Source organism: Oryx dammah, unplaced genomic scaffold (genome assembly GCF_014754425.2).
Source record: "Oryx dammah isolate SB20612 unplaced genomic scaffold, SCBI_Odam_1.1 HiC_scaffold_27, whole genome shotgun sequence".
Lineage (NCBI taxonomy): Eukaryota > Metazoa > Chordata > Mammalia > Artiodactyla > Bovidae > Oryx > Oryx dammah.
The window spans coordinates 103,874,950-103,947,038 of NW_024070211.1; the positions used below are offsets into that span (position 1 = coordinate 103,874,950).

The window sequence follows — 72,089 nt, forward strand, 5'->3', positions numbered from 1 at the left end:
ACTGGAAAAACCATATCTTTGATTAGACAGACTTTTGTTGGCAAAGTAATGTCTCTGTTTTTTAATATGCTGTCTAGGTTGGTCATAACTTTCCTTCCAAGGTATAAGCATCTTTTAATTTTATGGCTGCAGTCACCATCTGTAGTGATTTTGGAGCCCCCCAAAATAAAATCAGCCACTGTTTCCACTGTTTGCCATCTATTTGTCATGAAGTGATGGGACCAGATGCCATGGTCTTAGTTTTGTGAACACTGAGCTTTAAGCCAATTTCTTCACTCTTCTCTTTCACTTTCATCAAGAGGCTCTTTAGTTCTTCTTCACTTTCTGCCATACTTCAAATTTAAAAATTGTGTATTTTACTTGCCCACGTGAAAATACATTATAAATTTAAAAAGTAAAACATCAATGATCTGGTTAGTTTAGTTGAATGTTTTCATTCACAGATGGTCCACAAATACGGCATTCCAGATTATTTAATGGACACAGCCAGATGTATTTATCCTTGAATGCTTAGTTCACCAGGATGTTTTGATAAATAAATGAGATAATGCATGTGCAACTCCTAAGCACAGTAGCACATAAATGTTAGTTACATAATGATGCTGATGATGGAAATGATGACATTAATCTAGAGCAATGTTAAGTTTAATTGGGGGAAAAAATCAATTGAACATCAATTGAATTGAAGATTCCTGAGATCAGATTATAACAAAAAGCCAAAATCATACCGTCTCCTAACATCCAAGTCCTGTCATGCAAAAGCTGAGAAACACATATGAAAAAATTAAACGTAGAGCTATATATATATAAACATTCTACATCAGCACAAATGGGAAGATAAAATATAACTATGGACTTCATTCAATCAGCAAAATCTATAACATCATAAGAATGCCAGGAAAAATGGAATTAAGGAGGAAGAACACCCAAGTAGTTAGGCCTGGGGGAAAAGCCCTCTGTTATTTCCCTTTGATCATTTAACTAAAAAGTCTCCATCTTAATTCAGAAAGTACTAATTGTTTGCAACAGGTCAAGTCCAGTTCAGTTCAGTTGCTCAGTCATATCTGACTCTTTGCCACACCGTGGACTGCAGTATGTCAGGCTTCCCTGTCCATCAACAACTCCCAGAGCTTGATCAAACTCATGTCCCTCTAGTCAGTGATGCCATCCAGCCATCTCATCTTCTGTCGTACCCTTTTCCTCCTACCTTCAATCTTTCCCAGCATCAGGGTTTTTTCTGAGTCAGTCCTTCACATCAGGTGGCCAAAGTATTGGAACTTCATCTTCAGCATCAGTCCTTCCAATGAATATTCAGGACTGATCTCCTTTAGGAAGGACTGGTTAGATTGCCTTGCAGACCAAGGGACTCATTCTCAAGAATCTTCTCCAACAGCACAGTTCAAAAGCAACAGTTCTTCGGTGCTCAGCTTTCTTTATAGTCCAACTCTCACATTCATACATGACTACTGGAAAAACCATAGCTTTGACTAGACAGACCTTTGTCAGCTAAGTAATTGTCTCTGCTTTTTAATATGCTGTCAGGGTTTGTCATAGCTTTTCTTAGAAATTGATAAATATTTAAGATCAACTTTAATACATAATGAGACAAATGCTTTACAGAAATTGATGTTTTACTACTTTAAAGCTTCTTAAGATCTAATAGTGCTTTTCTGCAAAAGGATTTATCTAAGCAGTTTTAAGAGAAGGCACTGGCACCCCACTCCAGTCCTCTTGCTTGGAGAATCCCATGGACGGAGGAGCCTGGTGGGCTGCAGTCCATGGGGTCGCTAAGAGTCAGACATGACTGAGTGACTTCACTTTCACTTTCATGCATTGGAGGAGGAAATGGCAACCCACTTCGGTGTTCTTGCCTGGAGAATCCGAGGGACGGGGGAGCCTGGTGGGCTGCTGTCTATGGGGTCGCACAGAGTCAGACAGGACTGAAGCGACTTAGCAGCAGCAGCAGCAAGCAGTTTTAAATATGTATTTGTATGTATGTGTGTGCTCTCACACAACAGTATTACAAAGTTCTCATGTTCTATTTAATTAAAAATGTATGAGTACAGTTAAAATAGGCCACAGAGTTAACAACCGAAGACACTGATGCTGGGAAAGATTGATAGCAGGAGGAGCAGCGGGGTGACAGATGTTGAGCAAACTCCAAGAAATAGTGAAGGAGAGGGAAGCCTGGCATGCTGCAGTTCATGGGATCGCAAAGAGTCAGACACAACTTAGTGACTGAACAACAACAAGAGTTAACAAGATTTTCAATTTGGTCTGGATATTTCCATTCCTTCTTGACCAAGAAGATTGTGATCAATCCTGAGCAATGAATTATGATAGAACTCATGAACCCTTTAAAAATATTTAAAAGTCAAATACTTGATATCTTTTTATTAGTCACATAAAAAAGTTAACCAGTCTTAGGTGGATTTCAGATAACTGTGGAAGTTGCTAAAATAACAAATAAATTTCCTTATGCCATTTTATATGGTGCTCTTTCACCATTTTGGCAGTCATTCTCTGTGTAAGTAATGACAACACCTAACAAAATGTGCTAGAAATCTTCTAGCTCAGAAATTTAATTTTTAAAAATTTAAGAAAGGAGAAAAGAAAAGTAGGAAAAGAGAAAATAAAAGAAGGGAGAGAAGGTGATAGGGAGGGAAGGAGGGAAGGAAAGTGGAAACACTCTTAGCAGAGCTAGACCTGTGCCCTCAATGATCTGTGCCCTCAATGATCTGCTTACCAACTACCGCATATGTTAGCCACTTTACCTAAGATACTTGGGGCACAGAATTCACTAGAGATAAAGTTGACAGGATAATTACAGGAAACTGAAATCAACTGAATACTGAGTTTGAAGTCCCATTAATCCTTTAAAATGTCCAGCTGCTATTGGATAAATTCATGGAGTGGTTACTACCTTATATCCGAAATGGTTTCCCTTTCATTCATAAGTGGCTCAACTTACAAAAAAACAAAATTCTCTCCAAGTATATGAAAAATACATTAACTCCAAATATTCTTTAAATATCAGAAGACTGAAGTTCTTGGCTAAATTTGAAATTAAATATAACTTTTTAAAAAAATTAACATTTACTTTTGTAGAAGCAAACAAAAATGAAGTCGCTTATGTTAAAGACGAAATGGAGATGGCACATGCCAGCATATAAAGGAAACACTTAACTTTACAAGAATTTACAGATCTTCTCAGAAATCAGCAGAGGGCACCAGTCAATCCCTAAACGTCAAGTCTGTTCACATAATCTCTGGACTTCTTTTTCCCTTGACTCAACTACCTGGATCCAATAACGAAGACTACTATGCAACCAATCAGCTGAAAAAAAGCCAAATGGTTTCCACATTTATTCCATAAATACCACTTACTCTATGAGGAACTCTGAACCCATTACTCCCATAGCCTCGAGTTTCCCACTAGCAGGTTGAAAGTCTTGCAATGAAGTCATCGTTCTGCTTTGTTTTATTCAGTGTGTAGAGTTTGGTTTTTGACACTGATATGTGACAACTTCCCTTGATTGGTTAGTTTTTGCCTTACCTATGTGGTAGTAATTATAGCTTAGGGAGAGAAGTGGAACATTTCTTGACATTAATGCTCATGTCTACTGTGGATAGTGTTGCAACAGGAATCAGTTCCTTCTTTGTTTCCATAAGAAAGGGACAATAACACTTATCTTCCTCACAGAGGTGCTGTAATATTAACTACTGATGCTGGAGATTTCCACAGACTGAGTTTTATTAGATACCTAGCCAGATGATCGGTCACACTAAGAAGTAAATCACAGATTTTTCATCTTGCAAATTTTGAAACTAAACTCTCTTCTTAAAATTCTGATTGTCAATATTCTTTTACAATTTTATAGCTTTCTTCTGGCTTCAAAAAATTCAGTATATGTCAAAAGTCAATAGCTTCTCTTACAATAAAAAGGGGGTAAAAATAGTATTCTCTGGTTGAAAGGAGCCTTATGCATGCTTGTGTTGGGTTCTTCAATCTTCAGAGGAGGTCATTCATATAAATTCAGTAAAGACAGTAATGTGTGAAACTGAAACTACCCTGACCCCTATCCACCTTAGAAGGCAACTCTAACATCTCAAACAGTAAAATTCAGTCCAAAAGCTACCTCTTCTGCTGCCAAATAGATAGATAGCCTATACCTGAACTCAATTTACAAAACAGGGACATCACTATATGTTAGCTGCTTTAATAGATTCAAGTTTATTTTCAGAATATACATCTACCTTCAGTAGAGAATAAAGCAATTCAAGACCAAGGGGAAAAAGTGTTGACATGTTGACAGGCCAATAAGACAAAGAAAAGAAAGTGTCAATTAACCTACAGTGATAGACCTCCCCCCAACCACCCCCCAAAAAAGAACGGCAAATCAATTTATTCATCTTCAAATACAGTTTCTTCGGTACTATTTCTCTTTTTCCAAAAGTTTCCAGATGTGGTAGACATATTCATGCACAGCATGCTGTAGAAAGCTGTCAGTAGTTCTGATACAGTCACCCCAAGGTCTAATCCTATTATATTAGATGAAAAAAGTACAAGGCTGCTCATCAGACCAGCGCTTCTTAAGAGACATCAAGAAATACATAAAGTACTTTAGGTGCTTGGCCCCTAAGTGTTGCTAGAACAGTAACAGGCTGCAAACAATCTATGAGTCTAGAGATGGCAGTAAACAGGATTGCTTTCCATTTATGAGCTGTTAAGCCTGTTTTGTAAAGTAGTTCATGGTGACTGACAGTTAAAACACTGGGTCATTCACTAGTTCCTGTGTTATGTGCCAAGTGGCACAAGGCCATGAAAAAATGATGGTACTAGGAGAAAAATCTTACAACAAATGCTCTTCTTCTGCAGTTACCGATGGGGGAGATGAACACAGAATAGGAATGGTTCAAAGCTATAAACATCTCCAAAAGCAAAGTCTCAGACTGCCGTGACCAAAGTAAAAAACCACATACAATTTCTGGTGACAACCCAACATTGTCAATCTTATAGTATCATTTTGGGCAGTGTGGGAGGAGGGATTGGTGGAGAGTTTGGAACCAATTTTATCTTGAATGACACACACTCAACATTTTAACAGTCTAAATCAATGATCTCGGTTAGTGCTTATAAAGGTCCATTTTGTGTATTGGTAAGTTCTGTGTTTCACCCCAGATCAGTTCAATTCAATTCAGTCTTTCAGTCGTGTCCTACTCTTTGAGACCCCATGAACCATAGCACACCAGGCCTCCCTGTCCACCACCAAATCCCAGAGCTTACCCAAACTCATGTCCATTGAGTTGGTGATGCCATCCAACCATCTCATCCTCTGTCATCCCCTTCTCCTCCTGCTCTCAATCTTTCCCAGCATCAGGGTCTTTTCCAGTGAGCTAGCTCTTTGCATCAGGTGGCCAAATTATTGGAGTTTCAGCTTCAACATCAGTCCTTCTAATGAACACCCAGGACTGATCTCCTTTAGGATGGACTGGTTGGATCTCCTTGCAGTCCAAGAGACTCTCAAGAGTCTTCTCCAACACCACAGTTCAAAAGCATCAATTCTTCAGTGCTCAGCTTTCTTTGTAGTCCAACTCTCATATCCATACATGACTACTGGAAAAACCATAGCTTTGACTAGACAGACCTTTGTTGGCAAAGTAATGTCTCTATTTTTTAATATGCTGTCTAGGTTGGTCAAACTTTCCTTCCAAGGAGTAAGCATCTTTTAATTTCATGGCTATAATCACCATCTGCAGTGATTTTGGAGCCCCCCCAAATAAAGTCAGCCACTGTTTAAACTGTTTCCCATCTATTTGTCATGAAGTGATGTGACCAGATGCCATGATCTTAGTTTTCTGAATACTGAGCTTTAAGCCAACTGTTTCACTTTCCTCTTTCACTTTCATCAAGAGTCTCTTTATTTCTTCCTCAATTTCTGCCACAAGGATGGTGTCAAAAGAATGCATTTGAATCAGTTCTAATGTGGTAGATGAAACTAGAGCCTATTATACAGAGTGAAGTAAGTCAGAAAGAAAAACATCAATACAGTATATTAATACATATGTATGGAATTTAGAAAGATGGTAATGATGGCCCTATATGCAAGACAGTAAAAGAGACACAGATGTAAAGAATAGACTGTTGGACTCTGTGGGAGAAGGTGAGAGTGGGATGATTTGAGAGAATAGCATTGAAACATGTATATTATCATATGTGAAATAGATCATCAGTCCAGGTTCGATGCATGAGGCAGTGTGCTCAGGGCTGGTGCACTGGGATGACCCGGAGGGATGGGATAGGGAGGGAGGTGGGAAGGAGGGAACACATGGACACCCATGGCTGACTCACGTGAATGTATGGCAAAAACCACCACAATATTGTAAAGTAATTAGCCCACAATTAAAATAAAAATATATATAATAAAAAGCAAGTTAGACATTGGTGAAAAAAAATATATTGCCCCAAATATGTTTCATGAAAATAAGGAGATTTTTATGTGCTCTATGCTATAATCACATATACTCTGAATTCCTGGGATCAGATTGTTGATTAAGCATGGAGCACACACTCTAATTCTTCCTCCCACTCAAAACTAATTAAGACATTTGATAACATATACATAAATTAAGAGGGCTTCCCACGTGACACTAGTGGTAAAGAACCCACCTACCAATACAGGAGACATAAGAGACACGGGTTCGATCCCTGGGTCGGGAAGATCCCCTGGAGGAGGGCATGGCCACCCACTCCAGTATTCTTTCCTGGAGAACTCCATGGACAGAGGAGCCTGGCAGGCTACAGTCTATAGGGTTGCAAAGATCCAGACACAACTGAAGCAACTTAGCATGCATGCATGCACATAAATTAAGAGAAATACATGTGGAGAATCTGAAAAAGATTTCACAGAAGTAACAAGTAATCTGAGTGGCTGTGGAGTGTTAGGACTTGGTAGAAACCATAGTGTTTCCAGTTCCATGGTGATTCCAGAGAAGCTAAAGCCACAGGCCACTTGCATATCAGGGAGGCAGGACTGTGGAACACACACATGCAAGCAAACTGGGGCAGGAAATCACTGCTGGGACCAGCCACTAAGCTTACTATGGAGAGAAAAATCCTACAAACCAGAACCTGAAGTCTGCATTTTGAGGGTGCTGAGGCTAAATTTATGATATACATAGAGCTTCCCTGGTGGCTCAGATGGCAAAGAATCTGCCTGCAATGAGGGAAAACTGGGTTTGATTTCTGGGTTGGGAAGATTGCCTGGAGGAGGGCATGGTAATCCACTCCAGTGTTCTTGTCTAGGGAATCCCCATAGAGAGAGGAGCCTAGCAGTCAATAGTCGATGGGGTTACAAAGAGTTAGACACAATGAGTGAACAAGCACAGCACAGCACCCAAGATGACAGAGCCCAAGAAAAGACAACAAGCAAAACACTACATTACCCAGAAAGGCTTCTATATCTCAGAATGAAAAACATCCCCTGTAGAGCAATTTTGAAAGAAAATAAATTCACAGAAAACAATTACAGAACATATGAGGAATATCAATTCCAAAAATGAGAATTTATACCTGAAGAGATGACTTCATAGATGCACCTGAACTTTAAAGTAATTATAGTAATCTTCAAATAGATAAAATAAGGAATAGCACACATGTACCAGGAATAGGAAGTTATGCAAAAAAAAAAAAAAAAGAGAGAGAGAGAGAAAGCATAGATATAGGAAAAAATAATAAGAGTTTTATTAAAAGTCATAGCTATTCACATAAAAAAATTGATGGTTATGGGCAATTAGTAGATAAGACACAACTGAATGAAGAATTAGCAAATTCAGAGAAAGAATTGAGGAAATATTTCAGAATACAGCTCACACAGATAAAGAGATATCAAAATATGAGACAGAAACAAGACACATGGAAATGGCACAGAAGCTTCAGACTCCATGTAATGGCATGGTAGAGAGTCAACATTTAAATAAATATTGGCAGAGAAATAACAAGCCATGAAGAGCCATGAGCACTCTAATTGAAAAGCAGTAACATAAAATAAGAAGAAAATCATAGGCAGACACATTATAACAAAACTGCAGAACTCGAATATAAAAAGAAAATTCTAAAAGCCACTGAAGGAAAAATATATACAGCATGTAAAAAGTGATGGTAATTAAATGATAAACTCTTTATCAGGAGTCCCCAAGCATCTTACCTTCTCCCAGGTTCATGACTCACTAGAAATACTCATAGGACTTACTATTAATACATAGTTATGTTCAGACCCATAGCTGTGATTTATTACATTAAAAGATGAAAACCAAGTGAGCAATGAGAAATGCTCTTGAGGCAAAGTCAGAGGAAACCAAGAGCAGACGTCTAAGAGTCCTGTCCCACTGGAATCACACAGTTCAGTTCAGTTCAGTTCAGTTCAGTCGCTCAGTCGTATCTGACTCTTTGCGACCCCATGAATCGCAGCACGCCAGGCCTCCCTGTCCACCACCAACTCCCGGAGTTCACTCAGACTCGCATCCATCAAGTTAGTGATGTCATCCAGCCATCTCATCTTCTGTCGTCCCCTTCTCCTCCTGCCCCCAATCCTTCTCAGCATCAGAGTCTTTTCCAATGAGTCAACTCTTTGCATGAGGTGGCCAAAGTACTGGAGTTTCAGCTTTAGCATCATTCCTTTCAAAGAACACCCAGGACTGGTCTCCTTTAGGGTGCACTGGTTGGAATTCCTTGCAGTCCAAGGGACCTTCAAGAGTCTTCTCTAATACCACAGTTCAAAAGCATCAATTTTTTGGTGTTCAGCTTTCTTCACAGTCCAACTCGCACATCCATACATGACTACTGGAAAAACCATAGCCTTGACTAGACGGACCTTTGTTGGCAAAGTAACGTCTCTGCTTTTGAATATGCTATCTAGGTTGGTCATAACTTTCCTTTTGAGGAGTAAGCGTCTTTTAATTTCATGGCTGCAGTCACCATCTGCAGTGATTTTGGAGCCCCCAAAATTAAAGTCTGACACTGTTTCCACTGTTTCCCCATCTATTTGCCATGAAGTGATGGGACCAGATGCCATGATCTTTGTTTTCTGAATGTTGAGCTTTAAGCCAACTTTTTCACTCTCCTCTCTCACTTTCATCAAGAGTGAGTTCCTCTTCACTTTCTGCCATAAGGGTGGTGTCATCTGCATATGTGAGGTTATTGAGATTTCTCCCAGCAATCTTGATTCCAGCTTGTGTTTCTTCCAGCCCAGCGTTTCTCACAGGATACACCTAATTTCTCTTTAGCATACATTGTGACAACATACATGAACTATCAACTGCCAAGGACACTCTTTACAGAATCAGTGCCCAAGGCCTTTGTTGAGTTTTGGTCAGGTAGGCATCCTTTACTTAGCATCTACCAAAATTCCAGATTCCCAGAGGAAAGCAGGTATTCAGCATAAGCTACATTGTTTGTGCACTTTATGTACAGTGAGCCATTTTTATCGGGAAATGGTAGAAACTCCCAAATCCAAGTTCCCAGAGACCAGCTGGGATAATCTTGCAAGCAGACCTTTCTAAGGATAGCAATCCCAGGCCTGCTATGCTCTTTCTGCACAACTTCTAATTACCAGGGGCAGATACTAAAAGATGATAGAAACTAATTCTGTCTCACCGACGCTCTTCAAACTTTAGTTATGTAAATAACTGCTTATAGATTTTGTAAAAGGATGAAATGAGAGCAGATTATTGCTACTATCATCAGAAATCTTTCTTTCTTTCTTTTTTATCTTTTTACACTCTGGATTGAGCTTATTCACACCCATGATTTTAGTTAGCAACTACATGCTGAAAAATCTTCAAATTGTTATCTCTAAATCATGTCTTTAATGAATTCTAGCCTACATGAATGTCCCAAAGGGCACCTCATACCCTATAAGCCTATAAATTTTTATTCCTTTGATTTAAAAGCAAAACATTTTTTCTTTACTCCATATCTACCAATGTCATTAATCACATAATCTAGAAGCCTCTATAGAAAATCCAAGAAAAACTGTCCAAAAAATGTTCTTAAAACTAATGAGTACATTGAACAATGCAGTGTTTGGTCTTAGCAAGAGTGAAGTATCAAGAATACAAAAAGTATTCTTATTTCTGGAGCTGGGTGTAATACTAACAAAGGAAAATTTCCATGGAATGATTAGGGGAAAAAATAGTTGAAGAGAGACCTACTAAAACCATTGTTATCCCAGTGAGAATGTGTACATGCCTAAGAAACAATATTAGAGGCTTCATAATATGAGAAAAATAGCACTAAGACAGTCTTCCCCAATGCAAAAGAATGACTTTGGATTCCCTACTTTACATTAGATACAAAAATAAAGTGGACTACATATAGATGTAAATGTAAAGCTACAAAATATTTAATAGCAAGCATAGGCCTAAATTATCATGACTGTTCAGTAGGCAATAGTTTCTGAAATATGACACCAAAAGGACAAGCAAACAAAGTAAAATTAATAAACTGGAATTCATCAAATTGTAAAACTTCTTGTTTTGAAGGACACCATCAAGAAAGTGAAAAGACTATTCACAGAATAGGAGAAAATATTTGCAAATCATATATTTGATAAGATATATATATATATAAAATAAATCAAGAACTTTTACAACTCAATAATAAGAAACAAATAGCCCAATGTTAAAAATATGCAAAGGATCTGAATAGACATTTGTCTAAAGAAGATATGTAAATGGCCAATGAGGACTTGAAAAGATGTTCATCATTTGCCCTCTGGAAAATGTACATCAACATAATGGAATATTATTTGGCAATAGAAATAATGAATTAACTGATCTGAACTACAAAATAAACCTTGAAAGCATTATGCTGAGTGAAAGAATCCAGTCACAAAAGACTATGCATCATGATTTTATTCATATTAAATGTCCAGATTAGGCAAATGTATAGAGACAAAAAGTAGGTTAGAGACTGTCTAGTTCTGGGAAGTTCAGGAGAAATGGGGTAAATGGTGACTGCTAAAGGGTAGGGGTTTTCTTTTTGGTATTATGAAAGTGTTCTAAAATTTGTAGATAGTTTCATAATTCTGGGAATATAACAAAAAGCATTAAATTGTACATCTTAAATAAGTGAATTTCTTCTTTCTGAATTACAATTTAATAAAGTTAGTACCTCACCAAAAAAATGATTTGAACAAATATTTGCCAAAGATACATAACTAGGAAATAAACAGAAGAAAAAAATGTTCAGTATCATTTAGTGTTTGAAAAATGCAAACTAAAACCACAGTGAAATACCTATTAGAAAGGCAAACAAACAATATCAAATCTTGGCAAGGATGCAGAAAAATAGGAAATTTAATTTATGTGTAAAACCACATGGTATAGCCACTTTAGAAGATAGCTTGCAATCTTTTATAGAATTAGACATACACTAACATATGGCCCAGCTCCACACTGCCCACACTCCTGGACACTTACCCAAGTGAATGAAAAACTTAGGTTCACACATAAGTCCAGATATAGATGTTTCTAGAAACTTTATTAATAATCATCAAAAATTTTATGCTATGGTATGAATGTTTATGTTCAGTCTCACCAAAATCCATATTTTAAAATCCTGATGCCCACTGCAATGGTATTAGGAGGTGGGACCTTTGGAGGTAAATTAGGTTATGAGAGTAAAATTCTCACAATTAGGGTTAGTACACTTACAGACTTCCCTGGACTTTCCTGGTGGCTCAGATGGTTAAGCGTCTGTCTACAATGTGGGAGATCTGGGTTCAATCCCTGGGTTGGGAAGATTCCCTGGAGCAGGAAATGGCAACCCACTCCAGTACTCTTGCCTAGAAAATCCCATGGACAGAGGAGCCTGGTGTCCATAGGGTCACAAAGAGTTGGACACAACTGAGCGACTTCACTTTCTACTTTTCTTTCTTTCTACACTTATAGATAGAAGAGGCCCTAGAGAGAACACTCACCCTTTCTACCATGTGAGTGACAAGAAGTCTGACTTAGAAGACTGCCCTCACCCAACCATGCTGACTCTCTCATCACAGATTTCCAAGTTCCAGAACTGTACAAAATGATTCTTTATTGTTATTTGCCACCCGGTCTGTGGTATTTTGTTAGAGCAGCCTGAACACACTAAGTCACTGAACATAACAACAACAGCAAATACTTCAATAGGTGACTAGCTAAATGACCTATATTATATGTATAGTACTACTGAGTAATTTTTACAAATGGAACAAGCTACTGCTTCTTTCAATAACATAGATGAATCTTCAATACATTATTCTAAATAAGGCCAAGGTCCAAAGTTTACATATTATATAATTCCATTTACATGGTATTATTAAAAAAAAAAGAAAAAGAAAAATACAATGTTAGAGCTGGAAAAAGGTCAGTGCTTGCAGGGGTGAGGATGGGGAAAGTATTGAGTACAATGGGACCTCACACTGTAGTTTTATTTATGATAGGTTTTCTCTGTAAGGTGCTGTAAGGTGCTGTGCTGTGCTTAGTTGCTCAGTCATGTCCAACTCTTTGGGACCCCATGGACTGTAGCCTGCCAGGCGTATCTATCCATGGGGATTTACAGGCAAGAATACTGGATCCAGTTGTCATGCCCTCCTCCAGGGGAATCTTCCCAACCCGGGGATCAAACCCAGGTCTCCTGCATTGCAGGCAGATTCTTTACCATCTGAGTCACCAGGGAAGCCCAAGAATACTGGAGTGGGTAGCCTATCCATTCTCCAGGGGAACTTCTGATCCAGGAATCAAACTGGGGTCTCCTGCATTTCTGTATGGTACTGCATAGGAAAACATATAACTATGCCTTTGTTAAAACCCATAGAACTGTAATCTATACTGTATTAAAATATATATAAAATCAACTAGAACTCTGCATGGATCTCAGGATAGAATGCAAACAGTACCAAATGAAAATAACTGTATCACAATTTACGAATTAACTTTAGTGAAGAAAATGGGGAAAACGCGGACATTATGCAAGTAACTTTTAGAAAATGCCATTTGACTTAAAACTGTAAGTACAAAGACAAAAAGAAGTTTACACAAATACTGCACTCTAATTAATAAATTCGATCCTCACATGGGTTAGCATGGGTTAGTACAGGTTAGCAATTTTGAAACTAATTTATATATGTGCTCAGGTTCAGCAAAAAGGTAAATAAATTACAGATGATATGATCAAAGTTTCTTACTGTCAGAGAAAGACAATATAAATAAGTCAAAAAGTACTGTTAGTTTGAAATCTGTAGTTCTAGATTAGTCAGTGATATCAGTATCAACTCATGTACATTTTAAAACACATAGTGATAGCTAGACACATAAGTGCATATAGATACATGTACACATATAATTTAGTATATTTTTCCTAGCTCTAGGTACGGAGAGGACCTAGAAGAAGTAACACCCCAGGAGGAATGAGAAATCAGATCTTTGTTTCTAAATACTATTCTCCAATAAAAGTTAATCAGGGTTCCTTGGAGAAATTTGATTATAAGATTGTGGTAATGAAAATACAAGATTAGATTGGAGATTCTTTAGCAAGTGTCAAAAAGAAAGGAGATGCCTTAAAAAAAAAAAAAGCTATATTTAGCATTATCACACTTAAATATTGTGTTTCTAATCCAAACTTCCCTACATAGCCATCTCACTCTTGTGTTTCAGGCCTCCAAGGAAAAGAAACTGCATTACCCCTTCTCAGAAGACCCATCATTAGAAATGTATCCTCTTCTTTTCTTCCTTTTAAAGATGCCAGCTTTCAATCAGCCTCAGCTTTCAAAACTAAACAAAATCTCATATCCCAAAGCAATATTACCATCCAAAAACACAAATGAATCTTAACCTAAATCTATATAACATTCTTAGACATTACTTTTCCTGGAAATTAAGCGATACGTGATGTATACCAGTTGCTCTTTAGTTAATGTACATGAATTTGATGCTTCACCTTGACAGCTAAACAGCAGTTTTGTTTGATTTTCCTGATGGTTTTATCTGAGACATAGTCAATTAAGTATGTATCTTCTCTGTCTAGCTCATTGAATCTGTCTCAGTTCATAAAATCATAACAGTGCTGCAAGTTCTGGTTTTAGGGTCAGCTAAGAGTCAGACGTGACTGAGCGACTTTCCTTTCAATTTTCACTTTCCACTTTCATGCATTGGAGAAGGAAATGGCAACCCTCTCCAGTGTTCTTGCCTGGAGAATCCCAAGGATGTGGGACCCTGGTGGGCTGCCTGTCTATGGGGTCACATAGAGTCGGACAAGACTGAAGTGAATTAGCAGCAGCAGCAGCAAGCTAACTGGGCAGCTTTACAGAAGCCATTAACTCTTCTGGGATTCAGAGGTCTCCTCTGCAAAATTAGAGAATCAGAATAGATTTCTACCATCCCTAAGATCTAGAAGGTTGTGTATTTTTATCATTTTTATCATGTAAGTTAGGACTGAAATTTTATCAGGTCCTTGAATAAGAGTAAATCTGCCTTCTATTTTGGACTGTAGATATTACACTGGTTATGCCTTGTCGATTTTCAACCCAGGGCTTTTACTTCAAATTTCTCTAAAGGGAATTTACTGTTTAGTTGCTAAGATATATGCAATTCCTTAGCTCAAAGTTTGCCAAAAGGTATCTGAAGCAGCTTCATTAGTATATCCACTAAACCTCTATCATGACTGCAAGAACTGATCTCTCTTAATTGCTTATCCAAAGCATTGTGATTTATGTGTTTCCTTCTATGGTTGTAAATTCCATTTATAACTTATTTGAAAGAGTGCTGAAAGCATTAAATGAGAGGGAAGTTGTGAAATGTACAGTATATCTGAATATAGTAATTGTCAGCTAATTAGAAAGAACTCTTTAATGAATTTTCTAAATTCTGTGAAACTGCTTTGATTCATGGTCTTCCATATATCTCATTAATATAGAAACCTGGTGAAATCAATTAAATGTCAGAGGTATTATGTCTGATACTTCTTTATAGTCACACCCTATGACTATTGGTCTTCCCTGGTCTTCCCTGAAGATATTTTGGCTTTCTATATTATAAGGCACCTTATTTAAAAATCAAAATCTGTCTCTTATTGGACAAAATATGTGAACTAGCTATTTTTAAACACTGGAAAAGAGGTAATTTAGGACTGTGATAATTGCAAAATAAACAATTGAGGGTATTGCTACAATTATCCCAACATGCTGCCTAGCACATGGTGCTGGGATGGGAAACCCAAGCAGAATATAGCAATCTTAATAAATTGAAAGGACAGATTGGTGTTTGTGGAATCAGATGAAGCTGCATTTTTCAAGGCAAGAATACTAAAGAGAAGGATGCTATTCAGAGGAAGAACTCCAGAAATATGTAAGAGTTGCTTCATAAGTCTTTGGCTAAAGTTGCACATGCATAAGGTGAGAATTCAAGATGTTACACAAAGGAGATCTGGAAATACTTCGACCTACAAGCTGAATAATTGCCAGAGCTCACACAAAACTGGAAGACTTGCAAATTTCAACCAACCAAAGTGGAAAAACCTTTTTAAACACTCAGGACATTCACTGGAAACCTTGAGAGAGCTTAAACCATAGTAGCAGGACTAAAATTTCCCTAGAATAAAGGTTATTACAGACTTCTAAGCAAAGAAATGAGACTCAAAAGAATTGAGCTAATGTGAAATAATATAACTATCTACCAAAACAAAACTAAATATACATTAAATTATCTCAGCAAGGTATCCCACAATGCCCAACAGCCAATTAAAAATTACTAGATATGCAAAGAAGCTGCATTCACTCAAAATTGGGGGGTTGGGGGTCATAGTTAAAGAAACAGACTTATAATGATGTTCAAAATGTTTAAAGGAAATCATAAACATCATGAGAAAATATAGAAAATGTTTAAAAAGCAAAGGAATTTCTAGAACTTAAAAATAAAATATACAAATAGAAGATTCATTGTGTGGAATGAATAGCAGATTAGATACTATAAGAGAATAGACCCAGGAACTGGATATCATAGCAATAGAAATCAAATAGGCTGAAGCACAGAAAGAAAATGCTAAGACCAACAAATGTGAATAAAGTAAAGTAAGTTGTAAGAAAAAATCAAATGTACTAACATAGGTATAGAGTCCAAGAAAGAAAATGGTAGAAAAATATTTGAAGTCATGATGAAAAATTCCAAATTTGAGGAGAACAATAAACTTAAAAAATCCAAGAGGCTTAATCAGTTTAAAAAAGTAACCCCCCTCCCACCCCCCCCCCCAAAAAAAACACATCCTAATAAATAGTTGACAGCCAGGTATGCTGCTAAGTCACTTCAGTCATGTCTGACTCTGTGCGACCCCATAGATAGCAGTCCACCAGGCTCCCCCGTCCCTGCAATACTCCAGGCAAGAACACTGGAGTAGGTTGCCATTTCCTTCTCCAATGCCTGAGAGTAAAAAGTGAAAGTGAAGCCGCTCAGTCGTGTCTGACTCTTTGAGACCTCATGGACTGCAGCCTACCAGACTCCTCCATCCATGGGATTTTCCAGGCAAGAGTACTGGAGTGGGTTGCCACTGCCTTCTCCAGACAGCCAGGTATAAAGTGAAAATATCAAAAGCATCCAGAGAAAAAAATTATGTTATACAAAGGGCAACAAACAAAATAATTATAATTGAGTTATTTCCTGAATCAATGGAAGCCATATGATACTAAAATGACCTTTTAATCTGGAAAGAAAAAAAGGCCAATAATGTACATTTTCCCATTTTTACGAGATGCTCAAAGAAATCTAATGTATATTAATAGAAAACAGATAGATGGTAAATTGAAACCTGGCAGAGATGATTCAGACTGGAAAGAAAGAGAGGGAGCTTTCTGGGGTGATGGAAATATTGTAATACAAAACAAATGACAATTGAAATAGTGTATTTTATTAGATAGATAGATAACAATAAATTGATTTAAAAACAGAAAAATATAAAAATTGCTTGGAGAAATCCCTCACTGGATGTAAAAAAATGTACCCATAAAAAGTTATATATAAATCAAATTAAAATAAATAACAGTCTAAATGTACAAAAAGGTTACTGATTAAATAATTTGCAAAGTGTTATGTATAAAATTGTATAAAATTAATGCACCAGAGAGGGACTACTTTGCTGGTCCAATGGTTAAGAGCCTGGCTTCCAATCCAGGGGTCACAGTATGATCCCTGGTCAGGGAACTAAGATCCCACATGCCACCTGGCAATTAAGCCTGAGTGCCGCAACTGCTGAGCCCAAGCACCAAAATCAGAGAAGCCTGCACACCACAATGAGGAGCCTATGTGCTGCAACAAAGACCCAGCACAGCCAAAATAAATGAAAATAGAATTTAGTGCACAAGAAAATTATAGAAAGGCAGAATACTCAGCACTTTCTTTCCCCAGCAAAACAATAATTCAACTGATGAAAAAAAGAACAACCATTTAAAGCCTAAAAATTCATTCTGAGAGCATATAGTAATGGAGAAATATTCATTTAGGAAAATTTATTAAATTTTGGTAAGAACATCTAGAATCTGTGGCATTTGAGCTATGATTCATTTCCTAACCTGCCCCCCAAAACTATGTGTATGAAAGCTCTTCCCTGGGAACTCTACTCTAGGTAACTTTGGCCAAGAAGATAGGCTTGCTCTCCCCCAGATTCCCTGTATAGAATTACAGTTTTCCCCAGGAGGGGCTGACTGTCTGTGTTTCTCATAGATTTCAGTCCTGTGTTATAGAAACTATTTCAGGCAGATACAGCTATGAGGAGCAGGGTTCCCTTTCTTCATCTAGCTCTCTTGTAGGGGAGAAGTTCTATTTCTGGTGCAATAATCTGAAAACACTGTGCTCTATATCACCTCTACTCAGTAATAATTTAAAGAGATAAAAATGATATGATATTTAAAATGTAACTTATTTTTGTCAAAAACTATGAAGTATTAATATTACTATTCATGTATGTTTTAAAAAATTATTATTTTCTTCTTAAATATACAAAATATTTAAAGTAGAAGCAAAAGCCCAAAAGATAATTTATTTCATAATTTCATTTCTAAATTATATATAAAGTTGAAATTTTAAATAATATTTTGAAAGCTTACTAAAAATTAAGTATGTTTTAAATAAATCTGAAATTCTAACATTCAATGTCCATTTTGTGGTCAATGTGAAGTCATTTAGGGTTATAGGTACTTCCTGTGAGTACTGAATTCATATTCCAAATGACAGAGCTGATCAAATGTTCCTTAATAAAGTTTTTGTGTATGTCCATGATATTTTGATCCCTCTAAAGATTTATCCCTCTTGCCTGTGTCTAAGGACAATAGTAAATGATTAAGTGAGTAGGTCAGTGTATCAGTCTTCAATTGCCACTGTAATCAATTATCACAAACTTGATAGCATAAAATGGCACAAATTTATTATCTTACAGTTCTGTAGGCTAGACGTCTGACACTGGTATTACTGAACTATAGTCAAGGTGTTTCCAGAGCTGCATTCCTTGTGGAGTCTCTAGGGGAAAATTGTTTCCTTGCTTTTCCCAATTTATAGAGGCTGTGCACATTTCTTGGTTCTTGGTCCTCTTCCTTCATCTTCACAGCCAGCAGCATAGAATCTCTTTGACCCTGTTTCTGTCACTACATCTCTTTTCTGATCTTTATTGCTTTCCCCTTGCATTTTAAAGTACCACTGTAATTACACTGTTGTAGTGTTAGTCTAGAGTTCTCTTCAAGAAAATTGGAAATATCAAAGGAACATTTATCCAAAGATGGGCACAATAAAGGACAGAAATGGTAAAGATATAATAAAAGCAGAAGAGAGTAGAAGAGATGAAAAGAATACACAGAAGAACTGTACAAAAAAGATCTTAATAACCCAGATAACTGGTGAGTGTGTTCACTCACCCAGAGTCAGACATTCTGGAGTGTAATGTCAAATAGGCCTTAGGAAGCCCTGCTGTCAATAAAGCTAGTGGAGGGGATGGAATTCCAGCAGAGCTATTTAAAATCCTAAAAGGTGGAAGGGAAATACATGATGACGGAGGAATAGGAGAGGGAGACCACTTTCTCCCCCATAAATTCATCAAAAGAACATTTAAACGCTGAGTAAATTCCACAAAACAACTTCTGAATGCTGGCAGAGGACATCAGGCACCCAGAAAAGCAGCCCATTGTCTTCAAAAGGAGGTATAAAAAATATAAAAGACAAAAAGAGAGACAAAAGAGGTAGGGATGGAGCTCCGTCCCAGGAAAGAAGTCTTAAAAAGAGAGGTTTCCAAACACCAGGAAACACTCTCACTACCAAGTCTGTGGCAAGCCTTGAAAACTCAGAAGGGAACATAACTGGGAGGAAAAATAAATAAATAATCAAGACCCACAGATTACGTGCCCAACGGTAACTCCCCCAGTGGAGAAGCAGCACAGACACCTGCATCCACCACTAGCAAGTAGGGGCTGGGCAGGGAGGTGCGGGCCGCATTTCTTAGAGTAAGGACCAGGCCTGAATTCCCTGAAGGCAATCTGAGGGAACTAACTTGGGCTAGCAAGCCAGACTGTGGGATAGCTAACACAAAAAAAGCCTTAACCTAAGACACCATCAGATCCACTCACACAACAGAGGATTGAACAGAGATAGCCGGCTACAGACCATCCCCTTCTGGTGACAGGCAGCCAGAGCCAAAAGGGGGCAATCGCAGCCCCAGAGAGGCATTATCTACCAAACTGCAAGCAGGCTTCTTTGTTAACTAAGAGTTTTGGGGGTTCTGGACGGTCAACATCCACTTGAGAAGGCATGCCGGTAGTACACCCAGAAAACCAAGCAGCAGGGACAGGGGAGGCGATACGTCACAGTGACTGCGCTCACCAAACACCTCATCAGCTGAGCTGCTCAGACCTGGGAAGGGCACATAATGCAGGCCCAACCAAGTCTGCACCTCTGAGGACTATCTGAGTGCCGGAACCTGAATGGCTTAGACCTGGGAGGTGCAGGCAGCCCAGGGCTGGCCTCAGACAGTTCTGGGCGGAGCAACCTAGAGCCTGAGCAGTGTGGGCAGAAAAGGCACACGCGCTGTGAGCCAGGGCAGGCCCAGTGTGGCATGCCAGTGTTATTTGTTTGCAGCGTCCCTCCCTCCCCACAGCGCGACTGAACAAGTGAGCCTAAAATAAGTGTTCAGCACAGCCTCCCTTGTGTCAGGGCGGAAATCAGACTCCGAAGAGACCAGCAAACAGAAGAAGCTAAAACAGAGGGAACCGTCTTGGAAGTGACAAGTGCGATACATTAAAACCCTGTAGTTAGTAACAACTACATAACAGGGGCCTATAGATCTTGAGAAATATAAGCCGGACGAAGGAACTAGCCGGAAATGAACTGACCCAACACTGCCCACAACAAACCAGAGAAAGTCCTAGATATATTTTTACTATTATTTTTTTAATTTTTTTTAAATTTTAAGTCCTCTATTATTCCTTTAGTTTTAATTTTTATAACCTACTATTACTTTGCAAAAAAAAAAAAAACGAGAGAGACTCTATTTTTTAAAGCAAACTTCATATATATATATATTATAATTTTTGTATTTTGGTTTCTCTTTTCTTTCTTTCTTTTTTTCTGTTCTTTAATATTGTATTTTTGAAAATCCAACCTCTTCTCTAGATTTTTAGTCTTTGCTTTATGGTATTTGTTATCAATTTTGTACCTTTAAGAACCCAATCTTCAGTATCCATTTTTACTTGGGAGTGAGATTACTGGCTTGACTGCTCTCTACACCTTTGGACTCTCCTTTTTCTCCACCAAGTCACCTCTATCTCCTCCCTCCCCCTTCTCTTCTCTACCCAACTATGTGAATCTTTTTGTGTGTTCCAGACGGTGGGGAACACTTAGGGAACTGATTACAGGTTGGTTCTGTCTCTATTCTTTTGATTCCCACCCCCTACCTTTATTCTCCTGGCCACCTCTGTCTCCTTCCTCTCTCTTCTCTTCTTTGTATAACTCCATGAACATCTCTGAGTGGTCCAGACTGTGGAGTGCACATAGGGAAGTGATTACTGGCTAGCTTGCTCTCTCCTTTTTGATTCTACCTCATCTCACTCAGGTCACCTCTAACACCCTCCTCCCTCTTCTCTTCTGCATGTACCTCTGTGAACCTCTCTGGGTGTTGCACACTGTGGGGAAACTTTTCATCTTTAACCTAGATGTTTTATCAATGGTGCTGTATAGATGGAGAAGTCTTGAGACTACTGTAAAAATAAGACTGAAAAGAAGCAGGAGGCTTAAGTACAAATCCTGAGAACACCAGAGAACTCATGACTCCAAGGAACATTAATCGACAGGAGCTCAACAAATGCCTCCATACCTACACTGAAACCAAGCACCACCCAAGGGCCAACAAGTTCCAGAGCAAGACATACCATGCAAATTCTCCAGCAACACAGGAACATAGCCCTGAGCTTCAAATTACAGGCTGCCCAAAGTCACTCCAAACCCATTGACATCTCATAACACATTACTGGACACTTCATGCACTCCAGAGAGAAGAAATACAGCTCCACCCACCAGAACACCGACACAAGCTTCCCAAACCAGGAAACCTTGACAAGCCACCCATACAACCCCACCCACAGTGAGTAAACTCCACAATAAAGAGAACTCCACAAACTGCCAGAATATAGAAAGGCCACCCCAAACACAGCAATATAAACAGGATGAAGCAACAAAGGACTACCCCACAGGTAAAGGAACAGGATAAATGCCCACCAAACCTAACAAAAGAGGAAGAGATAGGGAATCTACCTGATAAATAATTCTGAATAATGATAGTGAAAATGATCCAAAATCTTGAAATCAAAATGGAATCACAGATAAATAGCTTGGAGACAAGTATTGAGAAGATGCAAGAAAGGTTTAACAAGGACCTAGAAGAAATAAAAAAGAGTCAATATATAATGAATAAGGCAATAAAGGAGATCAAAAACACTCTGGAGGGAACAAATAGTAGTATAACGGAGGCAGAAGATAGGATTAGTGAAACAGAAGATAGAATGGTAGAAATAAATGAATCAGAGAGGAAAAAAGAAAAACGAATTAAAAGAAATGAGGACAATCTCAGAGACCTCCATGTTAAATACCCCAATATTTGAATCCTAGGAGTCCCAGAAGAAGAAAACAAAAAGAAAGACTATGAGAAAATACTTGAGGAAATAATAGCTGAAAACTTCCCTAAAATGGGGAAGGAAATAATCACCCAAGTTCAAGAAACCCAGAGAGTCCCAAACAGGATAGACCGAAGGCAAAACACCCCAAGACACGTATTAATCAAATTAACAAAGATCAAACACAAAGAACAAATATTAAAAGCAGCAAGGGAAAAACAACAAATAGCACACAAGGGTATTCCCATAAAGATAACAGCTGATCTTTCAATAGAAACTCTTCAGGCCAGGATGGAATGGCAGGACATATTCAAAGTGATGAAAGAAAATAACCTACAGCCCAGATTACTGTACCCAGCAAGGATGTCATTCAAATAAGAAGGAGAAATCAAAAGCTTTACAGACAAGCAAAAGCTGAGAGAATCAAGCACTACCAAACCAGCTCTCCAACAAATGCTAAAGGATCTTCTCTAGACAGGAAATACAACAAGGGTGTATAAACTCAAACCCAAAACAATAAAGTAAATGGGAACGGGATCATACTTATCAATAATTACCTCAAATGTAAATGGGTTGAATGCCTCAACCAAAAGACAAAGACTGGCTGAATGGATAAAAAAACAAGACCCCTATATATGCTGTCTACAAGAACCCCACCTCAAGACAGGGGACACATACATACTGAAAAAGAAGGGCTGGAAAAAGATATTCCATGCAAATAGAGACCAAAAGAAAGCAGGAGTAACAATACTCATATCAGATAAAATAGACTTTAAAACAAAGGCTGTGAAAAGAGACAAAGAAGACAAAGAGACACTACATAATGATCAAAGGATCAATCCAAGAAGAAGATATAACAATTATAAATATATATGCACCCAACATAGGAGCACCGTAATATGTAAGACAAATGCTAACAAGTATGAAAGGGGAAATTAACAATAACATAATAATAGTGGGAGACTTTAATACCCCACTCACACCTATGGATAGATCAACTAAACAGAAAATTAACAAAGAAACACAAACTTTAAATGATACAATAGACCAGTTAGACCTAATTGATATCTATAGGACATTTCACCCCAAAACAATAAATTTCTCCTTTTTCTCAAGTACACATGGAACCTTCTCCAGGATAGATCACATCCTGGGCCATAAATCTAACCTTGGTAAATTCAAAAAATTTGAAATCATTCCAAGCATCTTTTCTGACCACAATGCAGAAAGATTAGATCTCAATTACAGAAGAAAAACTGTTAAAAATTCCAACATATGGAGGCTGAACAACACGCTGCTGAATAACCAACAAATCACAGAAGAAATCAAAAAAGAAATCAAGATATGCATAGAAATGAATGAAAATGAAAACACAACAATCCAAAACCTGTGGGACACTGTAAAAGCAGTACTAAGGGGAAGGTTCATAGCAATACAGGCATACCTCAAAAAAAAAAAAAAAAAAAAAACAAGAAAAAAGTCAAATAAATAACCTAACTCTACAGCTAAAGCAACTTGAAAAGGAAAAAATGAAGAACGCCAGGGTTAGTAGAAGGAAAGAAATCTTAAAAATTAGGGCAGAAATAAATGCAAAAGAAACAAAAGAGACCATAGCAAAAATCAACAAAGGCAAAAGCTGGTTCTTTGAAAGGGTAAATAAAATTGACAAACCATGAGCCAGACTCACCAAGAAACAAAGGGAGAAAAATCAAATCAATAAAATTAGAAATGAAAATGGAGAGATCACAACAGACAACACAGAAATACAAAGGATCATAAGAGACTACTATCAGTAATTATATGCCAATAAAATGGACAACGTGGAAGAAATGGACAAATTCTTAGAAAAGTACAACTTTCCAAAACTGAACCAGAAAGAAATAGAAAATCTTAACAGACCCATCACAAGCATGGAAATTGAAACTGTAATCAGAAATCTTCCAGCAAACAAAAGCCCAGGTCCACCCATGGTGGTTTTATGTCAATGTATGGCAAACCAATACAGAATTGCAAAGTAAAAAATAAATAAATAAATAAATAAAAGCCCAGGTCCAGATGGCTTCACAGCTGAATTCTACCAAAAATTTAGAGAAGAGCTAACACCTATCCTACTCAAACTCTTTCAGAAACTGCAGAGGAAGGTAAACTTCCGAACTCATTCTATGAGGCCACCATCACCCTAATATTAAAACCTGACAAAGATGCCACAGAAAAAGAAAACTACAGGCCAATATCACTGATGAACATAGATATAAAAATCCTTAACAAAATTCTAGCAATCAGAATCCAACAACACATTAAAAAGATCATACACCATGACCAAGTGGGCTTTATCCCAGGGATGCAAGGATTCTTCAATATCCTCATATTAATCAATGTAATACACCACATTAACAAATTGAAACACAAAAACCATATGATTATCTCAATAGATGCAGAGAAAGCCTTTGACAAAATTCAACATCCATTTATAATAAAAACTCTCCAGAAAGCAGGACTAGAAGGAACATACCTCAACATAATAAAAGCTAGAAATGGCAAACCCACAGCAAACATTATCCTCAACGGTGAAAAATTGAAAGCATTTCCCCTAAAGTCAGGAACAAGACAAGGGTGCCCACTCTCACCACTACTATTCAACATAGTTCTGGAAATTTTGGCCACAGCAATCAGAGCAGAAAAAGAAATAAAAGGAATCCAAATTGGAAAAGAAGAAGTAGAACTCTCACTGTTTGCAGATGACATGATCCTCTACATAGAAAACCCTAAAGTCTCCACCAGAAAATTACTAGAACTAATCAATGAATATAGTAAAGTTGCAGGATATAAAATCAGCACACAGAAATCCCTTGCATTCCTATACAGTAATAACAAGAAAATATAAAGAAATATTAAGGAAATAATTCCATTCACCATTGCAATGAAAAGAATAAAATACTTAGGAATATATTTACCTAAAGAAACTAAAGACCTATATATAGAAAATTATAAAACACTGGTGAAAGTAATCAAAGAGGACACTAATAGATGGAGAAATATACCATGTTCATGGATCGGAAGAATCAATATAGTGAAAATGAGTATGCTACCCAAGCAATCTACAGATTCAACGCTCTCCTTATCAAGCTTCCAATGGTATTTTTCACAGAGTTAGAACAAATAATTTCACAATTTGTATGGAAATACAAAAAATCTGGAATAGCCAAAGCAATCTTGAAAAAGAAGAAGGGAACTGGAGGAATCAACCTGCCTGACTTCAGGCTCTACACAAAGCCACAGTCGTCAAGACAGTATGGTACTGGCACAAAGACAGAAAGATAGACCAATAGAAAAAAATAGAAAGCCCGGAGGTAAATCCACACACCTATGGACACCTTATTTTTGACAAAGGGGGCAAGAATATACAATGGGGAAAAGACAATCTCTTTAACAAGTGGTGCTGGGAAAACTGGTCAACCACTTGTAAAAGAATGAAACTAGAACACTTTCTAACACCATACACAAAAATAAACTCAAAATGGATTAAAGATCTAAACGTAAGACCAGAAACTATAAAACTCCTAGAGGAGAACATAGGCAAAACACTCTCCGACATAAATCACAGCAGGATCCTCTATGACCCACCTCCCAGAATATTGCACATTAAAGCAAAAATAAAGAAATGGGACCTAATTAAAATTAAAAGCTTCTGCACAACAAAGGAAACTATAAGCAAGGTGAAAAGACAGCCTTCAGAATGGGAGAAAATAATAGCAAATGAAGCGACTGACAAAGGACTAATCTCAAAAATATACAAGAAACTCCTGCAGCTCAATTCCAGAAACATAAAGGACCCAAGCAAACGATGGGCCAAAGAACTAAACAGACATTTCTCCAAAGAAGACGTACAGATGGCTAACAAACACATGAAAAGATGCTCAACATCACTCATTATCAGAGAAATGCAAATCAAAACCACAATGAGGAACCATTTCAGGCCAGTCAGAATGGCTGCTATCCAAAAGTCTACAAACAATAAACGCTGGAGAGGGTATGGAGAGAAGGGAACCCTCAAGCACTGTTGATGGAGAAGCTCTATACAGTCAACAAAAACAAGACCAGGAGCTGACTGTGGCTCAGATCATGAACTCCTTATTACCAAATTCAGATTCAAATTGAAGAAAGTAGGGAAAACCACTATACCATTCAGGTATGACCTAAATCAAATCCCTTATGATTATACCATGGAAGTGAGAAATAGATTTAAGGGACTACATCTGATAGATGGAGTGCCTGATGATCTATGGACTGAGGTTCATGACATTGTACAGGAGACAGGGATCAAGACCATGCCCATGGAAAAGAAATGCAAAAAAGCAAAGTGGCTGTCTGGGGAGGCCTTACAAAGAGCTGTGAAAAGAAGAGAGGAGAAAAACAAAGGAGAAAAGGAAAGATATAAGCATCTGAATTCAGAGTTCCAGAGAATAGCAAGAAGAGATAAGAAAGCCGTCTTCAGCAATCAATGCAAAGAAATAGAGGAAAACAACAGAATGGGAAAGACTAGAGATCTCTTCAAGAAAATTAGAGATACCAAGGGAACATTTCATGAAAAGATGGGCTCGATAAAGGACAGAAATGGTATGGACCTAACAGAAGCAGAAGATATTAAGAAGAGGTGGCAAGAATACACAGAAGAACTGTACAAAAAAGATCTTCACGACCAAGATAATCAAGATGGTGTTATCACTCATCTAGAGCCAGACATCTTAGAATGTTAAGTCAAGTGGGCCTTAGAAAGCATCACTATGAACAAAGCTAGTGGAGGTGATAGAATTCCAGTTGAGCTATTTCAAATCCTGAATGATGATGCTGTGAAAGTGCTACACTCAATATGCCAGCAAATTTGGAAAACTCAGCAGTGGCCACAGGACTGGAAAATGTCAGCTTTCATTCCAATCCCAAAGAAAGGCAATGCCAAAGAATGCTCAAACTACCACACAGTTGCACTCATCTCACATGCTAGTAAAGTAATGCTCAAAATTCTCCAAGCCAGGCTTCAGCAATACATGAACCGTGAACTTCCAGATGTTCAAGCTGGTTTTAGAAAAGGCAGAGGAACCAGAGATCAAATTGCCAACATCTGCTGGATCATGGAAAAAGCAAGAGAGTTCCAGAAAAACACCTGTTTCTGCTTTATTGACTATGCCAAAGCCTTTGAGTGTGTGGATCACAAGAAACTGTGGAAAATTCTGAAAGAAATGGGAATACCAGACCACCTGACCTGCCTCTTGAGAAATCTGTATGCAGGTCAGGAAGCAACAGTTAGAACTGGATATGGAACAACAGACTGGTTTCAAATAGGAAAAGGAGTACGTCAAGGCTGTATATTGTCACCCTGCTTATTTAACTTCTATGCAGAGTACATCATGAGAAACACTGGACTGGAAGAAACACAAGCTGGAATCAAGATTGCAGGGAGAAATCTCAATAACCTCAGATATGCAGATGACACCACCCTTATGGCAGAAAGTGAAGAGGAACTCAAAAGCCTCTTGATGAAAGTGAAAGAGGAGAGTGAAAAAGTGGGCTCAAAGCTCAACATTCAGAAAATGGAGATCATGGCATCTGGTCCGATCACTTCATGGGAAATAGATGGGGAAACAGTGGAAACAGTGTCAGACTTTTATTTTTTGAGGCTCCAAAATCACTGGAGATGGTGACTGCAGCCATGAAATTAAAAGACCCTTACTCCTTGGAAGAAAAGTTATGACCAACCTAGATAGTATATTCAAAAGCAGAGATATTACTTTGATGACTAAAGTCCATCTAGTCAAGGCTATGGTTTTTCCTGAGTTCACGTATGGATGTGAGAGTTGGACTGTGAAGAAGGCTGAGTGCCAAAGAACTGATGCTTTTGAGCTGTGGTGTTGGAGAAGACTCTTGAGAGTCCCTTGGACTGCAAGGAGATCCAACCTGTCCATTCTGAAGGAGATCAGCCCTGGGATTTCTTTAGAAGGAATGATGCTAAAGCTGAAGCTCCAGTACTTTGGTCACCTCATGCGAAGAGTTGACTCATTGGAAAAGACTCTGATGCTGGGAGGGATTGGGGGCAGGAGGAGAAGGGGACGACAGAGGATGAGATGGCTGGATGGCATCACTGACTCAACGGACATGAGTCTGAGTGAACTTCAGGAGTTGGTGATGGACAGGGAGGCCTGGCACGCTGCGATTCATGGGGCGGCAAAGAGTCGGACGTGACTGAGCAACTGAGCTGTACGAACTTACACTGTTAGTGGGAATGAAAACTAGTACAGCCACTATGGAGAACAATGTGGATATTACTTTAAAAATTGGAAATAGAACTGCCTTATGACCCAGCAGTCCCACTACTGGGCATACACAGCGAGGAAACCAGAATTGAAAGAGACATGTGTACCCCAATGTTCATCGCAGCACTGTTTATAATAGGCAGGTCATGGGAGCAACCTAGATGTCCATTACCAGATGAATGGATAAGAAAGCTGTGGTACATATACACAATGGAGTATTACTCAGCCATTAAAAAGAATACATTTGAATCAGTTCTAATGAGGTGGATGAAATTGGAGCCTATTTTATAGAGTGAAGTAAGCCAGCAAGAAAAACACCAATACAGTATACTAACACATATATATGGAATTTAGAAAGATGGTAACAATAACCCTGTATTCAAGTCAGCAAAAGAGACACAACTGTATAGAACAGTCTTTTGGACTCTGTGGGAGAGGGAGAAGGTGGGATGTTTTCAGAGAATGGCATTGAGGCATGTATGGTGTCATGTGTGAGGTGAGTTGCTAGTCTGGGTTCCATGCATGATGCAGGATGCAAATTTGGAAAAGTCAGCAGTGGCCACAGGATTGGAAAAAGTTAATCCTCATCCCATTTCCCAAGAAGGGCTGTGATTTGAACTAAAGAATGTTCAAAGCTCCGGACAACTGCATGCATCTCCCATGCTAGTAAGATTATGCTCAAAATCCTGCATCCTTGGCTTTTGCATCACATGAACTGAGAACTTCCAGATGTTCAAGCTGGATTTAGAAAAAGCAGAGGAACCAGAGATCAAATTGCCAACATTTGCCAGATCATAGAGAAAGTAAGGGAATTCCAGAAAAACATTTACCTTTGTTTCATTGACTACACTAAATACCATGACTGTGTGGATCATAACAATCTGTGAAAAATTCTTAAAGAGATGGGAATAACAGACTGTCTTACCTGTCTCTTGGGAAACCTGTATGCTGGTCAAGAAGCAACAGTAAGAAACTTGTATGGAACAACTGATTAGTTCAGGATTGACAAAGGAGTACAGCAAGGATGTTTATTGTCACTCTGCTTATTTAATTTATAAATGAGTAATGGCAGGCTGGATGAGCTACAAGCTGGAATCAAGACTGTCAGGAGAAATGTCAACAACCTCAGCTATGTGGATAATATAACTCTAAAGGCAAAAAGCAAAAAGGAATGAAAAAACTTCTTGATGAAGGTGAAAGAGGAGAGTGAAAAAGTCAGCTTAAAACTAAAATTTTAAAAACACTAAGACCACAGCATCCGGTCCCATCACTTCACGGCAAATAGAAGAGGGAAAGGTGAAAGCAGTGACAGATTTCCTCTTCTTGAGCTCTAAAGTCACTGCAGATGGTGACTGAAGCCATGAAATTAGAAGACAACTGCTTCTTGGCATGAAAACTATGACAAACCTAGAAAGTGTGTTAAAAAGCAAAGACATCACTTTGCCAACAAAGATCTCTATAGTCAAGGCTATAGTCTTTCCAGTAGTCACATACAGCTGTGACACGTGGACCCCAAAGGCAGAGTGCTGAAGAACTGATGCTTTTGAACTGTGGTACTGGAGAAGACTCTTGAAAGTCCCTTAACAGCAAGGAGATAAAACCAGTTAATCTTAAAGGAAATCAACCCTGAATACTCATTGGAAGGACTGATGCTGAAGGTGAAGCTCCAATACTTTCGCCAGCTGATGTGAACAGTCAACTCATTGGAAAAGACCCTGATGCTGGGAAAGATTGAAAGCAGAAGGAGAAGAAAATGACAGAGGATGAGATGATTGGATGGCATCCCTGATCCAATGTAAATGAACTTGGACAAACTTCTGGAAATGGTGAGGGACAGGGAGGCTTAGCATGCTGTAGGCCATGGGATCACAAAGAATCAGACTTGACTTGGCAACTGAACAATGAGCAACAGCATTAGTCACTTAGTCGTGTCCAACTCTTTGTGACCCATGGACTGTAATCCTTCAGGCTCCTCTGTCCATGGCATTCTCCAGGCAAGAATACTGGGGTGGTTTGCCATTTCCTTCTCCAGGGCATCTTCCTTATCTGCAGGCAGATTCTTTACCTTCTGAGTCACCAGGAAAGTGGTATAATTATATTATATGCTCATAAGCCAGGATAATACTATTTCATTGTCAGTTGATCAGTAGCATAATTCCATCTGCAACACAACACCCTCCCCCCCGCACCCATTCCCACAGTATTTAACCTAATATATTCAAAGAATGCAGTGTTTAGGGTGCGGGCATTTTGGCAGAGCCATTGTTCTGCCTGCTGCAAACAGGATAAGCTAAATTATACTGTGATAACAAAGAAACAAATACACAGAAACTCCAAAATTTTTAGTGACTTACAATAACCAAGGACATATTTCCCAATTGTGCAGCATGTCCCTTTTAAATCAGCATGTAATCTCTACTCATTGCATTTAATGAGAGATACAGGCTGACAGAGCAGTTGCCATCTTGAACACAGCTAATTGATGTGCTCAGCAGAATAAAAAACTCCAGGGCATCAGCCACTAGTAACTAAATGCTCAGCCCCAAAAGCAACATGGGTCACATTTGCTCAAAATCACTGTTGAGAACATGTCCCTTGACTTCATCCAACCTCACAGCATTTATCCAAGATAATCCTGATTTGTGCTTTGAAAGGGAAAATCTGTATTTGGTAAGCAACCCAAATAACCATCATCCAGTTGTCACAGCACATATAAATGTTGGATAAATAGAATAAAATATAACTGACTGATAGCAGAGCTTACAAAAATGAAAGTGAAATTTTCAGATGCCAGAAGTAAAAATCCAGAATCATAAGAATATAAGCTATTAATGCTGCTGTTTTGAAGATGGAAGACGGAAACAGAGAATAGTTGATTAGACTCAGTAAATACTAAGGGACTGAAGTTTAATATCCTCATAGTCGGACACGACTGAAGTGACTTAGCAGCAGCAGCAGTGAGGTAACACAGGGCTACAGCCAGGAGGGCAATAGCATTGGGGATTTCTGCATAAACTTAGAATTGCTAAAAGGATATGCCACTTGTAAAAGAAGAACTAGAGGGAAAATCCTATTTAACTAAATAAGAAAAATTGTGTTTTCTACCCATACTGTAAAGGAGAGGTAGAAGTGCTCCTGAAGAAATCCAGCCCAGCAGTATGTTAAATTCTCATACTGTATGGATTAGTTTTTTCTCCTTTTATCTCTATGTATTTTTAAAATATATTTTGAGGCTCAATCGTTAGGTAGACTTATATACAAATTATATCACCAGTGGTCTATGGATCCTTTCATTTTTATGAATTTTTTAAATCTCTAGTAATAGTTCCTCTTTTTTTATAAAGATCACTTTATTTATTCACTCTTTTGGCCACACCACACAGCATGTGGGACTCTAGCTCCCTAACCAGGGACTTAATCCATGCCTTCTGCTTTGGAAGCATGGAGTTTTAATGACTAGACCACCAGGGAAGTCCTATTTTCTGCCTTAAAGACAGGTTTTTTTTGATAGTTACACCCTCAACTTAGGTTAGTGTTTGTTTAGTACCTCTTTTTCCACACTTTGCTTTCTTTAACCTTACATTTCAGTTTTGTGTCTTTTAAGCAACATGTAATTGGTTGTATTTTTAATGAACTTTTTCAATCAGAATATCTAGCAAACATGTGCATGAAAAAAAAAATACCATTGCCACACTAAAAACCAAGCCATAGAAAAAGATATTACTGCAACATGGTGATTGCAGCCATGAAATTAAAAGATGCTTACTCCTTGGAAGGAAAGTTATGACCAACCTAGAGAGCATATTAAAAAGCAAAGACATTACTTTGTCAACAAAGGTCCATCTAGTCAAGGCTATGGTTTTTCTAGTGGCCATGTATGGATGTGAGAGTTGGACTATAAAGAAAGCTGAGCACTGAAAAATTGATGCTTTTGAACTGCAGTGTTGGAGAAGACTCTTGAGAGTCCCTTGGACTGCAAGGAGATCCGACAAGTCCATCCTAAAGGAGATCAGTCCTGAATATTCATTGGAAGGACTGATGCTGAAGCTGAAACTACAATACTTTGGCCACCTGATGCAAAGAGCTGACTCATTGGAAAAGACCCTGATACTGGGAAACATTGAGGGCAGGAGGAGAAGGGGATGACAGAGCATGAGACGGTTGGATGGCATCACCGACTCAATGGACATAGGTTTGGGGCGACTCCAGGAGTTAGTGATGGACAGGGAGACATGGCGTGCTGTGGTTCATGAGGTCGCAAAGAGCTGGACATGACTAAGTGACTGTACTGATATAATACACTATATATAGGTCCTACAGATAAAAAAGAAACAGATGAATATCCGAGTGGAAAAATGAGCAAAGTACATAAACAGGTAATATTCTGAAGATGTACTCAAATGGTCAAAGAGCAAAAATTGTGTGGTTTCAGTAGTAATCAGAGAAGTGTGGATTAAACTCACATTGAAATACCATTTCTAAACCATCAGATTGGCATTTAATTTTTTTTCATACCAATGGAGTAAATAAGGAATTAGGTTCAGATATCAAACCAAAGCAATATTAAATGAGGTGCACATCTGGGAACTTTCAAAAGTTTCCACTTCACACATTCAGGTATGCATCCAAGAAAAATAAAGTTGTTTCTATGCCTAGAAGCTCACACAAAATCCACTTCTGGAATGTTATTGTTATTTAGCCGATAAGTCATGTCTGACTCTTGTGTTACCCCATGGACTGTAGCCCGCTAGGCTCTTATATTCATGAGATTTCCCCAACAAGAATACCAGAGTGGGTCACTATTTTCCTCTTCCTTCTTCAGCACATCTTCTGCATTGGTAGGTGGATTCTTAGCCACCTGGGAAGCCCCTGTACTTGTGGAATAGTCAGATTTTTAATGAAGTAAGGTTTGTATTTAATTGGGTTACCTGGAATTGAGCCTCAACTATTTTCTATTTCAACTGGAAAGACAGAATTGTATTTAATATCTATACATGTTTTCAGCTGGGTATTTCCAGAAGTTGCTGAGATAGCAAAAAACACAGAAGTTTCTGCAGAGTAATCAGGCAGAGGCCAGAAGAGTGTGTTCTTTGGGAGTCATCAGGAGACATGGCTTGAACAGCCAGTGCACATTTTCATATACTCAGGAGCATGAACTGTTGTAAAACTTTGTCAGGCAAGTGATCTCGAGTCTCATAGCACTTGGCAAATGTAGCAGGATTCTGAATCAGCAACAATGTAAGAAAAGTAAACTTCTTTTCTGATTTAGGTGCCAGTGTCAAAGTCTGGACAGTCCTCTAGGATAAGGCCAGCAATTTCAGTGGCATATGTCTAAGCTAATTCTGATCTTTCAAATACCTGTTCAAGTTATGGGGCACTATCTGTTGAAATCTAACCTCTCAAGGACGCATGCATAGGAAAGCAGATGGCTTGCAACAGACTGTTTAATCCCAAATCAAATAACAGAATCAGCACTTCAGGATGACTGCTTATATAGACACTTTTGTCAGATAATGTGACTGAGAGCTACACTTCCCACACAATAAGCTCCATAAAGAGTTTGTGATACCCTGATTGATCAGTGGCAAATTCATTAAGCTTATACAGCAAACAGAGAGCTGCAGAGCGCATAATAAACACAGTCCCCGACTGACAAGAATTTACATTAAAAGATAACAAGACATTAAGCTTTTGGTATCTAAAGCCTTTTTGGCATTTATTGTTTTCATTTCTTCTTATAGACTGCAGGGAGAGGTACGGAAGTCTGATGATGAGGCTGAAGACAAGAAATATATTTCCTTGATTTAACATAATTGAGGAAGATTTCCATGAAGACATCTTTGAAAATACTTCCAAATTAGCAACTTCTGGTATAAATCATCTGCATAAATCCTCCTGCCATGTGAAACAAACCACTAATGGTGCTGTTCTTCCTAGGCAGCTTTATTTTGGTTTCTGGCCTTGGTGGTTGCAGTTTGCTGGAATCTCTACCTTTTTAAAATTAGGGCAACCCCAGACTTTGCTTTCCTTTTTAAAAGAAAGCTCTGAAATGTAAATAGGTAGAAGGGATAGCATTAAATGGCTTTTCCCAAAATGTGCTCTTCATACTACACTTTTAAAAATTTACTGTAGGAGTGACTCTATGGTCAAGTAAATTTAAGAACCACTTTAGCATTTTTTTAAAATGCTAAAAAGAAAAAAAGATGCATGTTTCCACAGGACTTCTCATAAATAACTTCAAGTTAAACTGGTGTGAATTTGACTCTACAAAAGAATATATTGTATGAAACATTTCCCAAGATTATTTGAGGACAAAAGTACGTGTGTGTGTGTGTGTAATATCTCAAGAGACTAAAAGTTCCATGGGACGCACTTTTTGAAATGTTGATGATCGTTTGTACCTACAACAAACAGCGGCTTCTGCTTTTCAACATGTTCATTTTGATGTTAAGCCATTTTCTTTCCTCTGGTTCAGACACGCCAATAGATACATGGACTTCATAGCAATCTAGTAGTTGAGATGGAAGAAGAAAGATATGGAGGCAAGAATGTGGAAGATCGCAATAGTTGGAGCAGAAATAAAAGAAAATAAAAGAAAGTAGATTGGGGTCTTGGTGGTGGAAACCAAAAAAGAAGAAACCGGCTTTTCAAACATTATAAAAGAAATGGCAGGACATAGAAAGGTCCTAGATGCAAGGTAGAAAGAGAGATAATCAAAGATGGACTCAAGGTTGTAACCCTGGGTGATAGGGGAGTTGTCGTGCTGCTAGCAATAATGGAAAGTAGAAGGGGGAAAATGATAAGCCTGGACTATTATTATGACATTTTTAACTGAAAGGGCACAATGAAGGAGGTTTTTATATGTGAAGGGAAAAAAATTCAAAATCAAGTATGAATTTAGAAAATGTAAAAAATTAAACATTTCCCAAGCAAATGTTAAAAATACCTCTAAAACAGGATCTTATTCTTAGTTGGTACATATAAAGCTAATTGATCTGACAATTGTGGCATAATATGTTTTTGTTTTCTTCCTCAACAGTTTTCATTAGCATTTTAATTCTACTAATAACATAAAGACACACATTATATATTCTATATATTAAAGGCATACATTTTTGTAATGGTGTATGCATAAAAGCAAATATATACCTTTTATATTCAGAAATTAACTTGACCCATAAATGCAAATACCTTAGCTGGGAAAGTAAAGGTAGTCTTGAAAAAAACCTGAGAATTGAACACTGTCAAAGAGTTCTGATTCAATTTGCCAGTCTAATGCAGATGGAAATGACAAAAAGTCTTTATTTGCTTGAAGAGCCTCTGAGGTTTTCAGTACCATTGAAATGCTGTCCTCAACTCAAGTACTTTTCATGTATCAGAGAAGTGGCAAATTTAACAAAGCCTGCAGTAATGTTTTGTATTTCTATTCTAAGTGAAATGCTTCAGAAAGTAAACATGAAGATTCAACAGTACTGCAACTGAAAACAATGAAAAATGCTCTTGTTTCTTAATATCTTGATAAGTAAATCATTTTAAGAGGCAAAGAATATTGTTGAATGCTGAAAAACTAAACTAGTGATAAAAAAAAGAGACTGTTACTTTTGTTTATTTTGTGCTGATACAAAAATATTGGCATATATATGTTTTATAAAATGTAGAAATATTATGTAGATAATTTAATATTTTAAAACATTCTGAAGAGCAAATCCAAACTGTTACTACTGGAACATTTTTAACACTATGCAGAGCAACGAATCCCCAAATAAGAAAAAGAAAATAAAGGCAGAGTAACAAATTTTCTTTGAAATAATTTCAGAGAATCTAGAAGATCTAAATCAAGAAATTATATTTTTCCCTAAAATTGCATCTTTCTCATGTCTTTAATAATCAAAACCTGCATGTGTAATTTATAATTTGAATACAGGAGTCATTTCACCTTGCTGTAGAGCACCCCTTAAGAGCATTATCCATAATTAAGCAGATATTTTTAATTTAAGTTTATTTTCATTGGTTTAAGTTGTTGCTGTCTGGCATATTAGCAGTGTGAATTGAGGCACATTCTTTTGGTCACTTATGCCCTGATTCTCTCAATTCAAAAACAAATTGCAGGGATAATAGGATAATAATGGATTGAACCTGGATTTCCTGCATAGTAGGTGGATTCCTTACTGTCTGAGCAACCAGTGAATCACAATAGCATCTTAATAAATGCAAATGTTTAACACAATGTCTGCAATATAGTCAATATTCTATAAATATTAGATTTTAACGGCACCCCACTCCAGTGTTCTTGCCTGGAAAATCCCAGGGACGGAGGAGCCTGGTGGGCTGCAATGCATGGGGTCCCTAAGAGTCGGACACGACTGAGCGACTTCACTTTCAATTTTCACTTTTCACTTTCATTCATTGGAGAAGGAAATGGCAACCCACTCCAGTGTTCTTGCCTGGAAAATCCCAGGGACGGGGAAGCCTGGTGGGCTGCCCTCTATGTAGTCGCACAGAGTTGGACACAACTGAAGTGACTCAGCAGCAGCAGCAGCAGCACTGATGCTCAATTACCAAAATAAATTTAAAAGTCTGGTTCAACATATAAATCCTTAGAAATAAGCTAAAACTACATATAAAAAGTTTCAGACTAACATCTTCACTAAGACTTGGTGATAAGTATAGAGCAGAGAGGTAAAATGTCAGCAAATATATATATATACATTCATATATATGTAAGAAAGAAAGAAAGCTGAGTGCAGAAAAATTGATGCTTTTGAACTGTGGTGTTGGAGAAGACTCTTGAGAGTCCTTTGCACTGCAAGGAGATCCAACCAGTCCATCTTAAAGGAAATCAGTCCTGAATATATTGGAAGGACTGATGTTGAAGCTGAAACTCCAACACTTTGGCCACCTAATGCGAAGAACTGACTCATTTGAAAAGACAGTGACGCTGGGAATGATTAAAGGTAGGGAGAGAAGGGGACGACAGAGGATGAGATGGTTGTATGGCATCATCAACTCGATGGACATGAGTCTGAGTAAACTCCGGGAGTTGGTGATGGAAAGGGAAGCCTTGTGTCCTGCAGTCCATGGGGTCGCAAAAAGTCAGACACAACTAACTGAACTGAACTGAACTGAACTGATATATACATTCATATATATATGTATGTATTTCACTACTTCTTTATCCATTCATCCAATGACAGACACTTATCCACATCCTGGATATTGTGAACAATGGTTGAAAATGGTGGTGCATATATCTCTTCTATATCCTATTTTTCATTTCCTTTGAATATATACACAGAAATGGAATTGCTGGAACATATGATAGTTCTTTTTTAAAGACTCTCTATGTTGTTTTTTATAGTAGCTGCCACCAACTTACATTCCCACCAGTGGCACACAGGGGTTCCTTATTCACATCCTCACCAATACTAATTTCTTCTTTGTTTGTTTGTTTTTCTGATGATAGCCATTCTAACAGATATGGGTTAGTGGACCTTAATGACATTATGCTAAGTGAAATAAATCAGGCAGAGAAAGACAAGTCCTGTGGATTATCACTTATATGTGAAATTTAAAAACCATTAAACTCATAGAAACTGAGGGTTTCCTCCCAGCCCATGGCCTGGGAGGAAACAAGGAAGTGTTCGTCAAAGAGTACAAACTTCCACTTAGAAGATGAATAAGTTCTGGGGATCTAATGGAAAGCACTATGATAACAGATAGCAATAGTGAACACTATATTTGCAAGTGGCTAAGAGCTTAAATCTTAAATGTGATCACTGCAGAAAAAGAAATGATAATTGCTGTGACATGATGGTGCAAGCTAACACTATGGTGGGAATCATATTGCAATATATGTGTCCTAAATCAACACATTTGTTCACTCTTCACCTTGACCACACACAATGTTATATGTTTGTTATATCTCACTAAAGCTGAAAAAAAAAAGAGAGGCAATTGTTTCAACTTTAGCCAAATAGTCAAAAACTGATGAGAAGGCTATTTGTCTTCCTTTACCATAAGAGCAAAAAATATTTATTAATTTCCACAGTATCAAAAATCTTACATTCAGTTCAGTGCAGTCGCTCAGTCTTGCCCAACTCTTTGTGACCCCATGAACCGCAGGACGCAAGGCTTCCTGTCCGTCACCAATTCCGGGCGCATGCTCAAACTCATGTCCATCAGGTCGGTGATGCCATTCAACCATCTCATCCTCTGTCGTCCCCTTCTCCTCCTGCCTTCAATCTTTCCCAGCACCAGGGTCTTTTCCAATGAGCCAGTTCTTCACATTAGGTGGCCAAAGTATTGGAGCTTAGCTTCAGCATCAGTCCTTCCAATAAATATGCAGGGTTGATTTCCTTTAGGACTGACTGATTTGCTCTCCTTGAACTCCAAGGAACTCTCAGTAGTCTTCTCCAACACCACAATTCAAAAGCATCAGTTTTTCAGCATTTAGCCTTCTTTATAGTCCAAATCTCACATCCATACATGACTACTGGAAAAACCATAGCTTTGATTAGACAGACCTTTGGTGGCAAAGTAATGTCTCTGCTTAATAATATTCTATCTGTGTTTCAGTTCAGCTCTGTTCAGTCACTCAGTCGTATCCAGCTCTTTGTGACCCCATGGACTGCAGCACACCAGGCCTCCCTGTCCATCACCAACACCCGGAGTCTACTCAAACTCAAGTCTGTTGAGTCAGTGATGCTATCCAACCATCTCATCCCCTATTGTCCCCTTCTGATCAGACCTGCAATACTTCCCAATATCAGAATCTTTTCAAATGAGTCAGTTCTTCACATCAAGTGGCCAAAGTATTGGAGTTCCAGCTTCAGCAACAGTCTTTCCAATAAATACTCAAGACTGATTTCCTTTAGGATGGACTGGTTGGATCTCCTTCCTGTCCAAAGGAATCTCAAGAGTCTTCTCCAACACTGCAGTTCAAAAGCATCAATTCTTTGGTGCTCAGCTTTCTTTATAGTCCAACTCTCAAATCCATACATGACCACTGGAAAAACCGTAGCTTTGACTAGATGGAACTTTGTTGGCAATGTTGCTGTTTTTTAATATGCTGCCTAGATTGGTCATAACTTTTCTTCCAAGGAGCAACCTTTTAATTTCATGGCTGCAGTCACCATCTGCAGTGATTTTGGAGCCCCCCAAAATAAAGTCAGCCACTGTTTCCATTGTTTCCCCATCTATATGCCATGAAGTGTTGGGACTGATTGCCAAGATTTTTGTTCCTTGAATGTTGAGTTTTAAGCCAGCTTTTTCACTCTCTTCTTTCACTTTCATCAAGAGATTTTTTAGTTCCTCTTCTCTTTCTGCCATTAGAGTGGTGTCATCTGCATATCTGAGGTTATTGATATTTCTCCCAGCAATCTTGATTCCAGCTTGTGCTTCATCCAGCCCAGCGTTTCTTATGATGTGCTCTGCATATAAGTTAAATAAGCACGGTGACAATGTACAACCTTGACGTACTCCTTTCCCTATTTGGAACCAGTCCACTGTTAACAAGTCCAGTTCTAAATGTTGCTTCTTGAACTGCATACAGATTTCTCAGGAGGCAGATAAGGTAGTCTGCTATTCCCTTCTCTTTCAGAATTTTCCACAGTTTGTTTGTTGTGATCCACCCAGTCAAAGGCTTTAGCCTAGTTAATGAAGCAGATGTTTTTTCCGGAATTTTGTTGCTTTTTCTATGATCCAAAGGATGTCGGCAATTTGGTCTCTGGTTCCTTTGCCTTTTCTGAATCCAGCTTGAACGTCTATAAGTTCTCAGTTCATGTACTGTTGAAGCCTAACTTGGGGAATTTTAAGCATTACTTTCCTAGCATGTGAGATGATTGTAATTGTGCAGTAGTTAGAACATTCTTTGGCATTACCTTTCTTTGGGATTGGAATGAAAGCTGACATTTTCCAGTCCTGTGGCCATTGCTGAATTTTCCAAATTTGCTGGCATATTGAGTGCAGCACTTTCACAGCATCATCTTTTAGGATCTGAAATCACTCAGGTTGGATTCCATCACCTCCACTAGCTTTGTTCATAGTGATGCTTCCTAATGCCTACTTGACTTCGCACTCTAGGATTTCTGGTTCTAGGTGAGTAATCACACCATCATGGTTATTTGGGTCATGAAGATCTTTTTTTGTATAGTTCTGTTTATTCTTGTTACCTTTTAATATCTTCTGCTTCTGTTAGGTCCATACCATTTCTTCCCTTTATTGTGCCCATCTTTGCATGATATATTCCCTTGTTTATCTCTAATTTTCTTGAGATCTCTAGTCTTTCCTATTCTATTGTTTTCCTCCATTTCTTTGCATTGATCACTTAGGAAGGTTTTCTTATCTCTCCTTGCTATTCTTTTGAACTCTACATTCAGATGGGTTTATCTTTCCTTTTTCCAGTCCTTTTGCTTTTCTCCTTTTCCTTCTGCTTTTCTTCTTTTCTCGGCTATTTGTAAGGCCTCCCCAGGCAACCATTTTGCCTTTTTTCATTTCTTTTTCTTGGGCATAGTTTTGATCACCGCCTTCTGTACAATGTTATGAATTTCCGTCCACAGTTCTTCAGGCACTCTATCTATCAGATATAATCCCTTAAGCCTATTTGTCACTTCCACTGTATAATCATAAGGGATTTGATTTCAGTCATACTTGAATGGTCTTGTGGTTTTCCCTACTTTCCTCAACTTAAGTCTGAATTTTGCCATAAGGAGTGCATGATCTTACATTATCTTACATTGATTAGCTCATTTCAAGATCCCAATAACACTAAAGACTATATTTTATAAAGGCTCTCAAAACAGTTCTTTTTTTTATGGCTTAATGTCATATACACTGGACCCAGGTTGCTAACGTTTGAGTACTGGCTCTGTTATTTGTGCACTTGGTGATCTAAAGGAAATTATTTCACCTCTTTGTAAAACAGAGAGATAATACTACCGGTGTCATAAATTTTCTTTGCATGTGTGTTTGTACATGCACATGCATGTGTCTATACCTAAAATGAGTCAATATATAATAAAGTGTTCAGAACAGTGCACAGAACTCAGCACCCAGTACATTATCAATGTATTACAATGACCAATACTTGCAGGGCACTTACTCAAGGTCACTCAGTCAGTAGGTGTTGTAGTAGGCGCCCAACCTAGATAGAGATCTTCAACTGTACTATATCTGATCAATGTTAGGGATTCTCCCAGCTTTGCTACATTACATACCCATAGCCTATATGTGCCTTAGTTGCTTCATGTATGAATTGAGGGCATATTATTATCATGTAGATTCATGGCAACTGACTGGTTCAAAATTGGGAAATAAGTACCACAAGGCTGTATATTGTCATTCAGCTTATTTCATGTCTGTACAGAGTATATTATGCAAAAGTCAGGCTAGATGAACCACAAGCTGGAATTGAGATTTCCAGGAGAAATATTAACAACCTAAGATAGGCAGATGATACCACTCTAATGGCAGAAAGTGAAGAGGAACTAAAGAGCCTCTTGATGAGGGTGAAAGAGGAGAATGAAAAAGTTTGCTTAATATTCAACATTAAAAAACTAAGATCATGGCATCTTGTCCCATCATTTCATGGAAAAGAGAAAGGGAAAAAGTGGATGCAGTGACAGCATTTTATTTTCTTGGGCTAAAAATCACTGTGTACAGTGACTGCAGCCATGAAATTAAAAGGTGCTTGTTCCTTGGAAGGAAAGCTATGACAAATCTAAACAGCATATTAAAAAGCAGAGACATCACTCTGCCAAGAGAAGTCTGTTTAGTCAAAGCTATGGTTTTTCCAGTACTCATGTATGGATATGAGTCTTGGATTATAAAGAAGGCTGAGCACCAAAGAATTTTTTTTCAAATTATGGTACTGCAGAATACTCTTGAGGGTCCCTTGGACAACAAGATCAAATTAGTCAATCCTAAAGGAAAATCAACTCTGAATATTCATTGAAAATACTGAGGCTGGTGCTGAAGCTCCAATACTCTGGCCACCTAATGCAAAGAGCTGACTCACTGGAAAAGATCCTGATATTGGGAAAGATTGAAGGCAAAAGAAGAAGAGGGTGGCAGAGGATGATATGGTTAGATAGCATCACTGGCTCAATGGACATGAATTTGAGCAAACTCCAGGAAATAGTGGAGGACTTAGGAGCCTGGCACGCTATAGTATAGTATATGGGGTTGCAAGGAGTTGGACATGACTTAAAAACAACAAGTTTATGCCACTCCTAATATAATCCTGTCCCCTGATACCTCACATTTCACCAAAATATTAACACAGCTTTAATCTATAAGAAATACTTTGCTATCTTCCACTGGGGTTCAGAATACTTGTAGTTCAGTCCACTAGGCAGCCACTAACCATTAACTTGACAAATATTAGTACAAGTCTCCATATTCTTTGTTTAAAATTTACACTTTTTAATTTTAGAACAGTTTAAGAGCTGGGGACGACCGAGGATGAGATGGCTGGATGGCATCACGGACTCGATGGATGTGAGTCTGAGTGAACTCCGGGAGATGGTGATGGACAGGGAGGCCTGGCGTGCTGCGATTCATGGGGTCGCAAAGAGTCGGACACGACTGAGCGACTGAACTGAACTGAACTGAAGAGCTACAGACAAATTTCAGACAATATGCAGAGTTCCCATATAAGGCAAATCCATATTTCCCTATTATCAACATAGTACATTGGTATGACACATTGATTACAATTAGTGAGTCACCAGCAAAGCCCAATTGATACATTATTATTAACTAAAGTCTATAATTTATTCAGAAATGTTTATATTTGCCTAATACCATTTCCTGTTCCAGGAACTTATCTTGGATACTATGTTACATTTAGAAGTCATGCCTTAGTTTCATCTTAGCTGTGAGTTTCTCAGACTCCTTGTTTATGGTGACCTTGACATTTTGGAAAGTACTGGTTGGGCATTTTGTAGAACATCCCTAAATTAGGATTTGTCTGATCTTTTCTTCATGATTACACTGGAGTTTTTTATTTGAGAGAGAAAGACCACAAAGGTAAAGTGTGTTTTCATAACATCATATCAAGAGTACACACTATCAGCATGATTTATTGCTGCTGATATTAATCTTGATTATCTGAGTTGGTGTTTGTCAGGTTTCTCTACTGTAAAATTATTCTTTTCCCCTTTCATATTCTATAAAGTCACTATGCACAGCCTACCTTAAAAAAATAGAAGTTATGCTCCACTTCCTTGAGGACAGAGTAATTACATAAATTATTTGGAATTCTTCTGCATAGGAGATTTGGTTATTCTCCATTTATTTATTTATTCTACCACTTATTTTATCAATAAAACTTCCACCAGAGTAGAACATTACAATTGATGAGCCTGCACTGACACATCATATCATCTTTAGTGACCTTTTATTTTTTTGGCTGTGCCATGAGGCTTGCAGGATCTTGGTTTCCTGCCCAGGGACTAAACTGAGGCCCAGGATAGTGAAACCACTGCGTCCTAACCAGAGGACCACCAGACAATTCCCTTTGGTGAGATTTCTCTATAGCTCTTTTTGGCTATTTTTTAAATTGGGTTATTTGTTTTCTTATTGCTGAGTTTTAAAAGTTCTTATGTGTTTTGGATAATGGTCCTTTCTCATATGCCTATTTGCAAATACTTATTAGCAAACTGAAGCTTTCCTTTTCATTTCCTTAATAATATATTTTGCAGAGTGGAAGGTTTATACACCCCTGTAATGGAAGTGTGGAGACTTAAACACCGGATTGCCAGAAAAGCCTCTGAAGTTTTAAATTTTAAGATAAGTATACTCATCAAGTTTTTCTTTCATGGATCATGCTTTTGATGCATTTAAAAAATCAAGGTCAAATAGATTTTCTATTAATTTTTTCCAAACAGTTTTATTGTCATATTTTGCATCTAATTTTCTTATACATTTTGAGATGATTTATGTAAAAAGTCTAAAGTATACATCTAGTTTAATTTTATTTGTACATAGACATCATATCTTCTGGTACTATTCATTGAGAAAGATTATTCTTTTTCCATTGAGTTGCTTTGCTTCTTTAAAAACATCAATTGAGTATAATTGTATAGATCTTCCAGACCCTCTATTCTGTCCCACTGGTGTGCCCTTCAGTTCAGTTCAGTTCAGTCGCTCAGTCGTGTCTGACTCATTGTGACCCCATGGACTGCAGAATGCCAGGCCTCCCTGGCCATCACCAACTCCCAGAATTTACTCAAACTCATGTCCATTGAGTCAGTGATGCCATCCAACTATCTTATCCTCTATTGTCCCCCTTTTCCTCCTACCTTCAATCATTCCCAGCATCAGAGTCTTTTCAAATGAGTCAACTCTTGGCATCAAGTGGCCAAACTACTGGAGTTTTGACTTCAGCATCAGTCCTTCCAATGAATATTCAGGACTGATTTCATTTAAGATGGACTGATTGGATCTCTTTGCAGTCCAAGGGACTCTCAAGAGTCTTCTTCAACTTCAAAAGCATCAATTCTTTAGTGCTCACCTTTCTTTATAGTCCAACTCTCACATCCATACATGACTACTGGAAAAACCGTAGCTTTAGGACATTTGTCAGCAAAGTAATGTCTCTGCTTTTTAATATGCTGTCTAGGTTGGTCATAACTTTTCTTCCAAGGAGCAAGTGTCTTAATTTCATGTCTGCAGTCACCATCTGCAGTGATTTTGGAGCCCAAGAAAGTAGAGTCAGTCACTGTTTCCAGTGTTTCCCCATCTATTTGCCATGAAGTGATGGGACCGGATGCCATGATCTTAGTTTTCTGAATGTTGATATTTAGGCCAACTTTTTCATTCTCCTCTTTGAATTTCATCAAGAGGCTGTTTAGTTCATCTTCACTTTCTGCCATAATGGTGGTGTCATCTGTATATCTGAGGTTACTGATATTTCTCCCAGCAATCTTTTTTTTTTTAATTAATTAATTTATTTATTTTTTATTTTACTTTACAATTCTGTATTGGTTTTGCCATACATTGACATGATTCTAGCTTGTGCTTCATCCAGCCCAGCGTTTCTCATGATGTACTCTGCATATAACTTAAATAAACAGGGTGACAATATACAGCCTTGAAGTACTCCTTTCCCTATTTAGGACCAGTCTGTTGTTCCATGTCCTGTTCCAACTGTTGAATTTTGGTAGTGTGAGTCCTCCGATTTTGTTTTAATTCACATTGTTTAGTATTTTGTCAGCTATTTTAGATATTTTTTCATTCCACATGAATATTAGGATAAGCAGAATCAGCTTATTGAGACTCAAAATAGAGCTTGCTATAATGTTGATAGGAATCAGTGGGTCTATTGATCACATTGGAAAGAATTACACCTTACAAAAATTGAGACTTCTGATACATAGAACATAAATACATATTTTTTTTAGTTCTTTGGTGAATTTTCCCTTTTAATATTTATGGTTTGATATATAGATTCTTTAAATATTTTCCAAAATCTGTTCCTATTTGTTTGGGGTGTTAAGAATAATAATATTTTTTAAATTTTAAATTATAATAATTGATTTCTGGAATATTTGAAAGTAATTAACTTTTGTAAATTAACTGTGAACCATGTAACCCTGATATACAGTCATATTCTAGGAGATTTTGCATGTGTGTAAATTATTTTTTAATTTTCAATGTAGAAAATCATATCTGCAAAAAAATGACAATTTTTTTCTTTTATAGATTCATGTCAATCTATGCCAAAACCAATACAGAATTGTAAAGTAAAAATTAAAAATAAATAAATAAATTAAAAAAAAAAAAGAAAAAAAAAAAAAAAAAAAAAAAAAAATTAAAAAGAAATTTGTATCTATTTTATTTCCTTTTCTTGTGTATTGCACTAGTTGTAGATGTTATAAAGGAAGAGTGAGGGAAAACATCCTTGCCTTTTTTTTAATGTTAGAGGAAAAACATATTGTTTGTCAAAATTAATTATGATGCTAACAGTGGATTTTCCATGGACAATTTCTATGGAGATGAGAAAGTTACTTTCACTTCCAGGTTTGCTGAGAATTTTTTTTATTATGAATGGGTCATAGATTTTCTCAAATGCTTTCTGTTCTTCAAATGATGAGACCATGTGATTTTTTTACTTTAGCTTACTGAAGTTGTAGATTCCACAGAATGATTTTTCAGTGTTGAACTAGAATTGCATATCTGAAATAAATTTCACTTGATCATGAGATCAGTTCAGTTCAGTCGCTCAGTCGTGTCCAACTCTTTGCCACCCCATGAATCGCAGCACGCCAGGCCTCTCTGTCCATCACCAACTCCTGGAGTTCACTCAGATTGATGTCCATCCAGTCAGTGATGCCATCCAGCCATCTCATCCTTTGTCGTCCCCTTCTCCTCCTGCCCCCAATCCCTCCCAGCATCAGAGTCTTTTCCAATGAGTCAACTCTTCGCATGAGGTGGCCAAAGTACTGGAGCTTCAGCTTCAGCATCATACCCTCCAAAGAACACCCAGGACTGATCTCCTTCAGAATGGACTGGTTGGATCTCCTTGCAGTCCAAGGGACTCTCAAGAGTCTTCTCCAACACCACAGTTCAAAAGCATCAATTCTTCGGCACTCAGCTTTCTTCACAGTCCAACTGTCACATCCATACATGACCACTGGAAAAACCATAGCCTTGACAAGACAGAGCTTTCTTGGCAAAGTAATGTCTCTGCTTTTCAACATGCTATCTAGGTTGGTCATAACTTTTCTTCCAAGGAGTAAGTGTCTTTTAATTTCATCACTGCAATCACCATCTGCAGTGATTTTGGAGCCCCAAAAACTAAAGTCTGACACTATTTCCACTGTTTCCCCATCTATTTCCCATGAAGTGATGGGACCAGATGCCATGATCTTCGTTTTCTGAAAGTTTAGCTTTAAGCCAACTTTTTCACTCTCCACTTTTCACTTTCATCAAGAGGCTTTTGAGTTTCTCTTCACTTTCTGCCATAAGGGTGGTATCACCTGCATATCTGAGCTTATTGATATTTCTCCTGGCAATCTTGATTCCAGCTTGTGCTTCTTCCAGCCCAACGTTTCTCATGATGTATTCTGCATAGAAGTTAAATAAGCAGGGTGACAATATACAGCCTTGACATACTCCTTTTCCTATTTGGAACCAGTCTGTTGTTCCATATCCAGTTCTAACTGTTGCTTCCTGACCTGCATACAGATTTTTCAAGAGGCAGGTCAGGTGGTCTGGTATTCCCATCTCTTTCAGAATTTTCCACAGTTTCTTGTGATCCACACATTCAAAGGCTTTGGCATAGTCAATAAAGCCGAAATAGATGTTTTTCTGGAACTCGCTTGCTTTTTCCATGATCCAGCAGATGTTGGCAATTTCATCTCTGGTTCCTCTCCTTTTTCTAAAACCAGCTTGAACATCTGGAAGTTCACAGTTCATGTATTGCTGAAGCCTGGCTTGGAGAATTTTGAGCATTACTTTACTAGCATGTGAGATGAGTGCAACTGTGTGGTAGTTTGAGCATTCTTTGGCATTTGCTTTCTTTGGGATTGGAATGAAAACACCTTTTTCAGTCCTGTGGCCACTGCTGAGTTTTCCAAATTTGCTGGCATATTGAGTGTAGCACTTTCACAGCATCATCTTTCAAGATTTGAAATAGCTCAACTGGAATTCTATCACCTCCACTAGCTTTGTTCCTAGTGATGCTTTCTAAGGCCCACTTGACTTCACATTCCAGAATGTCTGGCTCTAGATGAGTCCTCACACCATCGTGATTATCTGGGTCGTGAAGATCTTTTTTGTACAGTTCTTCTGTGTATTCTTGCCACCTCTTCTTAATATCTTCTGCTTCTGTTAGATCCATACCATTTCTGTCCTTTATCGAGCTCATCTTTGCATGAAATGTTCCCTTGGTGTCTCTAATTTTCTTGACGAGATCTCTAGTCTTTCCCATTCTGTTGTTTTCCTCTATTTCTTTGCATTGATCACTGAGGAAGGCTTTCTTATCTCTTCTTGCTATTCTTTGGAACTCTGCATTCAGATGCTTGTATCTTTCGTTTTCTCCTTTGCTTTTCACTTTTCTTCTTTCACAGCTATTTGTAAGGCCTCCTCAGACAGCCATTTTGCTTTTTTTGCATTTCTTTTCCATGGAGATGGTCTTGATCCCTGTCTCCTGTACAATGTCACGAACCTCATTCCATTGTTCATCAGGCACTCTATCTATCAGATCTATTCCCTTAAATCTATTTCTCACTTCCACTGTATAATCATAAGGGATTTGATTTAGGTCACAAATCAAATGAGCTACCCCATGTCCAAGGTCAGGGGCACACCAGAAAGGAATTATCCCACATCAGAGGTCAGGGGCAGCAGACTAGAGGAGCAACACTGCATCCGAGGCCAAGGGCGGCAGTGGGGAGGAGCTGCCCCATGTGCGAGGCCAGGGGCAGCGGCCAGGAGGAGCGACCCCACATCCCAAGAGTGGTGGCTGCATGGGCGCCTGAGGGCCTAGAGGAGCTATTCCACGTTCAAGGTCAGGAGAGGCAGCAATGAGGAGATACCCCTCGTCCAAGGTAAGGAACAGTGGTTGCGCTTTGCTGGAGCAGCCGTGAAGAGATATCCCACATCCAAGGAAAGAGAAACCCAAGTAAGACAGTAGGTGTTCCAAGAGGGCAGACACACTGAAACCATAATCACAGAAAACTAGTCAATCTAATCACACTAGGACCACAGCCTTGTCTAACTTAATGAAACCAAGCCATGCCCTGTGGGCCACCCAAGACTGGCGGGCATGGTGGAGCGGTCTGACACAATGTGGTCCACTGGAGAAGGGAATGGCAAACCACTTCAGTATTCTTGCCTTGAGAACCCCATGAACAGTATGAAAAGGCAAAATGATAGGATACTGAAAGAGGTACTCCCCAGGTCAGTAGGTGCCCAAGATGCTACTGGAGATCAGTGGAGAAATAACTCCAGAAAGAATGAAGGGATGGAGCCAAAGCAAAAACAATACCCAGCTGTGGATGTGACTGGTGATAGAAGCAAGGTCCGATGCTGTAAAGAGCAATATTGCATAGGAACCTGGAATGTCAGGTCCATGAATCAAGGCAAATTGGAAGTGGTCAAACAGGAGATGGCAAGAGTGAACGTCAACATTCTAGGAATCAGCGAACTAAAATGGACTGGAATGGGTGAATTTAACTCAGATGACCATTATATCTACTACTGCGGGCAGGAATCCCTCAGAAGAAATGGAGTAGTCATCATGGTCAACAAAGGAGTCCGAAATGCAGTACTTGGATGCAATCTCAAAAACGACAGAATGATCTCTGTTCGTTTCCAAGGCAAACCATTCAATATCACAGTAATCCAAGTCTATGCCCCAACCAGTAACACTGAAGAAGCTGAAGTTGAATGGTTCTATGAATACCTACAAGACCTTTTAGATCTAACACCCAAAAAAGATGTCCTTTTCATTATAGGGGACTGGAATGCAAAAGTAGGAAGTCAAGAAATACCTGGAGTAACAGGCACATTTGGCCTTGGAATGAGGAATGAAGCAGGGCAAAGACTAATAGAGTTTTGCCAAGAAAATGCACTAGTCAAAGCAAACACCCTCTTCCAACAACACAAGAGAAGACTCTACACATGGACATCACCAGATGGTCAACAACGAAATCAGATTGATTATGTTTTTTGCAGCCAAAGATGGAGAAGCTCTATACATTCAACAAAAACAAGACCAGGAGCTGACTGTGGCTCAGATCATGAACTCCTTATTGCCAAATTCAGACTTAAATTGAAAAAAAGTAGGGAAAACCACTAGATCATGGGATACAAGTGTCATTATATAATATTGATTTAATTTACTCATATTTCAGTAAAAAATCTTGTATATGCATTTATGAGATATATTGTTGCACACCCTTGTTGTTTTACAAGGTCTTTCTCTAGTTTTCATATTAGAATAATGCTTTGTGTTTGTTTTTGAGTCACTATGTCTAACTCTTTGAGTGTCTGACTCCTCTGTGTGCAAACGTCCTCTATCTTCCACTGTCTCCTGGAGTGTGTTCAAATTTATTTCCATTGAGTCTGTGATGCTACTTGACCATTTCATCCTTTGCCTCCCTCTTCTCCTTCTGCCTTCAATCCTTCCCAGCATCAGTGTCTTTTCCAGTGAGTTGGCTCTGGACATCAGGTGACTCTTCACATCAGGTGGCCAAAGTACAGGAGCTTCAGCTTTAGCATCAGTCCATCCAATGAATATTCAGGGTTGATTTCTTTTAGGATTGACTGGTTTGATCTCCTTGGGACTCTGCAAGGGACTCTCAAGAGTCTTAACCACAATTCAAAAAGCATCAATTCTTTTGTGCTCAGCCTTCTTCATGGTCCAACTCTCACATCCATACATGACTGCTGGAAAAACTATAGCTTTGACAATACAGACCTTTGTCAGCAAAGTGACGTCTCTGCTTTTTAACACGTTGTCTAGGTTTGTCACAGTTTTCCTGCCAGGGAGCAAGCGTCTTCTAATTTCATGGCTGCAGTTGCCATCTACAGTGATTTTGGAGACCAAGAAAATCAAATCTGTCACTGCCCCACTTTTTCCCCATCTATTTGCCATGAAGTGATGGGAGCAGATGCCATGATCTTACTTTTTAAATGTTGCATTTCAAGCCAGCTTTTTTTATTCTCCTCTTTCACCTTCATCAAGAGGCTCTTTATTTCCTCTTCACCTTCTGCCATTAGAGTGGTATCATCTGCATCTCTTAGATTGCTATTTTTTCTCCCAACAATCTTGATTCTAGCTTGTGATTCATCCAGCATGGCATTTCACATGATGTATTCTGCATAGAAGTTAAATAAGCAGGGTCACAATATATAGCCTTATCATATACCTTTCCTGATTTGGAACAAGTCTGTTGTTCCCTGTCCAGTTCTAACTGTTGCTTCTTGACCTGCATACAGCTTTCTCAGAAGAAGGTGAAGTGGTCTGGTATTCCCATCTCTTTAAGAATTTTCCACAGTTTGTTGTGATCCACACAGTCAAAGGTTTTATTATAGTCAATGAAACAGAAGTAGATGGTTTTCTGAAATTCCTTTGCTTTCTCTTTGATCCAAGGGATGTAGGCAATTTGATCTTTGGTTACTTTGCCTTTTCTAAACCCCAGCTGGTAAATCTATATGTTCTTGGTTCATGTTCTGCTGAGGCCTTGCTTGAAGAATTTTGAGCATAACCTTGCTAGCATGAGAAATGAAACAGTTGTACAGTAGCTGGAATATCTGTTGGCATTGCCCTTCTTTGAGATTGGAAGGAAAACTGACCTTTTCCAATCTTGTGGCCATAGCTGATTTTTCCAAATTTCCTGCCCAAGAGAATAATTATGTGTTACTTCTACTTCTATTTTTCTAGAAAAGATTCTAAAAATTGATATAATTTCTTCCTTAATGACTTGCCAAAAATTCCAATGAAAATGATCTCATTCTGGTGCTTTCTATTCTGGAAAAATATAATTATTGATTTAACTTTTAAATTCACTACTCATCTGATTTTAAATATTGTCTATACTTTCCATTAGAGACCTTAATATGTAATCATAGTTATTTTAAATTTTTTGTATGATGTATGTAATTATTTCTGTAGTTACAGATGTTGGAGGCTTTAAATTCCTGTATTATCTTTGCTTTTTTGACTCCACTCTAGACTTTGTGTTTTCCTGTCTTCAATGAAATCTGTGTTTTACAGCTTTTAAACTATAATACGCTTTTATCACACTAGAGATTAGTTAGCATGGTGGTAAGATATGGGGAAATGAGGAGCATTTTATTACATAAGAAATTTGAGTCTTTTAATGAACATACGTTTTGAGCTGTGATCTTCACAGTGTCTTTCCAGTACTTCTTTTTCCTGACTGTATTATTCCCTATTATTCCCTCAAGGAATCTTGCCATCTATTGAATGTGTTTGCTTGTTTTATCTCAAAAAAAAAAAAAAAAAAGAAGGTAGGAATGGAATAATGTGTGAGAAATGCTTTTTCCCTGCCTAATAATACTCTGGCAATCTTTTTCCTAAGAGATAAGGCCTTTGTTATGGAGAGCACTTGGGATGTTTTTCAATACTTTTCCACTATTCAGTTCTTTCAGCTATAATTCATTGTTATTGTACTAGAGTCCTGTTGTGAGGTGATAAGACATGGGGGAACTAAAGTGTTCTCTAATCTTATGGTTAAATCTCTGGGTTTTGAATGGAATATTACTCAGCTATAAAAAAAGAAAAGCATGCATTTGAGTGAGTTCTAATGAAGTGGATTAAACTGGAGCCTATTATACAGAGTGAAGTAAGTCAGAAAGAGAAACACCAATTAGTATATTAACGCACATGCATGGAATTTAAAAAGATGGTAACGACGATCCTACATGCAAGGCAGCAAAAGAGACACAGATGTAAAGAACAGACTTTTGGACTATGTAGGAGAAGGCAAGGGTGGCATGATTTGAGAGACTAACATTGAAATATGTATATCACTGTATGCAAAATAGATCACCAGTGTAAGTTCGATGCATGAGGCAGGGCACTCAATGCCAGTGCCCTGGGACAACCTAGAGAGATGAGGTGGGGAGGGATGTGGGAGGGGGATTCAGCATGGGGAGACACACGTGCACCCATGGGTGATTCATGTTGATGTATGGCAAAAATCACCACAATATTGCAAACAAATTATCCTCCAATTAAAATTAACTAATTTTTTTAAAAATCTCCTTCCTAGAGCTTGAAAGCTCAAGGAACAGACAGTGGGTAAGTATTGCCAAGACTATTAGAAGTATTTTAATCCTTTATTTGCAAGTATTGAATAGATTGTTCTGGAAAAATAAACACAATCATTTTGTAAAAAAAAAAAACAAAACAAAACTGTGTTTTACTGTACCTCTTACTGTGAGCTTTCAGCTTCCCAGGTGGCTCAGTGGTAAAGAATCCATGTGCCAATGAAGGAGATACAGGCTTGACCCTTGCGTTGGGAGGATCTCCTAGAAGAGGAAACACCAACACATTCCAGTATTTTTGCCTGGATAATCCCATGGACAGAAGAGCCTGGTAGGCTATAGTCCATCAGATCAGAGTCAGTCACGACTGGGTGACTAAGCACACACACGCACGCACTATGACATTCACCTTCTCCAGAGGAATAGCCCTTTTTTCTCCCAAATAGATGAGACAAGAAGGCTAGACTCAATTATTTATCTAATTTGTGACTGGAGCAAGGGTAGAAATAGCTCTGAATGAGTTTATAGTAGCTGGCAGCAGTGTGAGCAGGTGTATCAGGCCACGCATGTTAAGGAGTGTTCCGCTAAGTGCCTAAGAGAGCCATCGAAGGGCTTTAAGTAGCAAAATGAAATCATATTCTCATGTTAGATTATTCTTACCACAGTGTGAAAAACTGATTAAAGTGAGGCCAACAGAAGTGGAGGCATCAATTAGGAAGCCACAGTACTAGTCCAGGAAGTAGATGATGGTGGCCTGATCCAAATTCATGACAGTAGAAAAGGAAAGTAAGTGAATGGACTCAGGATATATTTGGGGGTGTAAAATAAGACTGGCAATTACCTTTTAAAAAGATTATCAAGGGCCAGTTTCCATTTCTGCATATGATGAGCTTGGAAATCACCGTTCGATCTTAACAAGTAAAAAGTTGAACAAATTGAAAAAACATCAACTCTTTTTGGATCTATAAGAGAAGGTAAGACAGGAAAAACAGCTGCCCCTAAGATTCAGGACAGGCAGGAAAACAGGGAGTCATGGTTTATTAAAGCAGACTCATGAGCGGAAACCTCCACAAACAGCAGGGCCAGCACAGAAAAACCTAAACTGTAATTGATGAATTGCTGGAGGCTGAGTGTGGACAACTCTGAAACTTAAAAGCTCCAGGAAGACCTCATCACAGGAGGAAACCTCACACTACCGTGAGAGTTACCTTTGTGAAGTAGACTTTAAGTTCCCATAGTAAATATCAGGAAAAATACCCCTCATGTTTCTGGCAGAGAGGAGAAAAACATTTTAAAATACAATCTACCATTCTATTCTTTTGAACAAGACTTGCCCTCAGGAGAAACTATTTAACCAAAGCCTAACCTCCTGGGACACCATCACACCTAAGTAACCTGGGGGAAAGAAAGTACCCAACTCCAACCCACTCTAACCATTTCATCCCACCTACAAAAGGAGGGGAAAAAAACTGGAAAACACTTGTGAAGTTCACAGTTCAAAGGCATGGGCTCACTATAGGCTGAGATCTAATCTAAGAAACATAGAATATCTTCCCTTCCCCCAACACTTTACCACAACATTAGTAAAAACAGGAATCAAGATTAGTGGGAGAAATATCAATAACCTCAAATATGCAGATGACACCACCCTTATTGCAGAAAGTGAAGAGGAACTAAAGAGCCTCTTAATGAAGGTGAAAGAAGGAAGTGAAAAAGCTGGCTTAAAACTCAACATTCAGAAAACAAAGATCATGGCATCCAGTCCCATCACTTCATGGCAAATAGATGGGGAAACAGTAGAAACAGTGACAGACTTTATTTTCTTGGGCTCCAAAATCACTGCAGAGAGTGACTGAAGGCATGAAATTAAAAGACGCTTGCTCCTTGGAAGAAATGCTGTGACAAACCTAGACAGCGTGTTAAAAAGCAGAGACATTATTTTGCTGACAAGTATCTGTATTGTCAAAGTTATAGTTTTCCCAGTAGTCATGAAGCTCCAATAATTTGGTCACCTGATGCAAAGAGCCAACTCATTAGAAAAGACCCTGATGTTGGGAAAGATTGAAGGCAGGAGGAGAAGGTGATGACAGAGGATGAGATCATTGGATGGCATCACCAACTCAATGGACATGAGTTTGGACAAGCTCCCGGAGATGAAGAAGGACAGGGAAGCCTGGTGTGCTGCAATACATGGGGTCACAAAGAGTTGGACATGACTGAGTGACTGAATATGGATGTGAGAGTTGGACCATAGAGAAGGCTGAGGGACAAAGAACTGATGCCTTCAAACTGTGGTGTTGGAGAAGACTCTTGAGAGTCCCTTGGACTGCAAGATCAAATCAGTCAATCCTAAAGGAAAGTGACATTGAATTTTCACTGGAAGGACTGATGCTGAAGCTGAAGCTCCAATACTTTGACCACCTGATGTGAAGAGCCATCTCATTGGGAAAGGCAGAAGAAAGGGATGACAGAGGATGAGATGGTTGGATGGCATCACTGACTCAATGGACATGAGTTTGAGCAAACTCCAGGAGATGGTGAAGGACAGGGAAGCCTGGCATGCTGTGGTCCATGGGGTTGCAAAGAGTTAGACATGACTGAGCAACTTGACAACAAGTAAAAGACTATTTAAAGCAGTTCTTTTTACCAGGTACACCATGTTCAGCTATGAATAAAAATTACAAAGCATGCCAAAAGGCAAAAAATTCAATGTGAAGAGAAGAATAAGCATCAGAACCAGACAGGCAGGGATTTTGTAGTTATCAGGTTGTAAGTAAAACAAATGATGAGTAACATGCTAAGGGTTTTCATGGATAAAGTAGATGGATGGCATGTAAGAACAGAAGAACAAGATAAACAGAGAGATGTTTATAAGGAAATCACCAAAAAGATTTTAAAAATGCTGTAAAAGAAATAAAGAATGCCTTTGATGAGCTTACAAATATGTTGGACATGGATAAGGGAAGAATCAAGCTCTGAGCTTGAGAATATACAAATAGAAATGTTGAAAACTGAAAAGCAAAGGGAACAAAGACTAAAAAAAGAATAAAATATTCAAGGACTGTGAGACAACTACAAAAAAGTGTAACACAATGGGAACACCAGGAGAAGAAGAAAGAGAAAGGAACAGAAGATATATTTAAATAAATTATGATTGAGAAATTCCCCAAATTAATTTCAGAGCCACAGATCTAGGAAATTCAGAGAATATTAAATAGGATAAATGGCAATAATAATAATAATAATAAAAGCTATACTTAAAATATCATTTTCAAACTATTGAAAATCAGTGATAAAGAAATCCTGAAAAAAGTCAAAGGAAAAAATATCGTACTTACTTAATACAGGAATAAAGGTAAGAACTACATCCAACTTCTCCTGAGAAACCACCAAGCAGCAGAAGAGAAGAGTGAAATATTTTTCAAAGTATTGTGAAAAAGTGAAAATGGAAGTCGCTCAGTCGTTTCTGACTCTTTGCATGTGACCCCATGGACTGTAGTCCATCAAATTCTCCAGGCCAGAATACTGGGGTGGATAGAGGTTCCCTTCTCCAGGGGATCTTCCAGACCCAGGAATCGAACCAGGGTCTCCTGCATTGCAGGCAGATTCTTTACTAGATGAGTTACTAGTGAAGCCCTACTGTCAGAAAACCCCTTACCAACCTAGAATTCTGTACTTGTGAAATATAATATACACACTTGTGCATGCTTATATATAAGTAAAATAAACCACAACAATCATACAAGAAATGGGAGAAACTAAAATTACTTTGTTAAGATAAAGTACATAACATTCATAAAATTGTATAGTGTTATTTGAAAGTTAACTTGGATTACTTACAAATATGTGTTGCAAACTCTAGGAAACTATTTTAAAAAGTTTGAAAACATACAGTCTGTATGCTAAGAAAGGGGAGAAAATGGAATTATATAAGATGCTCACTTGAAATAATAAAAGGCAGAAAAAGAGTGGAAAGCAAAAAGAGGAACAAAGACAAGTGCAATAAACAAAAAACAGTAATGAATATGGTAGGTATGAAACTATATGAACAGCACATTGAATAACAGTGATTAAAATGCATAAATTAAAAGAGGTTGTCAGCAATGATCAAGAAACAAGACCGAAGTGTATGTTGTCTATAAGAAATTCATTTTAAATGTAAAATACATACAGATTAAAAGAAAATGGATGGAGAAAATACACAATGCTGATATGCTAACATGCAAGGCTGGTTCAGCATTCAAAAATCAGTCAGAGTAATGCATGCATGTTCAGTTGCTCAGTTGTGTCTGACTCTTGGCAACACCACGGACTGCAGCCTGTCAAGCTCCTTTGTCCATGGGACTTCCCAGGCAAGAATACTGGAGTGGGCTGCCATTTCCTTCTCCAGGGGATCTTCCCAACCCAGGGTTCGAATTCATGCCTCCTATGTCTCCTGCATTGGCAGACATTCTTTACCAGTGAGCTACCTGGGAATCCCACAACAAGCTAAAGAAGAAAAATCACATGATCACATCAATAGATACAAAACAAGCATTTGAAAACATCCAACACTCATTCATGATAAAAACTCTTAGGAAACTAGGAATAGAGAAGTTCCTCAACTTGATATAGCATATCTACTAAAAAACCTACTGCCGTCATACCTAATGGCAAGAAACTCAAAACTTTCCCCCTAGGATCAGGATCAAGGCAAGAATGTCTCCTCTCACCACTTCTTTCAACAATGGAAGGTTCAGCTAATACACTAAGACAAGGAGAGGAGATAAAATAAACATAAACTGGGAATGAAAAAATAAACCTCTCTTTGTTTGCAGATGACATGATTGACTACACTGAAAATCTGAAATAATTTACAAAAAATACTCCCCAAACTATAAGAAATTATGTCAATCAGGAAATGACCTATCTAGGTACAAAATCTAAAAGAACCAACAAAAGAACTTAACAGAATTAATGAGTAATTACTTGCAAGGTTGCAGAATACAAGGTTAATATGCAAAAGTCAATTGCTTTCTTATATACCAGCAATTAGTAAGTGGAACTTGACATTAAACATACAGTACCATTTACATAAACACCCTTCAAAAGTGAAATAATTTTTATAAATATGATAAAATATTTACAAATCTGTATGAAAAATCAAAAGAGGACTAAATAAATGGAGAGACAGTCCATGTTCATGGACATCTGTGTGTATTTAATCACTCAGTTATGTCCAACTCTTTGTGATCCCATGGATGGTAGCCTACCAATTCCTCTGTCCTTGATATTTATTTAGGCAAGAATGCTGGAGTGGGTTGCCATTTCCTCCTCGAGGGAATCTTCCGAGCCCACAGATTGAACCTGTGCCTCCTATGTCACCTGCATTGCAGGCAGATTCTATACCCACTAGGCCATCTGGGAAGCATGTTCATAGATAAGAGAGTCAATATTGTCAAGATGTCAGTTCTTCCCAATTTGATCTATAGATTCAATGCAATTTCAATTAAAAAAACAATCCCTGAAGGTCATGTTGTTCTTATCAGGAAATGATTCTAAAGAACCAGTGCAATATTGAAGAAGAACAAAGTTGGAGGACTGATGCTACCTGGCTTCAAGACATGCTGCTGCTGCTAAGTTGCTTCAGTCGTGTCTGACTCTGTGTGACCCCTAAGAAGTCAGCCCACCAGGCTCCACCGTCCCTGGGATTCTCCAGGCAAGAACACTGGAGTGGGTTGCCATTTCCTTCTCCAATGCATTAAAGTGAAAAGTGAAAGTGAAGTCGCTCAGTCGTGTCTGACTCTTCCCTACCTCATGGACTGAAGCCTACCAGGCTCCTCCATCCATGGGATTTTCCAGGCAAGAGTACTGGAGTGGGTTGCCATTGCCTTCTCTGCAAGACATACTATAAAGCTATAATAATGAAGACACTATGGTATTAGTGAAAGAATAGATACATAGATTAATGGAAGAGAATAGAGAGCCCAGAAATAGACTTATGTGCATGTAGTCAACTGATCTTTGACAAAAAAACAAACAACAACAACAAAAAAAACCAAAGACAATACATTGGAGAAAAGATCACCTTTTCAACAAATGATAATGAAACAGACATCCACATGTAAAGAACTGAATCTAGACTGACTTTACACGCTTCACAAAAATTGACTCAAAATGGATCATATATCTAAATATAAATGCATAGCTATTAAAATCCTTGAGGATAATAGGAAAATCTGAATAAACTTAGTACAGAAATGAATTTTTAAATATAATACCAGTGGCATGACCCATGAAAGGAAAAGTTGAAACATTGGATTTCATCAAAGTTAAGAACTTGAGATGACACTGGAGAAAATATTTACAAAAGACATATCTGATAAAGAGCTATTACAGAAAATATAATATACTTTGAAAATTCAAAACTCAACAATAAGAAAACAAAGTACTCAAGTAAAAATGTGGGCCAAAGATGTTAACATATACCCTACCAAAGAAGATAGACAGGTGGGATGTAAGCATCTGAAAAGATACTGCACATCATATATCACCAGGGAAATGCAAATTTTTTAAAAAACAGCAATGAGATGTCATTCCACACCTATTAGAATGTTCAAAATCTGAAACACTAACACCAAACACTGACAAAGATGTGAAGCAACATTGCTGGAGGGAATTCATTGCTGGAAGGAATACAAAATGGTACAGCCACTTTAGAAGACAGTTTGGTGGCTTATTACGAAAGTAAATATGTTCTTCCAAATGATTCAGCAATTGCAGAGGCTGGCATTTACCCAAAGGAGTTGAAAATTTATGTCTAATAGAAAACCTGTACAAGGATATTTATAGAAGCTTTATTCATAATTATCAAAACTTGGAAGCAACCAAGATATCTCTCAGTAAGTGAATGGATAAAAGAACTGCAATGTATCAGACAATGGAATATTATTCAGTGCTTAAAAGAGATGGCTTCTCAGATGGCGCTAGTGGTAAAGAACCTGCCTGCCAATGCAGGAGACATAAGGGACACAGGTTCAATCCCTGCATCATGAAGATCCCCTGGAGAAGGACACAGCAACCTACTCCAGTATTCTTGCCTGGAAAATTCCATGGACAGAAGAGCCTGGGGGATTACAGTTTATAGGATCACAAAGAATTGGACATGACTGAAGCAACTTAGCACACACACATGCACCAAGCCAATAAAAGACATAGAAAAACCTTAAATGCCTATTACTAAGTGAAAAAAAGCCAATCTGAAAAAAAGTACATACCATGATTCCAAATATATAAAATTTTAGAAAAGATACAGCTATAAAGACAATAAAACAATCAGTAGATGCTAGGAGTTGGGAGTCAAGGAGGGATAAAATTGGCAGAGCAGAGGGAATCTTAAGGGCAATGAAACCACTCTGTATAATATAATAGTGGATATATGTCATTATACATTTGTCCAAGCCCATAAAATGTACAGCAACAAGAGTGAATTGTAATGAAAGCTATAATCTTAGGGTGATTATGATCTGCCCATGTAGGTTAGCCAGTTATAACAATTTAACCACGCTAGTGGGAGATGGTGGCAATGGAGGATTCAATACAATCATGAGAGCAGAAGTTTCTGTTTCTTCTCAATTTTTCTGTGAACCTAAAATTGTTCTAAAACATTAAATATTTCATTTAAAAAAAAAACAAACAAAAAAGGATTTTCGGATCAAGTTCAAGATAGCAATATAGAAAGATCCTGAATTTACCTCCTCCAGACACACTGCATCTACAGCTACATGTGATAAAAGTTTCCTCTGGAAAAAACCTAAAGCCTGCCTGAGTGGTATAAAAAGGACCTTCTGGTAGCTTGGATATGAAGGGTAAAGGAGAGAGAAAGATGTTAAGGGTGGCTCTCTGGTTTTTACTTTAAAGCAACAGGGTAAATTGTGATTAGATAAATTTACCTAAAAGAAATAGTTTAAGGGGAGCATATAAGAAAGGTGATGGGCTCAGGGGTCAAGAAGCCATATTTAGACATTAGTCTTAAAATATCAGAGAATGAGCAAAGTGGAGTAGATGAAGTTGCTGATGTCGAAATCAATGGGGTTGATGAACTCCCCTACCTACAGAATGCAGAGTAATTGAAAAATGCAAACTTAGTAACAAACAGAGCCCAAATCAGTCAATTACAGAGGAATCTTGGAAATAAACCTATTTCCTGATTCTGATTAAAAAACTACTATATTTTCGCCCAGATCTAGCACTGTATTTCTGAATTTAAATTCATATCATAGTTTAGTGCCATGTAAAATATTTTGATGTTGTTTCTTTAGCTAGAGAAAATATCCAATGACTGAACATACATTAAATTCTAGTCAATGAGTACATGTCTTAAGAATACCAGAGGAGTGGGAAAGAAATTTTTAAAAAGAACACAGCAACAGGAGATCAGAAAGAAAAAAGTAATAGAGGAAAATATGGAAAGAAAAAGATCATTACAAAAAAGAGAAAGCATGAAATACAGATAGGATGATTAAAAATACATAAAACTTATTTAGAACATTTTAAGTTCAGTTCAGTTCAGTCTCTCAGTCATGTCCGACTCTTTGCGCCCCATGAATCGCAGCACGCCAGGCCTCCCTGTCCATCACCAACTCCCACAGTTCACTCAAACTCATGTCCATCGAGTCAGTGATGCCATCCAGCCATCTTATCCTCTGTCGTCCCCTTCTCCTCCTGCCCCCAATCCCTCCCAGCATCAGAGTCTTTTCCAATGAGTCAACTCTTTGCATGAGGTGGCCAAAGTATTGGAGTTTCAGCTTTAGCATCAATTCTTCCAGTGAACACCCAGGACTGATCTCCTTTAGAATGGACTGGTTGGATCTCCTTGCACTCCAAGGGACCCTCAAGAGTCTTCTCCAACACCACAGTTCAAAAGCATCAATTCTTCAGCACTCAGGGTTCTTCACAGTCCAACTCTCACATCCATACAAACACTCTCTTCCAACAACACAAGAGAAGACTCTACATATGGACATCACCAGATGGTCAACACCGAAATCAGATTGATTATATTCTTTGCAGCCAAAGATGGAGAAGCTCTATACAGTCAGCAAAAACAAGACCGGGAGCTGACTGTGGCTCAGATCATGAACTCTTTATTGCCAAATTCAGACTTCAATAGAAGAAAGTAGGGAAAACCACTAGACCATTCAGGTATGACCTAAATCAAATCCCTTATGATTATACAATGGAAGTGAGAAATAGATTTAAGGGCCTAGATCTGATAGATAGAGAGCCTGATGAACTATGGAATGAGGTTCGTGACATTGTACAGGAGACAGGGATCAAGACCATCCCCATGGAAAAGAAAGGCAAAAAAAGCAAAATGACTGTCTGGGGAGGCTTTACAAATAGCTGTGAAAAGAAGAAAAGTGAAAAGCAAAGGAGAAAAGGAAAGATACAAGCATCTGAATGCAGAGTTCCAAAGAATAGCAAGGAGAGATAAGAAAGCCTTCCTCAGTGATCAATGCAAAGAAATAGAGGAAACCTAGAACATTTTAGTCATTGCAAAATCAAATAATTCTACTTATTTTCTTTTCCTGGTGTAGAAAAAACTTTGTGTCTGATTTTAATTATTGTCATTCCCAATTATCAAATGTAACAAGATGCAGAAGACAAATTACTGACATTTAAAAGCTTATAAAATATATAAAGTTGACCTTTCCCTTTAAGTAATACTCCCTGATGGAGGTGTTGAATTATGTGTAAACTTGGTTTTACATATGCAAAGTCAACTACTCTGTGACAGCAATTTTGTAGCCAATTTGTAACAAAAATTGAAAAGAGAAGAAAAATACCTTCATAAAAACTGACAAACATACACAAAAAAATAACAATGATCCTTGTTAGTAGATGTTTTTTGAAAGCTGTCTTCTAACAAAACATACATTTGTTTTATAATGTGAAAAAATACATAGTGATCTTTATGGTGTATGGAGAAAAAATATGAATTCTGCTTAAATACTTTGGTTATTACATGGCAAATAAATACCATTCCCCTGAATTATTTTGACATGACTTCATTCTTCATTTCACTACTATGTTGCTCACAGAAGTATTTAACAGTCAACCAAAGTATAGAAATTGATACAATATCAGAGGAAATCCTTCAACAAATCAAAGCTATGGTTTTCCCAGTAGTCATGTACAGATGTGAGAGCTGGACCGAAAAGGCTGAGAGCTGAAGACCTGATCTTTTTGAACTGTGGGGCTGGAAAAGACTCTTGAGAGTCCCTTGGACAACAAGAAGATCAAACCAGTCAATCCTAAAGCAAACCTCTGAATAGTCATTGGAAGGACTGATGCTGAAGCTGAGGCTCCAATACTTTTTTGGCCACCTAATGCCAAGAGCTGACTCACTGGAAAAGACCCTGATGCTGGGGAAGATTGAGGGCAGGAGGAGAAGGGGGTGACAGAGGATGAGATGGTTGGATGACATCATTGACTCAATGGTTGTAAGTTTTAGTATACTCTGGTAGATAGTGAAGGACAGGAAAGCCTGGAGTACTGCAGTCTGTGGGGTCAAAAAGTCAGACACGACTGAGCAGCTGAACAACAACAATAAATATAAATATACATCACTTGTGCTTATACCTTTTTGCACAACAAATTAGTTTTAGTTGTGAACTTATTCAATGGTTATTATAACATAAATCACAATTTACAGTGAACTACAAGAATTTCAGGTATTAAAAATCCCTATCACTCTTCTGAATGACAAGAAATATTTGCCCTATGAAGTGCTCCATGCTGCCCACTTAAGAGGTTCCTTTAGTGGGTGAGTTTTTCTGTCCCTGCTGGTGAAAGAATCCATTCTGGAGAGCACTACTAACAGGATATGGGAAGGACTTACTGGCACCTTCTGTTGACAATATCTGGAAAGCATTTGCTATCACATGGTGGCAAAGTCTATTCTTATGCCCTATAATGAAAGGACAGCTCACAGACAAATTATCAAGTGAAAGTCATGGCCAAATTCATAAATGTGATTCTAAATTTCCTAATAAGTTGATACTGCAGCACTGTCAATGATATAAGCACTTTCCAAAAGAATTTTTTACATAAAATCTAGAAATACAGTTTGTGCATAAGACAAATTTGATCTCCTCCTTCCCATGGTATTTGTGCAGAAAAAGATAAATAGGTTTAACCTACATATCAATAGCCTGAACCAGGGTTCCTCTTTTCATTGGACTTCCCAGTGTGCATAAGGGAATTTTTGTTTCATTAACTTTGATTAGGGGAAGGCTGGAGAGAACACCATGCCTCAGACATAAACCTAAACATTTATGTTTCAAACAGCAGAGGGACAACCCAATTCCTATTTTCTTTTTGCAAGTTTTCAACAATAGTTAATCACTAGCCAGAGATTTTTCAGAAAACATTCTAGGAGAGAATGAATTCTCAATATATTATTTATGTTCTCGTGGATATTAAAGCAGAATACTATTGAGATGCTTTCTAGAGTGTTTTCTCTTGTACCATCTGCTATGGGCTGAATTGTGTCCCCAGTTTATATGCTGATGCACTAAGCCTCAATATCTCAGAGATACCAAACACGCACACACACAAAGAGAAACAAAGGGAGGACACAGCAAGGAGAGAGACCTCAGAAGAAACACAAACCTGCTGACACTTTGCTCTTGGACTTCCAGCCTCCAGGACTGGAAGAAAATGTTAATGTATGGCAAAACCAATACAGAATTGTAAAGTAAAATAAAAAATAAATTAACTAATTAATTTTTAAAAAAAAGAAAATTCTGTAACTTGAGCCACGTGGACTGTGTTATTTTGTTATAATATCCCTAGCAAATTAACACACCACCTGTTTATCTAGAATAATCTATGGGGTTGGCCAAAAAGTTTGTTCAGGTTTTCCCATAAGATGGTATGAAAACCCAAATGGACTTTTTGGCCAATCCGATATATCTTAAAATACAGATTTTCAGTCCCCATTCCAGTGCCTGAATCCTAGACCTGGTATTTAAGACTCTACATTTCAACAGTTATTCGAAGAGAATTCTAATGTCAAGTGAAGTTTGAGAAACTCTAATAGCAATCATCTTTATAGATCAAAACTAATAAACACTTCATCTTTTCTGTTTTAAAATATTGTTTTGTGACTACATTTTAGGAGTAGCGAAGTTTAAAAATAAATGGAAAATTCACTGTGGTTCTCTCTTCAGCTCTGGATTAGCTGACACTTCTTAAAGGATCAGACTATTTTATAAAGTTTCCAAGTCCTGTGTCTTAGCTCAGATAGGGATACTTGACAGGTAGAAGACAGGGAACTCTTCAGTAGCATGATGACTGATTCCATGCTTAACACTTGCCAATATCTGCATACTCAACCAAGATTTACTCCTTTGACTTATGCTCTCTTTATTCTTAAATTTTAAAAGAACCTTAAATTAAAACTCTTTCACTATATATAGTATATATGATGTTTTAAAAATATTGCAATACTTGTTTGAAAAATCTTGGAGCCAAAAATTGCCCTCCATCATAGTCACCTTCCACTAATGTCACATTGGGGGCCTCTCACTATCTTCAACTAATTAAAGGCAAATCTTGCAAATGTTGAAATGAACATTCTGATCAATTTTAGGATAGTTTTTTCTCTCCTCCTACAAAAGGAGGAAACCTGTGTTTAGGCATATAAAGAAATGTGAAAAGGGGCAATGACAGGCGATAACGCTAGATCAAGTTTTTGCAAAGCCTTAAAAATAGCCTTGCTCTCACTTCTTTAGCATGCTTTCCTGAAAAGGAAATTTCACCAATCTGCAGATATACACACAATACTGTTTGACTTATTGGTTTCTGAAATTATGTCCATTTTTTAGGTTTGCTTTTTGTCTGTTATTTTGTATACTCTTTGATAACAAACTTAGCAACCTGAATATTCCTTATCACTTCAACTCAGGTCCAAAGATACTTATTTAATGTTTCCTATATGTCAAGCGCTGTGCCAAGTTCCACAGTGCTCACCCTTTTGACTCTGAGATGTGACACATCTTCCTTAATTGAGAATACAGTATTTCCAAAGTGTGTACATATATACCATACTCAGGTACAAAACTACACATACATAATTCATATTCTCCTGTTCTTCTCTTTCTTCCTCCTCTTTCTCTCCCTCCTCTCCCCACTCCCCTCTTCTCCACTCCCTCTCCTCTTTCTCACTTATATAAACTGAAACCATCCTTCCTAGGACTTTTAGTTTCTATCTGACCAATAAACATAAAGTCAGAGAAATTTTCTAAGTTGAAAGTGAAGTGTTTAGTCACTCACTCATGTCTGACTCTGCAATTACATAAACTGAAGCCCGCCAGGTTCCTCTGTCCATGGAATTCTCCAGGTATCCAATTAAAATAATTAATTAAAAAAAAAAAAAGAATACTGGAATGGGTTGCCATTCTCTTCTCCAGGGGATCTTTCCCACTCAGGGATCAAATCCAGGTCTTCTACATTGCAGGCAGATTCCTTACTATCTAAGCCACCAGGGAAGGTCTTTTTTAAGTTGCCATGGAGGAAGAAGTATAATCTTCACTCCTGTAACCCCACTATGTATTTCTATTCTCTAAAAATGAGGCGGGGGAACAGTTAGAATATTTAATGGTTGCTTATTTCGGTACTAAAAACCATACTATGTGTGGTCTACATGGATTATATAATATCATTATTATCTATATCTTGTAGATGAGTCTTAGGGTAAATTTTCCTAGGTTGCTGAACTAGCACCTTATGGAACAAGGCATCTAACCTGGCTGTTCTAGTTCTAGAATCCATCTGTTTAATAAAACATGCCATTTCTAGTTCTGCTGAAACAAAAGGTTTCTATATAGAATGCAAATGCTTTTAGATTTCACTAAGATCATTACTGGAAACAGCCATTTGAGTGTGGATTTGCCTTTGAGAATATTATTCATTAAGGTACTTGACTCTTGCATTTAATTGTTTTCAAACTCATTCCAATTTTTTTTTTTTCACATCTTACACTGGCATGCTGACTATTTGGATTACATGCTTTTTGTACTGTTTTTATTTCCTGGAATTTGGACCACTGTACTTCTTTTTATTCTCTACATTATTTAATATTTTATTAAATATTGCTTTTATATTGCAGGATACAGGATGCTTGGGGCTGGTGCACTGGGAGGACCCAGAGAGATGGTAAGGGGAGGGAGGTGGGAGGGGAGTTCAGGATTGGGAACACATGTACACCCATGGCGGATTCATGTTGATGTATGGCAAAACCAATACAGTACTGTAAAGTAAAATAAAGTAAAATTTAAAAACAAAAAGAAAAAAATACTGCTTTTATTATTTCCACTCTTACTAGAGTTTTAAGTTCACTTTGGTGTAACTTATTCCTTCTTTGGGTGGGTATGGATATTATTTATTTTCATTAGTTTTTATATTTTTCACAAAAGTGTTTGAGGCTGTCAGTTAACATAAAGGTCCTGTTTTAAATGGGTTTTCCCAGTAGTTCAGCAGTGAAGAATCCACCTGTAATGCAGAAGACATGGGTTTGAACTCTGGGTTGGGAAGATCCCCTTGATAAGGATATAGAAACCCACTTCAGTATTCTAGCCTGGAAAATCCCATGGAATGAGGATCCTGGCTGGCTACAGTCCTTTGGGTCACAAAGAGTCAGACAAGCTGGAAGCAACTGCGCATGAACACACGCTTTCACTGTGTGATACAGGATTAAATGCACATATTGATTACTTTCAATTTCCTCAATTACAAAACTCCATAATTATTTTTCATCCCTATTATGATTTTTTGAATAATCTATTAACTGTTCAGGACTTCATTATAAACTCTCCTAACAGGAAGAAAAGGTCAACCTTTTCAATGTTGATTTTTAATTTAATTGCATTATTAAAGAATATGGTATGTTTGATAAAAATTGTTTAAACTCTAAAACTTATTTACAAACTAGTACCTGGTAAATTTTAGTAAATGTTCTAAAAGTCTGGCAAAAAATATGAATTTTCTATTTTGAGAAAGCAGATTTCTATCACAGCTATCAGCTCAAATTTTTTAATATTGTTGCCCAAAGTATCTACAAATTACTTATGACCTTATTATATTTTTACAGATAATATAAAAATGTATACTTATCTCTGTTTGGTCAGTGAGTTTCTGACAGAGCTGCATTAAAATTTCTTGCTATCATTATGGTTTCTTGAATCCCTTACTATCATTTTGCCTGGGTTGCTCTATATATTTTTGAGCTATATTCATAAGTACAAAAAACTTCTGAATAAAATGTCATTTAGTGAATTTTTATTTTTATCATATATAATGACCCCTTTGCTCTTTTTAATTGTGAAGTATGCCAACATTTAGTTTCATATGAATTTTGCTAATTTTATTTGCCCATTGTATTACTAAACATTATTTTATTTTTAACTATTCTTTGGAATTTACTTTTGTATATCACTTATACATAGTATATAGGCAGTTTTTGGACTTAAAAAGGTAAATTTAGTTTGCTAATATGTATTATGGCTGCCAGTCCCATCATTTTCTGACAAATAAAAGCAGGGAAAGTGGAAGCACTGACAGATTTTATTTTCTTTGACTCCATAATCACTGTGGACGGTGATGCCATGAAATTAAAAGATGCTTGCTCCTTGGAAGGAAAGCTATGACAAATCTAGATAGCATATTAAAAAGCAGAGACGTCACTTTGCTGACAAAGGTCGATATATTCAAAGCTATGGTTTTTCCAGTAGTCATGTATGGATGTGAGTGCTGGACCATAAAAAAGGCTGAGCACCAAAGAATTGATGTTCTCAAATTGTGGTGCTGGAAAAGACTCTTGAGAGTCCCTTGGACTGCAAGGAGATCAAACAAATCAATGCTAAAGGAAATCAACCCTGAATATTCATTGGAAGAACTGATGCTGAAGCTGAAGCTCCAATAATTTGGCCACCTGATGCAAAGAGCCAGCTCATTGAAAAAGACCTTAATGCTGGAAATAATTGAGGGCAGGAGGAGAAAGGGGCAGCAGAGGATGGAATGGTTAGATAGTGTCACTGACTAAATGGACATGAATTTGAGCAAACTCCTCTGGCAAACAGAGGAGACAGGCATGCTACAATCCATGGGGTCGTGAAGAGTCGGACACAATTAGAGACTGAACAATAAAAATGGCTACCAATATATTTAAAAATATTTTCTCCATATCATTTCATGTTTTTTGCTTACTTGGACTGCAAGGAGATCCAACCAGTCCATTCTGAAGGAGATCAGCCCTGGGATTTCTTTGGAAGGAATGATGCTAAAGCTGAAACTCCAGTACTTTGGCCACCTCATGCAAAGAGCTGACTCATTGGAAAAGACTCTGATACTGGGAGGGATTGGGGGCAGGAGGAGAAAGGGATGAGAGAGGATGAGATGGCTGGATGGCATCACTGACTCGATGGACATGAGTCTGAGTGAGCTCCGGGAGATGGTGATGGACAGGAGGCCTGGCGTGCTGCGATTCATGGGGTCGCAAAGAGTCGGACACGACTGAGCAACTGAACTGAACTGAACCGTTCATACTATTTGTTCTATTTCTTTCCTGTGTTTTCACATGGATTGACCAACACTCTATAGGTTTTTTTTTTTTTTTTTTTTTTTGCTGATTTTTGCAATGTAAGTCATTTTTCTCATCTTTTAGTGTTTACCTTTATTTTTGATGTATAATATTACAGACATTCTAAAATCGATAGTATTAGTAATCCTAATCTCTTTTTGGCTATTACAAGGAAATATTTTCACTATTCTTTAAACATACTCTCCCTCAAGTCTTATTTTTGGTAAACATTTTTTAATTCTTTAAAACTTATCTCTTTGCTTTTACAAAATTCGTTAGTTTTCTTTTTTTTTTTTTAATGAGGGAGTGGATTAAATCTAAACAGCAAATTTTATTAATGTTTGTGCTCACTATTCCATTAGCCACAGCTTGTCTACTTTTTTCACCTTTTTCTTTACTCATTGAAAATATTTTTAACAGGTTTTGTTTTTGTCTTTTTTGTAGATGTGGCTTATGTGTTTACATATGTTAATATTTGGTAGTTTTAATTTTGCTTTTACTCTTTAATGACACTCTGGTGGATCATAAAATTTTCAGTTGACAGCAGTTTATCTCAGCATTTTAAAGTTATAATTTCCTAGTTTTCTAGCATCCATTATTATGAATGAAAAGTCGAATTAGCAGTTACTCTGTATAAAGTCAATATTATTATTAAGCCATGAGAGTTAGGCATTTACAGGTAAATCCATATAAAAGATCAGTAAATATCTACTTCACAACATTCAGAAAAAAGAATACCAGGTGAATTAAATTCTTACATATAAAAATTTAGATATTGGAAAAAAAGAAGAAGAATTATATTATAGAACTTATTTTTGTACCCCTGGCCAAAAGACACTATAAGCAAAGTTGAAAGACAAGCATTAGACTCGGAAAGATTTTGTAACACATGACACATGAACCAATATCAAGAGTATAAAAATAAATACTATCAACTATTACGTCATCCTTACTATCTGTGTGTGTACGCAGGCATACAAGATAAAGATTTAGCTATATCATTTTTCAACTTTTGACCAAAAAAAACAAAACATGCTAGATGTTGAGCTATAGATTTTGATCTACTTTGCTATCTCTTGAGTTCAATTTTTTTTTTCAAGTGAAATGTTTATTTGTATATGTTTTGGAAAAGGCCCAACATAAGTTCAGTTCAGTTCAGTTCAGTTGCTCAGTCGTGTCCGACTCTAGTATCCTTTCTTTTTTTTTTTTAATTTTTTATTTTACTTTACAATTCTGTATTGGTTTTGCCATACATTGACATGAATCCACCATGGGTGTACATGCGTTCCCAAACATGAACCCCCCCTCCCACCCCCCTCCCCACAACATCTCTCTGGGTCATCCCCGTGTATCAGCCCCAAGTATGCCGTATCCTGCATCGGACATAGACTGGCAACTCGATTCTTACATGATATTATACATGTTTCAATGCCATTCTCCCAAATCATCTCACCCTCTCCCTCTCCCTCTGAGTCCAAAAGTCCACTATACACATCTGTGTCTTTTTTGCTGTCCTGCATACAGGGTCATCATTGCCATCTTTCTAAATTCCATATATATGTGTTAGTATACTGTGTTGGTGTTTTTCTTTCTGGCTTACTTCACTCTGTATAATCGGCTCCAGTTTCATCCATCTCATCAGAACTGATTCAAATGTATTCTTTTTAACAGCTGAGTAATACTCCATTGTGTATATGTACCACGGCTTTCTTATCCATTCATCTGCTGATGGACATCTAGGTTGTTTCCATGTCCAGCTATTATAAACAGTGCTGCGATGAACATTGGGATACATGTGTCTCTTTCAATTCTGGTTTCCTCAGTGTGTATGCCCAGCAGTGGGATTGCTGGGTCATAAGGCATTTCTATTTGCAATTTTTTAAGGAATCTCCACACTGTTCTCCATAGTGGCTGTACTAGTTTGCATTCCCACCAACAGTGTAGGAGGGTTCCCTTCTCTCCACACCCTCTCCAGCATTTATTGCTTGCAGATTTTTGGATCGCAGCCATTCTGACTGGTGTGAAGTGGTACCTCATTGTGGTTTTGATTTGCATTTCTCTAATAATGAGTGATGTTGAGCATCTTTTCATGTGTTTGTTAGCCATCCATATGTCTTCTTTGGAGAAATGTCTATTTAGTTCTTTGGCCCATTTTTTGATTGGGTCATTTATTTTTCTGGAATTGAGCTGCAGGAGTTGCTTGTATATTTTTGAGATTAGTTGTTTGTCAGTTGCTTCATT

General features: G+C 37.8%; 1 long non-coding RNA gene across 1 annotated transcript; it reads left to right on the top strand.

Moving 5' to 3' along the window:
* The first annotated feature begins 20,286 nt into the window (after positions 1–20,286).
* Positions 20,287–44,273, top strand: LOC120854862. Its single transcript, XR_005719090.1, has 3 exons — positions 20,287–20,478; positions 39,874–39,876; positions 44,259–44,273. It is a non-coding gene; the product is annotated as an uncharacterized LOC120854862 (long non-coding RNA).
* The last annotated feature ends 27,816 nt before the right edge of the window (positions 44,274–72,089 follow it).